Below are 69,520 nucleotides of genomic sequence, written 5' to 3' on the forward strand. Positions count from 1 at the left end.
CACAGTGACGCTGGCACTGATATCTGTTTTCTCTTTGCTATTTATCTGTTTTGTTTCGTTTATCTGGTGAGTCCTTGAAAACTTCCAGCAGATCTCAAGGTGAACAGGCCCGTGCTGGGAAGACGAAGTCCGCAGTTATCGGGACGAAAAGCGACGTAGGTTTCCAAGTCAGGGGGCAAAAACACACGGTGACCCTGGGACTGCAGGCACATCCCCCCTCACACTCTCTCCTTCCCGCTCTTTCGGATGGCAAGGGGCGAGAAAGGCCGTGTTCCCATGGAAACGAACGACAACGTGCCATTCACCTGCACGTTCCTTCACCGGAGGGAATTCTTGACAATTAAGTCATTTAAATTGTGATTTTGCGAATCTATTTCTTTTGGCCTTCTTTTATTTCTGTCATATTTTGCACATGACATGATTTCCGGGCTCGCGTTTTGTCAATGTCTTATTTGAAACGGCGATCTCATTCGCAGTCAGGGTTTGTTTTTTGTGTGTGTGTGTGTGTGTTGCACCGGCGGCGGCCCGTCCGGAGCGTCAGGGGTTAACGGGTGCTGGGGGGGAGTGTGTGACATGATGGTGCGCTTGTGGACGGTCTCCTCCCATTGAAAGGGAGCACATTTCAAACATCACACCACTGGCTGAGTCCCGCCTCCGCGAGCGCACGCGTTCAAAGGGGGCGCTCCTGGGCGCGCGAGCCCATCTGCAGTAAGTCTGCCTGTAGTCTTTTGCGCGCGAGACCTCACCTCACGGCGCTCTGTGGTTTCTGTTAAAACAAAACAAAAAAAACGCACAGAACGGCTTGCTGCTTTGTGTTTTATCTGAAATACACATACGACGGCCTGCTTGTCCGTGTTCTGTGCTGAATACTAACCTTCATCGCGCGTAGCCTCAGCCCGAAGTCGAAGAGATGCTCCCTGGCGAGTGCGTGAGGAGAGTCGTGCTCGCGCTTTGCACGCTGTTCCTGCTCGGTTGCTTCGCTGAAACGCGTGAGTTGCCTGTGTTTTTTTTTTTTTTTTTTTCTTTTTTCCTGAATTTCTTTTATAGTGGGAGTCGTTTAGTTAAATTAGTGGTAGCTAACTACTTCTTGTACACATCATGGTAGTTGTTAATGAGAAATGTAATGTATGTATGGAGTTGTGAAGGGAAATGGATGGTACGCTGGCATAGCGGGAAGCCTTGCTCTCTGTCTCTCCCAGTGCCGCCGGGGCCGGGGATGGCGCAGCAGCAGGTGGACGTGCATGGCGGCATGGGTCAATGATCCACCCAGCCTGGAGTTCGCTTGTTCTTCCCATGGGACGGGTTTCCTGCCACACACAGTCCAAACAGGCGTGTTATTCTGCCTAGATGGTGGCATCATCGTGTATGTGTGAGTGAGAAAGACAGAGTATGACACGGAGAGTGACTCATTTAAGTTGCGTATTACTATTAGCAGTGTAAGTAGCAGGTGGGTGAAGAACTTGGTCTGGGTTGATGCGTATATTGGAAGTTACTTGGAGGAAAGCGTCGGAAGTAAATGTGAATGATACCGTCTTTGCTGGTTATTATATTATTAAATGGTCTAGTTAACGTTCCACATTAGTTATTACTCGTCATTCCATAATATCTGTTAACGTTCCATATTACATATGAACCGTTACAGGTATATTCTGTTGATGATTGATATTTTATTTATCATGAAAGTACGATACAGCATCGTGTGAGTTTATTGGAGTTCGGGTTATGAGATATTGACTTGACTGAATGGTCATACTCACCTGAAAGGGGTTTCGGTTGTTTAAAGACGAAGTGTCGCTGAGTGATACATTTTTGATAGCAAGGGTTACTGTGGCAGCAAGGCGGCGCTCCCATTCAATGAGGTGTACCCGTAGCGGTTCTCTAGTGATTGGTCGCTTCATTTGGCATTTTGACTTCATCCAAGTGACGTCAGGTGGAGTGACCAATCAGCGAAAGGAATGAGGACGGTCGCGAGCGGAGGCGGGCAAAAAGGTCAAACCTGAGTTTCGACCTATTGGGTGTGGCTCTGCGGAGTTCTATGGGCGTGTGTTTTGTGCACATTAAACTTGCATTAAAAAGCATGGCAGCAGGAACTTTCTCATGATTCTCTTCGATGGGCCTGTTTAATGGGATTTTTTTTTTTTTTCCCCCCCATTTCCACTGTCTACTTCCTCTAAACAGTCACTTGTTTTAAATATGGATGAATCGAATGGTAATTGCAGTGTTGTCTAGTGGTCTAGAGGGACCTACTGAATTGTCATGACTGCATAGACATTGTTCTCCAGTTCAGATTCTGAGCCAGGCTCTTTTGGCTCATGTTAAGACCCTGTGTGACACAGCATTTAAAAACGGTAAGGTGGTTATTACCTTGAAAGTTGCGACTTTTCCTTAGAGGCGAGGATGGATAGCTGCTGCGTTGTTGTTTAATGACAAAACCCCAACTGGATTGCATCACTGATCCATCTTGGGGCCCTGGGGCTAGCTCTTCTCTCGACTCCTGGGGCTGAAGAAACACAGTCCCTTCTAGAACTGTCTCCATAACACAAAAGGAGATGTTTGGTTAGATGGGGAGAGGTACCTCTATCAAACGACAGCTGGATTCTTCGGCCCTGACCGCATTGCGAACAGTATCTGTTCGGATTGGGCGATAGGCTATTCGGAAGCCAGTATCCTGCACTGTACTTGTGGTTATTTATTGACTAGCGTTAAAGAATATCTGGTTTTGACCCTTCACCAACTGGTAAACTCCATGTTAGAATAAATACACAAGGTGACACTTATGTCGGGCAGGAAATGTACGTTTCGGTAAGAGTTAATAATGCATTAAAATTTTCTGTTTGAAAGCAAGACTGTTACTGTTGTGATACAGTATTCTGGACCTGTTTGCATAATTTTGGACGGGCAGTGCTCTCACTGCTGAGTGACTTATGTTTTTGAGCTAGATTAGTCACTACAAAAAACTCCTGACACGGAAAACATCTGTTACTCCATCGTGGCTGTCATTTAAGCACACGTGAACGTGGGAAAGTACCGTATAGTGAACAGCACACACTTTCTGGTTAGATCAGTGACAGCAGCAGAGTCATTTTTGGTATTGTGGTTTCGCACCCAGTAGGTGTTCTTTCATGTTCAACTTGCGTATTCGAGTGTTTTTTCTTTCTTTCATCTTTTTAAAAAAGATGAATCTGTGCACTTCTCTAGGTAGAAATTGCCCTGAATGTAATCTGTCTGTGGGGGGTGTTGCATCTCTTCATTACAAAATGACAACTGATGTTGGGTTACTCTTATGATTAGGCTACACCCCCACTGATATGTTCAGTGACCCATATATCCCCCTCCCCTAAAACTACTACTTTCTGTCAATTCTGTCACCAAGACAAATTCCTTGTATGTGCGAACATACCTGGCAATAAAGCTCATTCTGATTCTGATTCTTTAATAGTGGTTGAAACTGAAAATAGCTTTTAAATTTAGTAAAACTGAACAAACACGTGGGGGGCGCGGTGACACGGTGGGTTGGACTGGGTCCTGCTCTCCAGTGGGTCTGGGGTTCGAGTCCCTCTTGGGGTGCCTTGCGACGGACTGGCGTCCCGTCCTGGGTGTGTCCCCTCCTCCTCCGGCCTTACCCCCTGTGTTGCCGGGTAGGCTTCGGTTCCCCTTGACCCCGTATGGGACGAGCGGTTCTGAAAATGTGTTAACAAACATGACTTTGTGATCTGGGTTCATTTTGAGAAGTCTGTGACAAAGGGCTGCATAACTGTTTTTGTTCTACACTCTCCCTGAATGCCTGCAAGCACAGTAGCAATCCCTCACTTGAACTATATCATCGAATTCTGTCCATATCACTGCTGTGGGATTCCCTGCTGTCCCTAAATAGGATTTGTGCTTATATAAAACACCATTCATCACTTGAGTAATTAGTTATATCTAATCTGTGCTGTATCAAAAACTTATGACAGAACACTTAAATTCAGTGATGCCTAGAACAAATTACATTTTTTTTCGGACTGTCCAATGAAAGTAATAGCAGATGCATTGTCAATGTTTGCACTGTTTTTTTGTTTATGGAATGTATGGTTCCTCTTTTCTCAGAGGCTGTGACATGCGGGGCACGACAGTTCCAGTGCGGAAATGGGAAATGCATCACTATGAAATGGGTGTGTGACGGTGCAGATGACTGCAGCGATGGTACTGACGAGCTGCCCGCCACCTGCCGTAAGTGTACATCCCAGCATGATAATGTGATAGCAGTATGAGGCCATTAACTTGCGTGGCTTCAGTACACATGCAGCTGTATAGACCTGTAAAATTGTTATAAAAAGTACAATAAAGCAAAGTATTTCAGTAAGCTTTTGTGTGCTCTCCCAGCTTTCCTTTCATAAACCTAGGGAGTTCTAGCCACCCAAGCAATTTACTTATTTGTAGTAAACTGAGTGCATCTGACTTCTGTGTTTAAAAAGGTACTTAAAAGCATTTTCTGGGCAGTTATACGTTTTGGTTTCTTCGTGGTTCAGTTTGGTCGCAACATTTCTTTTGTGTTGCATACAGGGGTAAAGACCTGCTCCCCTACTGAGTTCAGCTGTGGCGGAAGGTTGAACCAGTGTGTTCCCCAGAGCTGGCGCTGTGATGGCAAGCCTGACTGCGAGAATGAGGCTGACGAGGAGAGCTGTGGTGGGCAAGCTCCGGCCATCCAGTTTCTGTTTTGCAGTGCACAGCCAGTGCACAAGCCCCATCATCTGTATCCTCGTCAGCTCACTGCTGTTTTTTTCTCCCACAGTACCCAAGAACTGCACGAACAGTGAGTTCCGCTGTACCAGTGGGCAGTGCGTGTCGGCATCATTTGTGTGCGACGAGGACCGTGACTGTGAAGATGGCAGTGATGAGGCATCCTGCCCGGCAGCCACATGCAGCTCAGGTTCTTTCCAGTGTAACAACTCGGTGTGTGTGCCACGTCTGTGGGCGTGCGATGGGGATGCTGACTGTGAGGATGGCTCTGATGAGTGGCCTGAGCACTGTGGGGGCGGCCGCAAGCCAACCAGCTCCTGTTCCTCCGTGGAGTTCCACTGTGCCAGTGGGGAGTGCATCCATATCACTTGGAAGTGTGATGGAGGGACTGACTGCCAGGATGGCTCCGATGAGGCTAACTGCAGTGAGTGTCCTCTCAGCTCTGCTGGCTGATTACTCTCTAACTTGGCACTTGCTGTTTGAGAGCCTTTAGTGTATCGTTATCAGTTCATGTCTGATCTGCTCATCCTCCCACAGAGCTGATTAATTTTTGCCCTTGTGGATGGAGTCCACCTCCAGTTATGCAACTAGTACCTCAGAAAAAAGTTTAACTGGTTCAATCAGGCAGATCAGTGACTTTAGCTAATGGGACTGTAAATGAATGCCTGTTTTGCCCATTAGTTTTATCAAGTTTTTTTTTTTGGTTGATGGCATGACTTCTGTAACCTCCTCCAACAACATCCATTACTCTCAGACCAACCCACCTGCCGCCCAGATGAGTTCCAGTGCACTGATGGCACCTGTATCCATGGCAGCCGCCAGTGCGACCACCAGTACGACTGCACCGACATGAGTGATGAGCGTGGCTGCGTCAATGGTGAGTCTCAACGCCTCACTGAGACCTGCCATTTGACCTTTTCTTAACATAGTCTCCTCCTTGATGCTGTGAAAGCAGCACTCCTCCAGTCTGTCCCTAATGTTCTGCTGCCTCGTGGTTTGGCAGTGACCAGGTGCGAGGGCCTGACTTGGTTCCAGTGCCGCAGTGGAGAGTGCATCAACATGGACAAAGTGTGCGACAACAAGCGGGACTGCCGAGACTGGTCTGATGAACCTGTCAAGGAGTGCGGTAAGAACAGCTTCCTGTGAAACACAGTGCCTGTTTCTGTTGCTGGCAGCTGTTTGAATCTGAGGCACTAGTTTGTGGCTTTAAAGGGGGACCAGGAGAGCAGGGCCATGCAGCGCTAAACTGTCTGCCGCCTTCCCCTACAGATGTCAACGAATGCCTGTACAACAACGGCGGCTGCTCTCACATCTGTAATGACCTGAAGATTGGCTACGAGTGCCTCTGCCCTGCTGGCTTCAACCTGGTGGACAAGAAACACTGTAAAGGTAAAGAGGGATAATAGTCTAATATGTCATCTTTGATGATGTTGCCTAAAAATGAGGATTTGTGGGAGGGGAGCAAAGATGGACTTTACAGTTTATTCTATGTCTGTCGTTCATGGATTGGACTTCAAACTCTGTTTTGCCCAGATGTTTGTTTTTGCAAGAGGACTGTATCATGTGGCAGTGAATATCTGGGGAAACTGGCCCAGCTAGTGCCCCGAATTGTCATCAGCTGCCTGCCACTGTAATTCAGCAGTGTCTCTGTCCAGACATTTTCTAGATCAGATTTCTTGTTGTCATACTTGTTATGACCAAAGTGATCATAACCTGTACAACGACTTCATTTCCAGACATTGATGAGTGTGTCAGCCCTGACACCTGCAGCCAGATGTGCGTTAACACAGAGGGCAGTTACAAGTGTGAGTGTGAAGAGGGCTACCAGCTGGACCCTGGAACCAAGAACTGCAAAGCTATAGGTACACATGCACTGTGGACTTCATGGGTGTAAAGGGGTACCAAGCTGTTGATCCAAGTGCAATGAGATTCTGCAGCAGTTTGCAATTTCAGAACCTCATTAAATGACTTGTGACCTTGTTGTCACCTCACCCCACATTCTGCAGGTACAGTGGCTTATCTGCTGTTCACCAACCGACATGAAGTGAGGAAGATGACACTGGACCGCAGCGAGTACACACGTTTTATTCCCAGCCTGAAGAATGTGGTAGCCCTGGACATGGACATCCCAACCAGGAAGGTCTACTGGTCAGATTTGTCTCAGAAGAAGATCTACAGGTGAGACGAGTGAAGTTGAATCCATGCCACCTCTCTAACTCTGCTGCTTTTTGGTGGAAGTGTGATGCTGCTCCGGTCTGTGTTGACCACATGCATGTTCTTTCCTCCCTAACTGTAGCACACACATGGACAAGGCTGGTAATTCCTCCCACCACAGTGCTGTGATTGAAAGTAACATCAAGGGAGCGGAGGGCCTTGCTGTTGACTGGATTCATGGCAACATCTACTGGACTGACAGTGTTTATGGCACAATCTCTGTGGCAACAAATGATGGGACCCGCCGCAAGACTCTTATCAAAGAGGACCTAGCCAAGCCCCGTGCAATTGTGGTTGACCCTCAACGGAAGTAAGTTGCACCATACTGAAATGCTGAATGCCTTTGTCATTCAGAAACATTCAATTTATCATTCATTGAATACCCAAGACAAAATTATCTTGGCAAATTTAAGCAGTAAGATAACTGTACTGTAGCAGCTTTATCAATAGTTGGTCTACTTTCAGAAGGATCAGTCAAAAGTGAACATTAGCATAATGTTCCTCACTACTTTGACTCTGCAGCTTCATGTACTGGACTGACTGGGGCAGCCCGGCTAAGATCGAGAAAGGAGGGCTGAATGGTGCTGATCGCAATCCCCTGGTGACAGATGACATTGTGTGGCCTAATGGCATCACTTTAGGTAAGAGCCCAGCCTCCAGGCTTTTGCATATAGGAAGTGTCGAGCTAGAACCCCCACTTTAGCATCGATTAACATAGCTGGGATCTTACTTTTGCTGAAAGGCTGCAAGAGCCGTAATCGTGAAGCTGCTTTCACGAGAGCTTACTCACACCTCCCTATGGACAGACATGTTGAACCACCGGCTTTACTGGGTGGATTCCAAACTGCACACCCTCTCCAGCGTCGATGTTAATGGAGGTAGCCGTCGGACCCTCATCATCGATGAGCATAAGCTGGCACATCCCCTCTCCTTGACTGTGTTCGAGGTGAGCCTGAGCAACTGTGAGGTTGAGTCCAAGGTCATTTCCAATGTCCTGGGTTAGTAACACACCTGAATAGACTGTGTCCAGTTTTCTCCCACTTGCATACAGTACAGAGCCTTTAAGAATAGTCTGGTTTGCCTCACGTGCTGATTTGAAAATCACATAGACCATACAGGCTCAACTGCTGGGAAGTCTTTGTCTGTCACCTTGAATTTTGTGACTAAAGTTAAATTTCTCATTATTACGAGAGGCATGTTGCAGACACATTTATTTGGCCCAGTATCTGATTACTCCTCCTCCTCCTCCCCCACCATAGGAGAAAGTGTTCTGGACTGATGTTGCAAACAATGCCATCCTGAGTGCCAACCGCCTCACAGGAGCTGACATCACAGCTGTGGCAGAGAACCTGTTTTCCCCCGAGGGCATTGTGCTCTACCACAACCTCAAGCAGCCCACTGGTATGAAGTGCAGTACAAATGACAAAGAAATGTACAAATACCATCTAGCTACCTGTGTTAAAAAATAGATCAGAACTTAAAGAACCCTCTAAGTGAACAGACTTGACTGATGGTTAAGACTGTAATAGTTTGCAAGAACTTCAGTTTGGGACGGGGGACGAACACCACAAATTATGAAAAATGACAGCATGAAGTCTGTTTCTATTGTCAGGCAAAAACTGGTGTGAGGAGAGCAACATCCCCAATGGAGGCTGTGACTACCTGTGCCTTCCTGCGCCACAAATCAACGACCGTTCTCCCAAGTACACCTGTGCTTGTCCAGACCACATGACCCTAGCCCCAGACATGAGGAAGTGCATCTCAGGTTGGCTCCTGTGCCTTTGCATCAGGCTGGAATGTTTCTTTTAGAGAGTAAGTGTACTCTCAACCAACGCTTTTCCTCGTCTCATCTTCTACGTGTAGTTGCGGAAACCTTGGCGCCACCTGTCAAACATGAACGTCCAGCTGCTACTCCGAAAACCCCAGAGAGCACTACACCGCCGCAGCTGGCTCGTCCCTCTCAAGTTGCTACGACGACCGCTGTGGGTGTGCCTCCCTCCTACCCTGGCAATCCAGGAAGGGCTATGAACCAGCAGAATGCTACCTCATCACTGTATAGCACCTCTCTGGAAGGTATACATGACTCCAGTGTATTAGTGATTCATTTTTTGGAACGTATAAGAACCTTTAAAGGCAGCTCCATGCTGCGTGAGTAAATCACCTTCCTGTGTCTTTTCAAGCTAGCCCAGATGTATTTGCTGTCAAACCCAACCATTCTCAGTCTTCATCCTCTGCCTTATATATTGCGTTACCCATTGGTGAGTACGAGAAAATGCTCGGCACTCGTTATTGCATGTCATTTATGTTCCGTTCTGAGTTCTCAGCATGCAACTGAACCAGTGCTTCCCTTTCCCCTCCTGCAGCCATCCTGTGCTTGGTGGCCTTTGGGGCTGTCTTGCTTTGGAGGAACTGGCGGGTGAGGAACACAAACAGCATCCATTTTGACAACCCGGTCTACCAGAAAACCACAGAGGATGAAGTGCACATATGCCGGAATCACAGTCCAGACGGCTACACTTACCCCTCGGTGAGTACTGCCTACGCAGGTCCTTTTTATTTTCTAATTCTTTCCATCTTTGTCTGGCTGCTGTAAAAGCTGTGAAAAAGGATCATTGTGGGCAGGGACAAAGTTTTATATGTGTGTTTATGCTGTGGCCTGGAAAAGCAGCAGGCTTTTTTTCTAAATTTATCTCCCCCCCCTCACCTCCGTACAGCGACAGATGCTGAGCACAGAGGATGACATGGCATGAGATCTATCCTGATGGGAACAGCAAAAAAAAAAGACACAGCAACAGCCACTTTAATGCTGCTTACTGAAAATTTAAAGGACATAGAGATGCTGTTGGTGACTGAAACCACTGTGTCCTCCAAGATGAAGGAAGGCTCAAGAGAAGATGATGCACTAGTGCATATCCAGAAATCCCTGACTGACATACCCATGGCCACCGACTCCAGTGGCTGCTTTTACGCAGTATAGGGACCGCAACCAAAAGCTCTACGTCAAAGACACAGGAAGACTTATCCAAAGTGGAATGTCATTCATTTTCTGGGGAAGTATGTGAATCTGAATGTGGCTTTGACGAACTTCAATCATTGAACACCTATTGAATTTTTTTTTTTTTTTTTTTTTCTTTTTTGGAGTGAGGTCGTTTGAGGTACATGATGTCTTGAGTGTCTTTACAGAAGTGTACGTACACATATTGCACTACGTTTAGTTTGGCTGAAGGAGTTCTTCCCAGCTGAAAAATTAAGGTTAATATTTGATTATAGCTATGTATATATGTTCTTAGTGCACCTAAAAATTGCTTTCATGGTGAAAGGAAGTAAAAAATGCTAGTCTTATATATTTGAGCCTGTATTAAAAACAGCAGTGTGTGTAAAGATTTGATCTCCAATATTTAATCCTGTGACAGGGAATGGTGAACCACTTTTTTACTATGGTGATGGCTATGTTTATAGCATTCAGTCAGATTTTATCACTTGTTTTGTGGGAAATAATTGAAATGAATCTTTTTCCGTTTTTTCCTTTTTGGTGCCCTTACAGGTCGGCTTGTGTGACTATTACTCAGTAGTGCGTTTCTTTAACGGCACAATGTTTGCCTGGATGTGACCCGGACAAGCCGATCCGGAGCCTTAACTGACAGAGGGTGACAATCGCTTATTGGTTGTTACCAAGTCAATTTTATTTTTCCTCCGGAGTGAGACAACTCATGTAGCTTTATGTAGTCAAGTTTTATTTTTGCATCATTTTTGCAGCGTTTCCAAATGCTAACCACAGTGGCATTGGGAGAAGGCTCATTTTTTGACATCTGTGTTTGAATTTATTCCGTCCCTCTAAAGAATGTTAAAGCACAAAACTGCAGAGGGCAGAGCTTTACCTTCTTTCAACCTGATGTGCAGCAGCAATTTTACTGCAGTTTTAAAGATTCAATGTGTGTAGGCCCCTCCTTGTGACCAGTTAGACTCCTCACTCTGCCTGTGCTGCCTTTGACATGAACCAGCAAAATCTATGCTTTGCTCCTCAGGGCCAGTAAGTCCAGTTGCCTTGCTACCAGTTTTATTCGGCAATTTTTTTTTTTGAGGCCATGTAATGTCGCCAAATGCCTTTGCTTTCTTAGTCCTTAGTTCTTAAAAAGCATCTTTTTAAAGTTTGGTGCTGAGCTGAGTCACTGCTACTGTGGACCAAAGTGACACTGCAAAAAATTGTACTGAAAATGTTGCCTGTTGAGCTGGGAAGTGTACACTAATGACCAAATGGAATTGGGACAGGTACTCTTGTGGAATTTCTCTCAGGGAAGTGGTGAATTTCATGACCCTCGTGCCCTTCACTCTTGTGCTTTTGGAAGTTTGGGTGCAGGGCTAACATGAAGCTTTAAAATCAGAACTGCTGAAACTCCGTCTACGTTTAAGAAGGGTCTGAAAACTCACCTTTTCCGGACTCCCTTCTCCCATATCTCTCCAGCTCACGTATGGTGTAAATGTTCATGCAACTTTATGATCATGCCCAGATAAGCCTTTATACAGCCACTACTCCTGCGTTGTATGTAAATGTTTGTGTACTTAATGTTCCTACCTTTTTTTTTTTTTTTTTTTTTTAAATATCAGGACTTATCTATCCTGCGTTTCATGCACCTCCTCAAGCAATGAACATCGGTACTTCGGGGGGGGGGGACAGACTAGGTTTACTTAATCACATGCCTGCAACTCTTTCTCCTAACGTAATGCACAAATTGTCTTTTTGCCGAGATGTACGTAACTTCGGAGAAAAGCGTCTAAATGATAAATGTAATTGTAAATCACTGACTGCATATGCTGTGAATGTATAAATGTGTTTATATGTAAATACTTTTCCTTGCATATTTGTGACCTTAGTCTATCTGTATATTTTCAAAGTTAAAATATTGTACATAAACAAATACAACTTATTTATTGCAGACCTGAAATGTCTATTTTATATCTTCAGCCCATACTTTAATGACTAACCTGATTCAGTTACTACACTACTTACTACTGTACATGAAATGTAATGAGAACAAACATTTTATAAAATGGACAATATAAATCAAATAATGGTACAGGAAGTGTACAGATTTAATCGTTACTTATTCTTGGGTGAAAATCTTATCAGAAGGGAATTTATAAGGTTTAGTGAGAATGTACAGGAGGAATTGTGAAAGGGTGATATCTAAGTATAAAACTCCTTTTTAAATAACTAAACTACAAGAATTGTGTTGTATGTATGGGGGAAATGTTTTATGATTTCCAGAGGCTTGAAAATATTAACTCTTGAGACCAGTTATGCTTTTGAAATTAAAGTTGGGGGGGGAATAGGTTAATAAAATGAATACTGCAATGAATTGGCAATTTTGCAGTACACTGGATTCTGGCTGCTTTGGTTTATATATTATAACCCTCCTTTTAAGTGTTTGAAGTTTTTGGGGTAAATGTAGTCATTTGATTGATGGTGTGTGTAGTGCTCTTCATACAGTCCCAGCAATGGCTATAGCTGTTGGATTAATATTTCACTATTTCTGGGAACTCGGTCTGACTGTGACCTTCAAACAGTTTCTTGTAATGGACTGAACCTATTATATAATTAGAATGAATATAATAGCATAGTCATATATTTACCTATATTTGTTTTTATGAATTGACATTAATATTCTAAAATGTTAATTTGCTTTTTTTTCTATAATGCGTCATATTTACAAACCTGCTATTTCACTTTTAATCTATTGTTGACTGTCTTTGTAAAACTGTCTTTACCACTTCTTTCCAGCCCTTGGACACTTTAAAGTATGAAGGTGTCACCACCTCTCTAAAGTTAAAATTAAAGTTAATATGACAGCAATTTTACTGTGTCCTGTGTTCATGCATTTGTTATTTTTTGGCTGGAGTTTGACAAATATTTGGATAGAGCTCCTTCACAAATATTGACCTTATCATAGATGTATACAGTTAACATTTCATGCATCTGGACTTAACGGGCTGTTAATGGTCAAGAATATTTCTATAAATAAATTGCTTACCATGTGTAACTGCTACTAACAAAATCTGAGGTTTATTATATATACTAGGGGTCTATATATATATATATATATATATATATATACACACACACACACACACACATTTTCAGAACCGCTTGTCCCATACGGGGTCACGGGGAACCGGAGCCTAACCCGGCAACTCAGGGCGTAAGGGGACACACCCAGGACGGGACACCAGTCCATCGCAAGGCACCCCCAGCGGGACTCGAACCCCAGACCCACCGGAGAGCAGGACTGTGGTCCAACCCACTGCGCCACCGCACCCCCCTCTATGTATGTATGTATGTATGTATGTATGTATGTATGTCACAAAACTTGCTCATCAGCTGTTCCATGATCAAAAATGGATGATCAGTGAGACCAGGGCAATAACTTGAATATGACCTTCTCACTTTGGTTCCTTCTTGTAACTCTGGAAGTTTCCATTGGCCAAAACCAGACAAGGGGTGGAGTTAAACTGTCACACCACTGTATGAGGAAATGGGAAGACCTTGGTTTTTGGAGGGACGGTTCATATCATAGAATGAGAACAGTTTGTCATGGTCTACCCACCTACTATTGTGGACAGACTTAAAAATTCTGATAATGAGTGAGAAATAGATGATTGCAAGATGGGGTTTGGAACAGGGCATAATGTTACATTGAACAAGTAGGAAAGAACATTGTTTATGAGCAGTCTTAATCTTGAACAAACCTAAGACACCTTGGATTAAGGTGCCAGATAAATAAAAACATCAGAAGCTGACCATTCCCTGTTCTGAATCAGAACGAGCTTTATTGCCAAGAATGTTCACACATACAAGGAATTTGTCTTGGTGACAGAAACTTCCACAGCACAGACAGAATGACAGTGACAAGACACAGATGAGAAGATAAAATATGTGAATAAAGGATAAAAAATATAAAGTACACAATATACAAAAATAGTCACTAGACATTAAAAAAATCTGAAATACATGTAATCATTTCTGTATTTTTTTTTTATTTAATGACTTTTACTAATGATTTCTTTTCATTTAATGACTCCAGAGGGCATAGGGGAAATATTAAACATCAGTTATGTCAATATCTATGTTTTCAGTTTTGGGACTTATGTACAAAAACACATTTGACCTTTCACTTGTGATTTGCATTGACTCCATCGGGCTATTCCAAAAATTTAAGAGCCTGCAATTTGTTACTCCTAATTCGGCAAAGCAAAAAGCCAGCACAAGCTACCCATTTACAAGAGGATAAGGAGCTGCTAATGCGAATACACTGGGCCACCGTCATCAGAAAACATGCCATGCATTGTACAGCTTGGCCTTGCAGACTGATAAAATAAGAGGTATCATCTATATAAATAATACATGTATATGCATCAGAATTAACAAAATGCCTTTATGGTAAATTTAAAGTATTCAATTAATAAATGTTGAATGCTTTTTGCTTTCAAGAACACTACACTGCAGACTTTACTTATGTTATTTGCAACTACATGTGGAGGTGGCTGTTATTTCCTGTAAAAGTGAGTACACAGCACCCCCTATCGGTAGCTTCCTTGTTGCAGCTTTTTTTTCTTGGATGTACAGTAAGTCACAATCGTGTTGCGTAAATTCTGTTTTAACTGTTTCCAGCAATTTACATTTAATAATGTAAAGAGCAACGCTATTATGAGCATCTTTAAAGGTGCTTTACACTTTCTTTGTAGAAATCCTGCACACATCCTCGAAAACATATGCTGTGATCACACCGGTAAGATTTGCTACGCAAGAAGTTCTGTTTTTTGCTTCCGTTATTTTGTTACGAAAGGAAGTTATTTAAATAATGTTGCAAAAACGTTTTACTCGGAATCCGAGTATTGTATTGTATTATTACCCTGCTCATTTACCGGCTAGCAACATATTTATTGCACGACTACAAAGAAGAAAAACGCCCCAAAATATCCCGCGTTCTTTGTGTTCTCATCTAATGTTTTGTAGTAACGCGAGGGAAAAAAATGAATGAGCAGTTCCTGAAATTTGATCCGTGTGAAATAGCCCGCCTTCTGAGTTCCGAATTTCATTGGTCAAACCGAAGACCTATCATGATGACGTTTAAAACATCATCACGCTTGTACCCAAACGGGGGCTGTGATTGGTGGAGGGGCTTCTCCCTGGCGTTTGTACGATAACGATTGGGTTTAACCCCTAACTGGTATCTCAGCGCGCAAATTAAACATTTTAAAAGTCTGTTCTGGATGCACGCAGTGTATATGCGCTTACGCTGTTGGTTTTTTGAAGACGTCCGAAATCGGAGAATTTAAATAGAGGATAAGAGAAGCAGTGGAAGAGACCTGCTGAAGAAATAGAACTGATAATTAGCCGGCTAGTACGGATCATTTTATAAACTAAAGAGATCGTCGCGAAACACGGCCGCGTAACCTTCTTAGCCGAGTCACTGGTCACTTAGCCGCTCGCGACTGAGCTGGACAGGACAGCGCCGCGGGCACTTCAGGTGACAGCATGATCCGGAACGCAGACTGGACATTCGTCGGCCTTCTTTGCGCGATCATTGCTTTTTTAATCGACCGTGTGAGTTAGCTTCGGAGATAATTACTGATCCGGGACGGACGCACCGACGACCGGACCGGCCATGATTCTGAAAGACGGGGACCCGGGCACGAGGCTGACCGCGGCCGCGGCCACCGGGAACGTGCGGCACGTGAGGAGGATGCTGGAGGTCGAAGGCGTGCACCCGGACGCCGTGAACAAATTCGGGAGAACCGCGCTGCAGGTGAACCGAACCCGATCTCGTTCTCTCGCCTTCCTTGGCCGCCTCTCGAACTCTCTTCAGATGGACAACACGGCATCTCTGCATTAAATGATAACGGATGAATGGGTTATCGACAAGGTGTATTGATAATGAATGAATGGATGGATGGATGGGTCTACAGACCTTTCCGAGTGACGTGTGCCTTATTAATTAATATCCCCGAAAGTGTATCTCGGTATAAGTAGCTCTTTCCGGAGAGCCATTCGAAGAGTACGGACTCTGAGTCTGACCCCCCTCCGCTCCGCTCCGCTCCCCGAGGCTCTACTAGTCTCGGATTCTTCTCTGAATCATTCTCGTCTTCCTCACACTTCCTCTCACATCATCATCATCTCCTTCACCGCAGGTCATGATGATGGGCAGCCGCAGTGTGGCCGCGCTGCTGCTGGAGCACGGTGCCAATGCCAACGTCCAGGACCAGCAGGGCATCACACCCGCGCACGACGCTGCTCGGACCGGATTTGTGGACACCTTGAGCGTCCTGCACGAGTTCGGGGCTTCGCTCAACATCCCCGACCACGGCGGCGCACTCCCCATTCACCTCGCCGTGCGAGAGGGTCACGTGGACGCGGTCGCCTTCCTGGCGCCGCGCTCCGACCTGAGCCGCGGAGACAGACACGGGAACACGGCCGTGGACCTTGCCAGGGCCTCGGGATCGCTGGAGATCGTGGAGCTGCTGCAGCATCACGTGGAGCCGAGCCGGGCTCGGCAGCCCTAAAAGACCCTAAAAAAAAAAAAAAAAACCCGAAAAAGGCGCACGATGAGTCACCTGCGCGCAGACGCGAGCCGGTGCGCGCTCCCGCGCTCTTCTGGGGCACGTGGTTCCATCTTTTGTAAACTGGTGTTTTCACAGCTGTTTGTGTTTGTGAGAAGCTCAGCGCTTCAGGTAAAATGACGTTACATGCCATCTCTTTGCTTAGTGATCCGAGACTTGTCTGTTGGGAAGAAGGACTCTACTTAGGACTCTTTTGTTGTTATTGCGTAGTTTGATTGTTGAAACGGCAATTTTAGTCGCGTTGCTCTTTTAATTCATGTAAAAATGTAATTATCCTTGGCACGATGTAGGAACAAAGACCATGAAAAATGTAATGAGTATATAATGCTAATTTAAGGCTTAATTTATTTGGATTATTTATTTTAACATTGCAGTTTACTTCTGTACATTTGTTAGATTTTTTTTTTGTAAGTTATTTAAATTATTTTATTGTAACAGAAATAATCATAGGTATAGAGCTCTATTGTTGAGATGTGCATCTGCTCAAAGATTAAATGTAAATGTATAAACTTAGTACATTTTGTTGGGTGATTAATAAAAAATGTTTAATGCAATAATATTTTTCTGTTTATTTATATGACTAAGCAATAGATAAGTACCTTTTCATAAAATGGTTGCACATTCATATCTTATCAGATTTCTTCAGATATTTCAGAATTTGTCAAATGGCACGTGCAGCTCGATATGTGGTTAACACATGTTGTTTCGTAAGCAAAAAACAAGAATTTATGTGATCATTATACACTAAGGAAATGTAATGCAATAACACTCATGTACTTCAAAGTTTGGAATTACAACTGCAGAATTAAAGATTAATGCTTGAAAGTTAATAAAAAATGTTAAAATGAAAAGTCTTGTATTATAGCAATAGCCAGTATATATATATTACAAAACTTTACCCATAAATAAATTGAGGGCCATCTGTATTATGAAGCTCGTACTGATTTTATAGGTAATAAGGAAAGACGAAAGTGGCCAGAAGATGACAAACATTGGACATGTCTATGTGGTAACCTGGTCAGGAACTGATTATGGAGGTTGTTTTCAATTTAAATTTGAAAGTAATTTCAAGATTATTTTCGTTTTAATAAAAAAAATAATTAATATCATTGAGTTAATTAAAGTTAATTTAAAAAATAATAAAAGAAAGCTGAGTGTGCTGGAGTCCCTTTGCGTGTACCTTGTCTCACACCGCAGACTTTTAGGATAGACTCCGCACCACCAGGACCTTGTAAGCGGCAATTGATAATGCATAAATGTATGAAAGTGTTAGAGCAGCTTTTATTTATAATACTTTCATCTGAGCTTTTAACAAAATTTAACTCGAGGGTAAAAGCAGGGATGTATGTACCACGTAACAATTGTAGATTGTGACTTCGTGGTAAAAGTTCGGTCCTAAATTTGTTCGTAAATTGAAGAGCTAGAGCACCATTTTCGTGCTGCAACTGCGCGGGAACAATTTCTCTCGCCGTTTGCCGACCTGTTTCGGGCAAACTTGACTCCTGCGAGGCGTCAGGAAAAACATCGTGTCGAAAACATGAAGTACTCGCATTGGCCCACTAGGTGGCAGCGTTTAGGAAGTTTTTACCTCTGTATCTTAACGAGTCCGTTTTGATTCAAAATGAACACGTTGATTAGTAGGGTTGCGAAACCCTGCAGAAGAAAACAAGGGACAAAGTTTTGGGTTCTTTATAGGAAAATAAGGGACAGTATAAGGATACTATATGTGTAAATAAGAAGTCTCTGCTTGGTTCAATTAAATTCTAAAATGAATCTGAGACACATTAATTTGCTTTTAGCTCACTGACATATGATACATGTCAGTTGTAAAAATAAATTAATTTTAACGTCATGCTCAAGTCTCACACATCATTATATTCATTGTCTGCCTAGGCGACTTATAACACTTGTTACACAACTGATGAGGAACAGACTCACAGTCCTTTTGAGTGATTTTGTTTCACTTTAATGAATATGCGCTACAGAGCACTGTGCACCAGGACAGCCAGGCATAAGAAAAGTTTCTTTCCTCAGGCCATCTACCTCATGAACACCTAAATCTCTCCCCTAGAGAGTAAACTGTGCAATACATAATGCTATTTATATTTATAACTATTTATCACATTTCTCTTACACTCCCTTGCATTTGTATCTAGCGACTATTTTTGTACTATTTTTGTATATTGGGTACTTTATATTTTTTAAATATTTTTTATCCCTTGCTCACATACTCCATCTTTTCACCTGTCTTGTCACTGTCATTCTGTCTGTGCTGTGGTAGTTCCTGTCACCAAGACAAATTCCTTGTATGTGCGAACATACTTGGCAATAAAGCTCGTTCTGATTCTGATTCTTCTGATTCTGAATAAACACGAATTCAAAAAAAGTGGCAAAGCACCTGCTGTTTGATAACTTATCTTTAAGAACAGCAACCGATTGAAAGTAGACTGCATTTCACATATTTTTACGAACAGCACAAACAAAAGTGGAATACTCTGACCGATTAAAATGCAAACAGAAAAAAAGTCCCTTTTCTTTCCTTCTTCTTAGATCCTCCTTATTTTTTCCATGAATACTTCTCACTTCCCGCAGCAGCAAGAATTTCTTTGTCCCCTAGAGTTTTGTAAAATTCGCTACATCATGGCTTATTAAAGTTCATGGCCACAAGCAACTCGCTTTTCGTGAGTACAAGAGCATCTGTTCCTAGAGTCACTCCACTTGTTTTTCATTACGGAGAATATCCTCTCCACGTAGCTTCTCTTACAAAGTTTACAGTTCGCAATCGTTCTCCCTGACTTTGTTAAGACATCGGATCTCCTTCTCCCATTGTTTTTTACTGTAATCTCTAATCGTTTTCGTTTACGAGGTGGACTATTATTAATAGCCATGATGACCTCTAGTCATCTAGTTAGTAGCTACCTGCCATGACCCTCTCGCTATGTATGTCCTCTTGACCGCCCCCCCCCACTGTCAAATGTAGCGTCCAGGTAACGTAGCAACGACCAATGACAGTCGGACTCACACAGGCAACACAGCTCTGTTTTACATCCATTTTTGCGATTTGTTTTTCTAATCTTTTAACACTTTCATGCGAACTCTAAAGTTTATGTATGCAATAAATATATGTAAAAAATACTTTTTTTTTAACCAAACTTTATTAAAGTTATCAATAATACACAACTAAAACAATACATGAAATCCACAATCAAACAAACCCAACACCATTTTCCTACAGTTGGTCAAAAAAGTTACTAAACAACCATTACATAAAATACATTGTCAAGACAAAGTCTTTCCCATAACAATCCCCTTTCTGGCTTCAAAAAATATAACTGACCCATGTCTTCCCCACACCAACATACCCAAAAGGACTGTCCCCCAGTAGCAGCTCAACCGAAGTCATCATCATAATGCATGCTTCCTTCAAAACACATAAAATACTTCTAAATTACAACATAAAACTTGACCATACCCCTAAAAACAGACAAATAAATACAAAACAGACATATACATGAGTAATCATCAGTATAAAAACTCAAAGTGCTCAGAATCACCTGATAAAACAAGGCCATCATTAAAATCTATAGATAAAACGTTATACAAATAAAACCCACAACAGTAGAAAATACTTTTAATGTCTCTGGGTGTGAAAGGTTAAATTAAAATATGGGACAATACGGAACCCAACTCTCATCCTATACTGAACGATTCCGTATTAATTATACGGGACGGTTCGCAACCGTATTGATTAGTATTCAACAGTACTAATTCTATCTAATACTGTGATTTTCAGTTATTTTGGCAAAAAGGCAATACTTTTGTGGTGGCCATACTAGACCTAGTAATGAAATTTTAAGACCACCCAATGAGCCTCTCAATATGAGAGTGCAAAAATTTTTATCTTTTGCATACTTCAGCCCAAAAACCTGTGACTTTAAGACGAGATAGCTAGATCCATCGCCTAGTAGTAACGGCTTCCGATGTCCGAAGGGAATGATTTTTGGTTTTAACCGCTTATTTCTTGTTTACCTCTCTTTGTACACTATAGTCTTTTAAAATTCATACTTCCAGCATATCGTTTTTAAGGCAAAAATTCGATTTTCAAAGCCGATAAACGTTACTCATATTAAAATACTGTGACGCCACCGAGTCGTGAACTTTGCCCTCTGACGCGCGGTGGGTCACGTGGTGCTCCGTGTCCACGCGAGGAGCGTCGGTTTGCGACTGGCCCGGGCCTCGTGCTGCGGCGCTGGAGGTGAGGGGGACATGGCTGGGAGAGCGGAATTCAAGATTAACGAGAAATTTGCGCAGAAATACGAGAAATACCGACAGAAAGAGGAGCTGCAGCGCTGTAAGTGTGTCATTTCACATTGCGTTTCTATGCAGCGCGACTCTACACTATTCTTTGTCACGTTGGACCGTTGTGGTGAATTATGTTATCTGACGTAGTTTTGCTGCGGTCACCGCGCGACTGCGCTCAAACTCATAGTGAAGGACTGTTTAAAATCCTCGCTGTCGAGTTTTGACGGTACTCTTGTCAGTCAGTGACAGACTGAGCGTTCATTTGCTTTCTTCCCTGCTGTAAAATAATCATTAGTTATGCCCTGTTTTTATCATTTGTAGCCGTGCCTCGCTTTTGAGAAGCGAGGGTCGGATCTGCAGCTGCTTAGTTGTTGAGCTCCGAGTCGAGTAGACAGTGCGACACGTGACTGACGTGTGTGTGTGTGTGTGTGTGTGTGTGTGTGTGTGTGTGTGTGTGTGTGTCTTTGCTTCGTATGGCCTGTGCCAGTGAAGGACCGCTATGGAGAGCAGCCCGAGGAGAGCCAGTCGAGTTCCTCTGACTCAGAAGAAGAGAGTGATGTGGTGAATCAGTTTGTTTCTTTACAATTATTATTTTTCCTGGTTGGTGCTGTGTGTGTCTCTGTTCTTGTATTTGACTGTGTACCTGTGTCTTGGTTGCAGGAACTCGACCCCAACATCGAAAGAGACTTTTACCGAACTCTCTCTTTGCTGAAAAAGAAGGATCCCAAGATCTATCGGAAGGATGCGACGTTTTATGCTGCAGAAGGTTGGGGGTGTCCTTGTTGTTGCTGTGCTTGTCGTCTTACCTCGACAGTCTTGAGAGGTTCCATCATGATAGCTTCAGGGTTTATTGCCATTGTCTAAGTGTGGTGGCACCATCATGTATTGCTTTTCTACCCCCGCTGGATTGATGGATTCAGGTTGGGTTGTGGAGGAGGTGCATCATTCAGTCTTCTCTCTGCTTCAGCATCTGCAGCTTCTGAAGATGCTCAGCCTTCGACTTCGAAGACTGAGAAACCGATGTTCTTGAAGGACTACGAGCGTAAAGTGATCTTGGAGAAGGGAGGGTGAGAGGATTTCTTTGTCACTGCCTGGGGTTTTAGTCTAAATGGTTCCGAGCTCATTTGTCTTTTGGGAAGGTTTCTGGTATGTTGAGTTTGTTCTATATGTGTTATACATCAAATCATGTTTTTCTGTTTTTCTTCTTTTCAGTAAATATGAAGATGAAGAAGATGACAGTGATGGAGACCCTCTAAAAACGTGTGAGGTATTGCAGACCTTTCATCTGTTAAAGAATTTTAGTTTTTCAATTTTATGTATAATATATATCTAGATTTTTGGACTTCGTACAGTGATTAAGGGAAATCCATGATGGCATAACCTTATGTATAGTTGACTTAATTTATCGTAAAGTTTTTTTTTTTAAACCCACATTGGCATCATGATTTCTGCCTGCCTAGGTCTATTACTTATCCCTTTTTGAAGATGGTGCAAAATTACCTTGGTTTCCCATAGCAGATCTGTGTCTGGTAAAAAGGAGCTTATGTAGTGCTGTGTGTAAATAGGTTGTTTGTGCTTTCTGAATAGAGAGCTGCCTCTCCCAGCTATATCCAGGAGCAGAGAGAGCTGAAGGAGAGGTAGGACCCTAATGGAGCCTCCCATAATTCCCTGTTGCAAAGACATAATTGACACTGCAGCGTGTGACCCAGAGACTGTGTATGAAATTCAGCTGTAGTCCTTTTCCCCTTCTCTCCTTCGCACCTTCCTCACGGCTCCGGGTGTCCCCAGCTTCCAGAAGTTTATTCAGGAAAGCGATGAGGACGGCGATGATGAGGACTCTCAGTTGCTGAGACCAAGGAAGAAAACGCAAGAGGAGAAGGTGTGATTGGTGCACTCATATGAATCCAGTTGTTAGTAGTAGACCTGGAGTAGTGTGTGAGCAGCGTTCAAGTACAAGCAGAGTGTGTAAATGTACAGTGCTGCTGGGATGAAATTTAGTACTTGCAGTGCACTGAGTATTTGTGCTAATATTTTTTTGGTCCCCCAGTATATAGCACATTGTTAAACCCATGGTGTCAACACACTTTTTCTGGCAGGATAAAGAGGAAGCAGATTACACTGAATGGCTTAAAGGTCAGGCTGAGCTGCAGGAGAGAGACGAGGTCCAGGACATGGTGAGTGGAGCAGAGTGGCGTATAATTGGGATACAGGGATCAGCATTTCAGTCCACTGAAACTCTTGTGTGTTGAGACAGAAATACCTGAGAGACTTCTGGAATGACCCTGAGCTGGACGAAAAGGAGAAGTTCCTGAGGGACTATATCCTAAACAAGGGCTACTTGGAGGAGGATGAGGACAGGTGAGGAGAATGTGTCTGCACATGCTGAACATGCTCTGTATTTGTCTGACAGAGCCAGTGCAGTCTTAAAGTGGTCAGATGAACTGAAGCGTCAGCAGTACGACTTGATCTAGCAGTAACGGGAGGGGAAATGCTCAACTGTGTTATGAATGCTATGAGTGACTGCTGTTCTTTGTTCAGAGCAACTGAATCTACACTGCCAGCCTCCTGAAATGGAGTGTGTGTCACACAAATGCTAACAGGTCTCATTTGCCAGTCTGTGTTGGCACCATGACACACCTGTTGCTCTTAAGCAGGATCCCCACCTTTGATGAGGTGGTACAGGAGGAGGTGGAAGACTCAGAGGAGGAGGGCGAGTCCTTCTTGGAAAAACAGGAGGATTTTGAGAGGCACTATAACTTCCGTTTTGAGGAGCCAGATGGCCATCAGGTTAGTCTGTTATCAGCCTCCCTCCACCTTAACACGGATGGTCTTCTCCAAGAGTCTGCCCATTCTGATGATTTGGACCTCCCACCCAGATTAAGACGTATCCACGCACTATTGCCACTTCAGTCCGCAGCAAGGATGATCGGAGGAAGCGCAAGAGAGAGGAGGTGAAGGAAAGGAAGAGGAAGGTGAGTCTGCGTAGTTCACTCTCATACCTTTTCCTTTCACTGCCAGGACCTTCTAGGAGAACTGGCATTCTGATATCTGAGTGCTCAGTCCTGTCAGTGTCTCAGCTTTTCACACTTGCCTTGTATCATTTCTCCTCTCTCACTCTACATCGCATTGCTTATCCTTTCTCTTCATTGTCTTTGGGGCTCAATATTTTCTTCACCTGCCACAGGAGAAGGAGCAGAAGCGGGAGCAGTTAAAGCAGCTGAAGAACCTGAAGCGAAATGAGATTGTAGAGAAGTTGCGCAGGCTACAGGAGCTCACAGGGAACAAGGAGCTGGCATTCAGCCAAGTGGACCTGGAGGGGGATTTTGACCCCCAACAGCATGACCAGCTTATGCAGGTGGGAACATGGGGAAACTAGGTGATACTGGATTGCACTATATTGTGGTTTTACTGAGCTCATATGTTAAATATATCAGTTTGCTGTGTTTTAAGGAAAATATTTGCTTTTTAAATGTGAATTATGAATTTGGATACAGAGTACGGGGATCAGAAAGAAGCCTATGAATGAAGGTGCAGTGGACAGGACATTAACGGAATACTTGGGTGTCCTCTGTTTCCCTCCTTTCCTTTTTTGTTCCAGAAATTCTTTGGAGATGAATATTACGGGCAGGAAGAGGAGGAGAAACCACAGTTTGACGAAGAGGATATGGATGGTAAAAAGCCTCTATACTTGAATTGGATGTCTGCTGTGATTGACAGCTCTTGGGAAGCAGAGGTCAAAAGTAAAACAGCAGAAATATGAGAAGATCTGCTTGGTATGTGTAGAAACACATGTTTATTACATCTGTTTTGAACACCAGCTCTCTCTTTATCTTCAGAACACTGGAACTGGGACAACTGGACTGGTGAAGGAGAGGGAGAAGAAGAAGGAGGTGATGGATTGGCAGAGGAAGAATATGATGACTACGAGCCCAATTGTGATGATCCTGACTTTATTGTAAGATTCTCATTTTTGTCCAGGCCAAATATGTTCTTTACTTTTTTAATTACACATTGGTTCCTTTTATTACAAATGGAAGAGTTAAGAATTTTCAAAGATATGAAAATTTTCAGGTTCATTTATTCATTTTAAATTCAGAGAAATTTCTGTTTGTTGTGGAGGAAAAGTGACCTTTATTTGGATTTACTTATGTTTGTTTATTCATTTGTTTGACACTTTTCTCTAAAGTGGTGTGTAGCTCAGAAAACAAAGGTGCATTTCACCAACAGATGGAGAGATACAGGCACTGACATGGGATTCACTAAGTACAGTCACTTAGCTCAGTATCACCAAATTTTGCCAGCATGCATTACATTATAAATATCAGTGTATATAGAATAGATTTATATTGGAGTACATTTATTTTTTTCCAATAACAAATAATGTAGTGAAAGTATATGGGATATCAGGGAAGAAGTGAGTCTGAAAGATGTGTTGAGTCTCTTTGTGAAAGTTGTGAGGAATCCAGCAGACCTAAAAACCTTCTTTATTGATTTTGGACCTCTTGTGCGTGGGACCTCCAAGCGGGTAGAGGTGGAGGAGTGTAGCGAGTGATCGGGTCCTGCAGGTATTGGAGAGCAGATTCATTGATGGTTTTGTAGACCATAATGAGAGTGTTGTACTGGATACATGCAGCCACAGGAAGACAAGGAGGGGAGATACTGTACATGGGAATGCTTGGGAAGATTAAACCATTTGCGAAGCATCAATTCGGATCAGCTGGAAAGGCTTGGTGGCAGAAGCTGGAAGACCATATTGGACGGATTTGTGGTAGTAGTCCAAGGAGTAATAGTGTAGAATGACATTACAGGAGCAGCTTATCGATGTAAGTAGAATGCAGTCAGAGGAGGAATTCTGACAGCCCTAAATCAACACAGTTCTTGTGTTTACAGCTTATTTATGATGTTCCTCAGTGTTGTTAACCAGTAAAAATTTGAACAATAATATATGTTTATCTGATGAATTGGTCAGCAGTCAACATGGATATCTGTGTTATGAATATTAAACACCTTGTATAGAGCGTTTATTATTTCATCTGTGTGCAAGATCATTACAAGTCTGAACACACAAATTCAGTCATCTGTGTTTTTAATCTTTTACTGACAGTGACCTGGCACTAAAAGGTCTTCAAATTTACAGACATATCAAGACTTCAGATGTGATTGTGTGCTGAATTTGGTCAGAATGAAAGTGTTTTTATAATTGTGAAGTTCTTGGTTGTGTATAGTAGTATGCTGACCTTCACACACACTCCTGCGCAGATGGATGCAGACTATGACCCCAGCCAGGAGCCAACCTCCAAGAAGAAGAAGCGAAACAAGGAGATAGCTGAGAGGAAGAAGAAGAATATGACAAAGGATGATGCCCTTTTGATGGGGAAGAAGAGAAAGAAATCCCACTTTGCCAGCGTTATCACTAAGAGCAAGCCTGTTTTTGACCCCCGTGAGTCATACTGGATCACCATGATCTTAACTAAAACTAGGGCTTTTGGGGGGGGGTTTGTAAGTGTTGGTTTGTTAGGAACTTCTCAGGAGGCTTATATTTCAAAACCTTTTGAATGATATCAGACAACCTTAAAGTTGATGCCTTTGGATTTATGATTTGGATGATGGCTGTATATTAAAGTAGCTTTGTGTGCACATTAACAATTGTGAGTTGTGGGTTTCAGAGGAGAAGACGTTTGAGCAGTACCTGGACGAGTATTACAAGCTGGATTACGAGGATATCATAGATGACCTTCCATGTCGATTCCGCTACAGACAGGTTGTGCCCAACGACTTTGGCCTTACTACAGAAGAGGTGAGGCTGTGTGACAACTTGGGAGGTGTTAGGTATGAAGGTGGTGAAGACCCAGTCCACAAGAGTGGTCCTGATTTCCAGCACTGATGAGCTGAAGTATAGTCTGACCTGGTATTGCAAGCCCCCCAGGGGGTGCTCTGACCAGGATGTGACGACTCTAATCTTCTCTCTGAGCAGGCTCTGTGGGTACTACCTGAAGGGGTTTGGGGGTACCTGGTAGTCTGGCCATCATGGCTGCTCTGTAGAGCCAAAGTGAATGTGGTGTGTAATGAGAGTGTGTTGACTTAACCTTGTCTTTGTCTTTCTCAGATCCTGGAAGCTGATGAGAAGGAGCTGAATCGCTGGTGTTCCCTGAAAAAGACATGCATGTACAGGTAACTGTACTAGCAAATATTAGCACTGCTGCAGGGGAATCGTAAATCTCGTTTGACATGTCTTTATCTTCCCAATTCAGATCTGAAAGGGAGGAGATGAGTGACCAGAAGAACTACAAAATAAAAGCCCAAAATGAAAAGAAGAAGAGGGAGGTTTTGCATTCATTATACATGGAGTAAGTGTTGGATGGATTTTCACACAGAATATTGCCTTTAAGTTGCTGTTTGCACACATTCATGATTTAAGGTACATAAGGCCATTCACAGTTAAGGAATAATTAATTTGTACAGAAGTATTTACATCTCTGCCACTAAATAGTACTATAAGCATTAGTAGTCTCAACATAGTGTGCTCGCCCCTGGTTTTTTGTTGGATGTTTGTTTTTTGTACCAAAGACGTTGCATTTTCTGACTACTAATAACATTTCTGTTTGCAGGGAGGATGCAGATAATGAGCAAGTAGCAGGTAAGCTCAAAGTGGGGAAGAAGAGAAGAGACCGACTGAAAAAGAAAGAGGCAGAGAGAGAGAAGGAGGAGGCTGGAGACGTAGGGGACGAGACAACAGGAGCAGACCTGTTCAAAGGCAATGATGTCAAATCGATGATGCAATCAGGAGCTGAAGATGATGATGAGGAAGAATTCCTTGTACCAAAGGAGAAGAAAGTTGAGGACTGTGTGGAAGCTGTTGTCTCTGAAGTGAAGCGAGGACTTCCCACTGATAAGACCAAGTGGCCCAAGAAGAAACGTAGGCACCCAGGAAGACATCTCATTTCAGGCTCAATCAGGGTGAAAATGGGTGGCAGGGAGTTCAGTGGACAGAGACTCAAGGCCTATGGGCTCAATCCCAAGAAGTTGCGATACAAGCAGCTTAAAAGGCAGAAACGGAAAGTGGAAGAGAAGAAAGAAAGGAAAAAGAACTTGGAGGGAGTGTCTTAAAAAAGACTGCATTCTCTTTCTTCCTTTGTGGTACCAAGGTCCAGAAGTACCACAACAGGATCCTTATGATGTTGCCTCATGCAGTAATCCATGTTTTATAAAGAAAATGGACTGCTTTTTTTCAGCCCATGGAACTCTGAGGTTTAATTTCATTCATTGTCAATCTTTTTATTCAAACTACATACTGCTTAATAACCTTTGAAGAGTACAGTTGCTGAAGAAATTAACCTGTTTTCTATCTGAAGATTCTTGCTCAAGGATGACCCAATGTAGGCAAAGATGCCCTAAAATGACATATTTAATAAATTTTATATTTTGCCAGTAGATTTGAGGAGTGATTTGAAACCTGTCTTGTTGGCTATTACTGGAAGATTACCAAACTTCTGATAAGTGTAGAATTTCTAGTACCAACAGAAATTTTAATAAAAAAATTTATTTTATTTTAACTAAATTGTAACATTTAATAGTTTACATTCATTCATTTAGCAGACACGTTTCTCCAAAGCGACGTGCATCTCATAGAAAATACAATGTGTGCATTACATTAGCAGAAAGAGAGGCAGATGCATGATTTTTAAGTATAGTTTAGTTTTTCTTTAGTTTCTTTCTGGTTAGTTTCCACCATATGAACCAATGTAATCACACAAGTAGCTGCATAAAACTTTATCAGAATTTCAACGATTCACACACAGACCAACTGAAACCGCTTGTCCCAAAGGGAGTTGTCGTGAACCGGAGCCTAATCCGGCATCACGGGGTGCGAGGCTGGAGGGGGAGGGGACGCACCCAGGACAGGATGGGATGCCAGTTCGTTGCAAGGCACCCCAAGCAGGACTCGAACCCCAGACCTGCCAGAGAGCCCCCCCCCCCGACATCAATGATTCTTTCCTTGTACATAATTGTTTTTATATATATAAAAACATTTACATTACATTATAGGAGTAGCTGCATCAATGGTTATCCCTTGTTTATCAGGAATGATCTCAAAGTTATGGTGCATGAACATTTAAACCTTACATGAACTTAAGAGATCATGGGCGAAGTGAGTCTGGAAGAGGCAAGTTTTCAGACCCTTTTTAAATGTGGACAAAGATTCAGCAGTTCTGAGTAAAAGGGGGAGGTTGTTCCACCACATTGGAGCCGGAACCAAGAACCTTCATGCCTTACCTTTCGTGCGCGGGACCACCAAGCGAGCAGATGTGGAGGAGAGAAGCAATCTGGTTCAGGTGTAGCGGATGATGGTCTTAAATGTAAATGATCTATTAGTGTGTTACACCATGACCTTTATCTCTTAAATAACATTCGGAAACAAATAATTCAAAGCTCTAATTTTTCTCAGATGTTATACCCACATTATTACATTTCATTAGAAAATACTGTAGTCCTATTAATATATTGAGTCCCCTGACCTGTCACACCAAGTAAACAAAAGCAACTTTGTGGCTTTTTCTTTACACTTTTAAACTGCTGCACGTTTTGCTGTAGTACGTGCAAATACCAAATACAGTATCGTCACGTTTACATAACATTTGTACAGTACATTCATCAGGTGTTTTTATCCACAGAGGCTATAGAAGCATGAAACCAGTCCTTTGACAGCGGCTGGCTGTCCTTGGCTGTAGCAGAAGGCCCTGCGTTTTGGCGCCCTCTACTGGTCATTGCAAGCATTGACCTGCCGTTTAAGGCACACGCTTTAGGTGTCCAAGGAGAATGCCTGTATAATAAAACAGTAGTAATGTTGATAAAAGTAATGTTTTTTTTTTTTTAATGGAAAAATTTTCAAAGATTGCGTCGTTTATTTGTTCACAACTTTGCATTGACTGAAACGGGACCTAGGACAGTAATATTTTGTGAGAGTTGTGTGAGGACCCCTCGCCTCGGCTGGGCGGCGCGGTTCGCGGCGGCAGTTTGAATTTCAGAAGCGGTTGGAAATGTTCGTGTCTTTTCAAAGTGTATTTCTTTGTACTTCGGACTACTTTTTTTAAATTATACACGCTAAGACTGTGTGATTTCGTGTGACAAGGATTTCTACACTACAAAACTATATCTGTTAGTTACTTCGTTCGGACCAACGCATGATTTGGTATGACGAGAAGTTTGAAAAAACTTAAAAAAAAATCCGCAGTTTCGTTTGCTAAAAGTGTTTTAAATATGATATCTGTTTTTCCAAATTGCTGCAATTTGTGTATTTTCGTCTTTTATTAGTTCATCTGACACTTTTGTCCAAAAGTGATTTATGTTAATCAACTTTACAGTTATTTACTCATTTAAACAGAAGTGTGTATTGTATATAATATTGGTTCAGAGTTGGACACCTTGAAGGGCAACAGCAGGATTAGGATTCAAGCCTAAAACCTTCAGATTACATAGGAACAACCCTAACCACTGCACCACCTGCTGGTGTAAAGGTGATAGTTACATTGTCATAGTGTAACTAGTACTGGTGTTTGTCCCTTTGCACACACAGACTTCCTGTACTGTGCTGTCAACATGGTGTCTCTGGACAAGGGCCTGCAGCGCCTGGAGGAGACGGAGAAAGACCTGTTCAGCTTGATCAACAGCAGCAACGCGGAGAACGCCGTGCGGGCTGTTAGGGAGAAGAGACAGCTCCTTTTCGAGCTGCATGCCAACGTGGAGAAGAGCACCACGCAGCTCCTCAGCGGTAAACAAACTCTTCCATTGCACCTGGACCAATGAGCAGTGTGATGGTTTAGGACAAGCACATGTAACCTGAAGGTTGCTGCTGTAGAACATTTGCGTAAAGTAGTTTCCATGAATTCCTCCAGTAAAGTACACAACTGTAAAAATTGGTCAAATGCTGTAAGTCAGATGAGCAGCAGGTTAATAATTCTTTTGAGTTGTCTTTAATTAGTTCCTTTATATCATGTTTTATCTGGATATCCTGCGAACAGGTGCTCGTAATTATTTTTCATTCCTCTTGGCTTCCTTACCTGTTTTTTGTGCAGATTTAGTGCAGGCACAGGAGCGGGTGGGTCAGAAGCTGCTGGACATGGAGAGCCAGAAGAATGAGGTGACGCGTGAGCTGGACAGTATGGAGCATGAGTTGCAACGCTACCGGGCTCGTAGCCACACCATGGATGCAGAGATGCAGTATCCTTCATTCACAGGAGCCACATGAGCATCTGTTGCAACACAACTGATCCAGTCTTGAAGTCAGGTAGCTTTCTTGGCAAGAAATGCAGGATCTTTTGAGAGAGGAAAAAAAAAAAAAAAAAATTAAACAATTAAGGGTCCCTGGACTACATGATGGAAAATGAAAGAAATTTCAGGCGAGAACAAAGCTGTGTTTACGCTTGCCTACCTCCACTCTTACTGGTGTGACACCCTTGACTACTGTGTCAGATTTCTTCAGCAGGAGCTGGAGAATTTGCGCAGCTCAGAGAAGGACATGCAGGCTCTGCAGCAGGAGGTGGACGAAGACACCACAGAGGTTATCCCTTCAGCCATGTATGAGGACACACCTTGAACTCCACTGTACTAATGCACTTGTGTGTGTGTGTTTGTGGACAGCTGCATCGTAGTATTCTGTTGCTTAGCTAACACTTTTGCAAAAAGCAGCTTTCATTTTACATTTTATTCACTTAGCAGACTCTTTTCTCCAAAGTGACTTACAATGGATATTATGTAGTATTGTGAGCCCATAAATTTTATTCACCAAGGTGATTTATACTCCTAGATACACTACAATGGGTCACTCATCCATACATCAGTGGAACACACTAACTAGCTTTCCATTTTGTTTGTTTATGGAACTAGATATTATATGTGAGCTCTTCAGGTTAAGTACTCGGATTTGGTTTTTAGCAGCTTCAGGTCTAGACCATAGTTTCCTGACAGTGAAGGACTTGAGAAAAAGCAGACTGACTAAGAACTGTATATCCTCTGGTAATGTTCTTGCAGATATCTGGCTCAGCTCTACCACAAGGTCACCAAGATAAAGTGGGAGCACAGCTCAGAGCCTGGAATTCTCCAAGGAGGTATCCTTCATATGCCACTCACTCAGCAGTAGTGCCTTTGTTTTGAGGACTCCCTTCATTGTAGCCTCAGTGAGAGGAATATCTGTAAATCCAAGGGAACCTCTTAGCCTTTGGTTTCCAGTTAGCATAGTTTTGTTCCACTGCTGGCTCTGCCATGTATCACATAACGTGGATTTGCATATACATACAGGGAGTCATTCCATATGATACCAGGGCTGTAGTCATGAGAACCCTATGTTAAACTGATTGCAAGTTCTGTTGATTAGCTGTAAAATATCACTAAATCACCTTAAAGACTAACATTTTTGTATGTAAAGATACTTGTAATCAGCTGTCCAAAATCAAACCATTTCAACCATGTCCATCCGTAGATGTGTAGGTGAACCTAAAGGAAGCTCTCATTAAAGTCTAAAGTTTCAGGGTTGGGAGACTTACAGTGCCATGAAAAAGTATTTGCCCCCTTCCTGATTTATTTTTTTGCATATTTGTCACAGTTAAATGATGGAGATCAAACAAATTTTAATATTACACAAAGATAACCCGAGTAAATACAAAATGCAATTTTTAAATTATTTCATATATTGAGGGAAAAAAGCTGTCCAAACCTACCTGGCCCTGTGTGAAAAAGTAATTGCCCCCTAAACCTAATAACTGGTTGTGCCACCCTTGGCGGCAACAACTGCAATCAAGCGTTCGCGATAACTGGCAATGAGTCTTTCACATCGCTGTGGAGGAATTTTGGCCAACTCTTCTTTGTAGAGTTGTTTTAATTCACCCACATTGGAGGGTTTTCGAGCATGAACGGCCCGTTTAAGGTCATGCCACAGCATCTCAATCGGATTTAAGTCTGGACTTTGGCTAGGCCACTCCAAAACCTTAATTTTGTATTTCTGAGCCATTCAGAGGTGTCCTTGCTGGTGTGTTTCGGATCATTGTCCTGCTGCATAACCCAAGTGCGCTTGAGGTCACGAACTGATGGCCGGACAGTCTCCTTCAGGATTTTCTGGTAGAGCGCAGAATTCATGGTTCCATCAATTATGGCAAGTTGTCCAGGTCCTGAAGCTGCAAAGCATCCCCAGACCATCACACTACCACCACCATGTTTGACTGTTGGCATAATGTTCTTTTTATGAAATGCTGTGTTAGTTTTATGCCTGATGTAACAGGATGCACACCTTCCAAAAAGTTCAACTTTTGTCTCATCAGTCCACAGTATATTTGCCCAAAAGTCTTAGGGATAATCAAGATGTTTTTTGGCAAATGTGAGACGAGCCTTTGTGTTCTTTTTGGTCAGCAGTGGCTTTCGCCTTGGAACTCTCCCATGGATGCCGTTTTTGCCCAGTCTCTTTCTTATTGTTGAATCATGAACACTGACCTTAACTGAGGCAAGTGAGGCCTGCAGTTCTTTAGATGTTGTTCTGGGTTCTTTTATGAGTTCCTGGATGAGTCGTCATTGCGCTCTTGGAGTAATTTTGGTAGGCCGGCCACTCCCGGGAAGGTTCACTACTGTTCCAAGTTTTCTCCATTTGTGGATAATGGCTCTCACCATGGTTCACTGGAGTCCCAAAGCCTTAGAAATGGCTTTGTAACCCTTTCCAGACTGATACATGTCAATTACTTTGTTTCTCATCTGTTCTTGAATTTCTTTAGATCGTGGCATGATGTGTTGCTTTTTGAGATGTGCTTCACTTTGTCAGACAGGTTCTGTTCAAGTGATTTCTTGATTCAACAGGTCTGGCGGTAATCAGGCCTGGGTGTGGCAAGTGAAATTTAACTCACCTTTCCAAAAAATGTGGTTAATCACAGTTCATTCATAATTTAACAAGGGGGGGGGAATTACTTTTTCACACGGGGCTGGGTGGGTTTGGACAGCTTTTTTCCATTAATAAATCAAATCATCATTTAAAAACTACATTTTGTATTTACCTGGGTTATCTTTGTGTAATATTAAAATTTGTTTGATGATCTCAATCATTTAACTGTGACAAATGTGCAAAAAAATAAGAAAAAAATCAGGGAGGGATCATACTTTTTCACGGCGCTGTGTTATGGAAAGACCCTGTGGATAATACATCTGTTTAGTTACATTGTGTGTTTAACATATTTGCATCTGTGTGATCTCAGCGTTAAACATGTTTTTGTTCAGAACTTTAGATGAGGCAGAGGTGTCATATTCACTTTGACTCCACTTTACAAACAGTGCACTATGGAGACGATCTTGCAACTCCCATCAACGTTGACACCTCCATGCAGTCCAAGTGTGCCATCAGTGAATACCTGTGGAACTTTGTCAGCACGGAGTGGTAGCGCAAGATTCGGTGGATGGTCAGCTGTTTATATTTATCTGTCCAAGCATACGTGTTTCTATTTGTTTGTTTGTTTGAAAATAAGTAATAAATTTTGTTTGTATTTGCTGTTGTGTTTAGGTCTGTCTTGGATTTGAAAGCTACCAGTGTCATGATTATCTACGGTGCTGTTGATATTTCAGCAAAAATTTACAAAAAACAATGGATGGAACTTGCTGGTTGCAAGTTCTCTGATTCTGTATCTGGTTTCCATGCTGTTCTACATGAAGGCAATGATCTGATATGGTCTGTCAGTGTCCCTAAGGTCTGTGAAACTTCTGTCAAGATGTTCTCAGGTCATAACATTCTCGAACAAAGTCATTCTACAAATGGAGTTCCCCGCCTTGGGCAGGGGGATGATTTGTAACATTTTTCATGTGTTTAGGAACACGCCCCCTCTCTTAATTTATGGCACTGAGCCCATCATTACTTTGGTTGGTAAATGATAGCAATCAGCTAGCCATGTGAAAAGGGGGAATTCTGAACATTACACTGTGCTGAGTTTACTGAAATGAGTGAAAATCTCCACTCTGGGAAGTGCTAAAGAAGTTTTGCGTAACATTTCACAACTGTTCCCACGGTCTCTTTACTAGTGAAAATTGAATTTAACACAATTCAGGAAAAAAAAAAACAAATATTGCTTTAGGTCACACTTATTTATGTTTATATTTTCAGACAAGATTGTTAATGTTACTGTATTACAAAAATTAAAGTTTTGGGGCTACTGAAAACCAAGTGTTAGCAGTCTAAGCATCCCTCTGACTTTTAACGTTTGAAATTTGGGAATTTGCCATTCTATCGTCTCTTAATTTTCCATGGGTTTCGGCATGTATTTGTTTTAGTCAATATTGGCCTTTTATGTTGGAAGAGGAGTGTGTATTTGCTACTGAAAAAGCTCGATTGACCTGTCCTTAGACCGTTATTGTAAATGGCCACCAGGTGTCACTAGATTCCAGATATGAGGAGTTTCATTAAACCCGTAAGTACTGCGGCTCCTCCACTTTTGTTCGTAACTCAAATTTCATAGCTCCAAAATCAATTTTACAACAAGTACAAATAATACCACTGATATTTTGTCTCCACAGGCTTTTGCAGTTCTGAATGTTCAGTTATTGTTCATCCCATACATGTGGTTGTTCAAATGGTCACAGACATTTAGCAACACCAGACATAAGCTGTAAACACTGTCCACTGGAGTTCAGCTTACTCAGTCCCACACTATTTATCTTTCACTGCCATCTAACAGCTGGGCGCATGAACAATTTGTGTTTGCTGTGTAAGAAAGAACTTTTAGAAAGCAGCTGGAAATGTGATTAAGAATGAACTCAATCTGTGACCTTTCATAGTGCGAGGAGTCGCTGCAAGTGGTTCACACGTAATAAAATGCTTTTTATCATGGGAACCTTGTCTTCACTTTTGGTCATTCTTACAGTCCAAAACTGCTTTATGCTGCCTGTGTCTCAGCACTGGTTATACTGGTTATCCTGTAATTGTAATGCTTCGTATTAGGGCGATCAGAGTCTGTCTGTGCCTCTCTATCTCTCATGCAAGTTCTTTAGTTTGCTTTTGAAGTGGAAATATCATGAGATCAAGAAATGCTTCTCCTGTTTGAAATGTGGGCTGTTGCTGCGAAACTTGATGCCTCACAGAAACCTTTTTTTTTTTTTAACTGAAATGTTTGCTGGCGAATGACTCACGAGAACATTGTTTATATTTCCTTTGTTTTTGCTGTTTATTTGGCAGTATCCTCACGTGTTTTCAAAGATTCTAATTTATTTTACAACCATGATGAGAACCTCAAATCTGATATTGCAAACTTTTGACTTCCTTAGCCCTTTTGTTGTGGAAAATGGGGGAAGTTGCAGTTCAACTGCTCACTCTTGGCCTGGGACCCTGGGCAGTCTGCCTGCTATAGACGAGTGTGTGTTCATGTCCAGGTCCCTCTGTGCCAATTTGTGTGGGTGTGAGAGAGAGAAGGGGTTCAATAACATCTCAAAGACACCTTCACTGGGCATTCCTGTGAGTCACACTAGATGGGAGGGCAAATTCAACCTTTTTTTATGCAGTTTCTCACGATGTAGCTGCATGAATGTTGAGTTCATCCGTTCCTTCTTCAGAAGCCCTGGTTGTGCTTTACGGGGTCCACATTTGGTCATAAAACTATTCTAAACAAACCTGACTGATCAGTTTGCGTGTGATAGAGAACTCTTTTAATGGCCGTTGAGATTAAAGCAAATATCTCATTATAGACTTTGCAAAATGTGCCCTTGATAAGGCCTATTTAAGGATCTGTGCAGCAAAGCTGGATTTTTCTCTTTCCAGTAGAAGGACAAAGTGTCACATTGCAGGTCTGAGTTACACCAACAGGATGCTCACAAGTTTATTTCCCACAGCTCAGTCATTTCTTACAGAGTGACTGTGCCTCTCTGATTTCTCTCTCAGAGCTCTGTTGCTTAGGCCTGTGGTAACAACTGGGCATCCGGCGAGGCGGGGGCGAGTTTCACTTCTTATGAAGACCAGCGTAAGCGCGCCCCTGTTAGTGTGACTTGGTGGCTTTTGTGTGAGGGTGTTATTTTTTTTTTCTTTTTTCAAGAGAACCTGGGGCGTGGTGCCCCGTGCCGGAGTGTGGGGGGTGCCATCACTCCGTCTCCGCAGGCGCATGCCTGCTTGCCGGCACCGAGGCGTGTGGTGAGGCGGCGGGACGTGCCAGGCGTGCTTGCGTTTAGCACGTCATTCTGCGTGGTTAAGGAGCAGATCGCGCACAGGGGAAGGGAAAGCCCGCAGCCCCCATGCCTGCAAACCATTCAGTTGCGTTCAACTCTCTCGCATGAGATTGGCCTCAGTGAGAGAGCACAGGGAGATGTTGACCCTCTACCCACCAGCTGGAAGGGCATTCTGTGTGCTTTGAACTTAATATGGTTTCCCATTCATTGTGGTCATGCCCTGCGTATCTGCCTTTAATTAAGTTGAACGAAATTATGAGCCGTGCTCTTATCACAATCGCACTGTTGCCTGCACAAGAGCGCAAGCTGTAAAGCCGAGGAAGTTATTTAAATTGTACATTGTTGTGGGATCGTAGTTCCCGTATCAGAGGTATAAAGTGTGTGTGTGCGTGTGTATTGGTTTGTACTGGGGGCTGGGGACACGTCATAGAGCACTGAAGTGTTTCGAAAAAGTGGTGAAGGCAAAATACTGTATGAAACTACCTCTCACCAATTTTTGCCCATTACACACAAGCCCATGTGCGGTTCTGATATCTTGCTTGCAAGCCTATAAAATTTTAGTCCTTTTTACTAATTTTAGTTTTAACAATTTATTTTTAAATTGTGTGGTCGTCAGGCACCGTTAATTTTGAATTTTAGACAATAAATGACAAGAAGTAAAAAAAAAAAATGGAAAAAATGCCAAAATTTTTGTAATTTGTATTAAGGAATTAATCCCTTAATTTATTTCCATTTCTGATGAAAATTGTAATTTATTTAATCACAACATGGGACACTTTGTATGTTGCTTCTGCAGACAAAACAAATTGCATAAATTGAGCTGTCCAGTCGTATCCTTACAAATAATAAATTGTGGTCCAGTTGCGCTTTTTTTAATATATATCAATTTAATGTTTTTAAGTAACTTTAATCATTGCTGGACAATACTGAGAACAATTTTTGTGTGTAAAAACTATGTAGGGCAATGGTGTTGATTCAGAGTGTGTGTTTCCTGTTAGTTCTGAAACTATCATGTTCACACTCACACTTACAAGCGCTCAGCGAATGCTAGTCTTTAACAGAGCTAAAAATACAATAAAATGCATATTATATCTGTATTCGTGTCTCGTTTATTTAAAATATAACCTCTAATCTTCTTTAATTAAAACAAATGCATGCAAAAAAATGCTAAGTCAAATTAATGTTGCAAAACTTAAACACTAAATGATGATATTCAAGTTCAGAAACTGCATATTGAGTTGCTATAGTTTTTCAGTGTGGCTGTAAACCTTGTAAACAATTATATTCCATCTTGATATAACTCAGTGAAATTGAAAGAATTTCAAATAAGTCAAATACAATTTTAAAAAAGAAATTTAATTTAAGGCATATTTTTCTTAACAAAATATATATATAAAACTTTTAATTTATACAATTATATACATTGCTTTGAACACAGATATTAATCTGAATTCTCACGTTTCTCAAATTATAGAACAATATTATGATTTTTACTCCACTAATGCTATAAATACAGAAGTCCTGACACATTGCACAATGTTTTTACATTTATTCATTTAGCTGATACTCTTCTCAAAAGTGACAAACATTGTTAAGCTACTTACAATTATTTACCCATTGATTTAGGCAGCTGGGTAATTTTTTACTCAAGCAATTTAGGTAAAGTACCCTGCTCAAGGGCACTACAGCTGGAGGTGGAATTTGAACCTGCGACCTTTAGGTCCAAACAGAGTAGCTGCCCCGGTTACTGAAGGGTTACAAATATAAATGTATATTCTACTGTACAGTAAAACATCCAGCAACACAACTGCAAAGCTTCTCAGCCTGTTAGGTATCAGGTCAAGAAAAAAAAGGCAACATTTGGCTTGTGAGTCTCTGCATATGTTGGAGTTCAATCAGTTTGGCAGAAGGTTTCTTCTTATCAAGGCTTATATTTAAAAAAGAAAAATGCTATCATGTCATGAAAGCCCCAAGAGCACCACTATCGTGTCTATGAAAAAGGAGAGGGAGAAGTACGTAAATGTGCCGCGCATCGATTTTAATATACAACAAGCCATCCCCCCATAAACCCGAAGTGTTTAATTTCTGCACGTTGTATTTGCTGACTGCGTGTGTGTTTTGCAGTGGTCTACATCCGCCCAGCAGCTCACGAGCTCAGCTACAGCTGCATCATTTCCAACACACACCCTACCTATTAATTTATAGAGCAGTATGAGCTGCCTGACTCAGCCTCGACAATATGAAACGCTCATAAATGACTCCGTTTTGGACGGGTGAGCGTCCGACATCCCAGGTGACCTCAGTCACCGACTCTTTCAGCGCCGCAGGAACATCTATTTCGCTCTAATCGTCCATCGCGCATAGGACCATTTCGGAAAGCTGTCTCGTTCAAATTAGCTGAGGCAATTTATCGGCAACTGCCGAGTTCCTGTTGCGTGCAGGATTCAGGAGACTTTCTCGACATTGTCGCTGCAAGTTCAGACCCCACGGGTGCTGAGGGATGCAATCGCGAGTGGTTTAGCTTCTTTGGAGAAAATGTTCTGCTCGGGAAATGACCAAATAAAAGCTGTTCCTGGCATATACTTTGAGCAGAGTCCTGATACAAGGAACGTTTGCTCTTCACAGTCAGGAAATGCTCAGGATTTCATCGCCCTGGCGCACAGGTCCTTTATGGGTGATGCTGTGATGTTTCCCGTGGAGACCGTTGTCTCTAAGCCCTCGAGCCGATGCGAGGCCACCTCTGTCTTGCTGGTGCTGCACTCCAGGAAGAGAATGCCAATCTTCTTCATGTGCCCGTCCTTTGTCATCAAGCAGCGGCGGCAGAGCAGCCGCACGATGGCTCGCCGCATGTCCCTGCTGGTGAGGGTGTAGATGATGGGGTTCAGCAGAGAGTTGAACATGGCAATGCCCAGGAAGTAATCAGCCTTGAGGAGCACATCGCACTCGCGTGCTGCACAGCAGGAGTCCAGCAGCAACAACGCGAAGAGCGGCAGCCAGCAGGCGATGAAGACGCCCAGGACGATGGTGACCGTCTTGAGCAGGGCCATGCACTTGCGTGACTTGCGGGCCTGACCCGTGCGTAGCGTGCCTAGCCGCTGTGTGTTGGCTCGCACTGTGTAGAAGATGCGCGCATACAGAGCCACGATGGCCATCAGGATGGCAATGAAGATGGAGATGCAGAAGACGATGTAGCTCTTGTCAAAGAGCGGCAACACCGTGGAACATGTCTCCAGGCTCCCTATGCAGTTCCAGCCCATGATGGGCAGCACGCCGAGCAGCACCGACAGCACCCAGCTAGCGCCAATCAGCATGAATATCCGGCCCCTCTTGTCCCCATGGTAGGGCTTCATGTTGACCATAGTGACGTGGCGCTCGATGGCAATGGCCAGCAGGCTGATGATGGAGGCTGCCAGAGTAATGAAGACGCCCCCCTCCCGTATGAACCACAGCACCGGAGTGAGCCTGAGCGTATACGAACCCGACAGCACAATGTTGACCATGTAGGTGAATCCCGCGAGCAGGTCGGACAGAGTCAGATTGCCCAGGAGGTAGTACATGGGCAGGTGGAACTTCTTGTTCCTCCAGATGGCCACCAACACCACAGCATTCTCCAGCACGATGAGCAGGCAGATGATCAGAAACACGACGGAATCCGGTTTCCAACCCTGCTGGTACTTGTCTTCCTTCAGCTTCCCTGTGTAGTTGTAGTGCTCCATGATGACAGAGTTGTTCTGGTACTTGCGAAAGATGCGCAGCAGGTACCCTGCGCCGGGGGTCTCCGAGTCGACCGCGGAGCCGTCCGCATCATACATGGAATGGGAAACTTCCATCGTTGAGCCAGATGGGTGACGAGTTCTGTTTTTACTCACAAAAGAGGTCCCAACGTGTCTGATTCATGTTTCGCCTGGTTTAAGTCATCTAGGTGCGACCACTTAGTTGTAAAGCCTCCTCGGAACACTTTAGATTGTTGAGCTCCGCTGTCAGCGATGGGCAGCCGGACTGCAACGCGCAGGGTTTCCACTAGTGGGCGCGACGGGAGCCTGAAAGCAGGACAATCAGGTCAGTTCGAAAGTGCCCTCACCCATCTCCGTACAGTGTACATTACAGAGTACATTACCCCAGCAGTTACAGTGTCTCAGTATGCAAATGACTTGCACATCTGCCAGTTTGCAGCTTTCTTTCTTTTTTTCTTTTTTTAGGATCCCCCCTTTTTCATCGCTAATGACAAACAAAGGCGGGATTAATCATATCTATCTTATTTATTTTCTTGAGTCGGTAAAAGTTACAGACTCCGCTGACAGTAATACAGTAACTTTTTTTAAAAAAAAAATATATTTCACTAACATTTGATTTGTATGTGAGGGCTCACACACTGGAGCTGGTTGATTTAGGGCAATTATTAATGGCAAATGTGGTCACCGGTTATCGCATTGATTAAAATCGTCGATTTGAACAGGCGTCGGTTGTCGCTTCAGTTCAGTTGCCCTTTTCCTCAGTCTCTTTTGATTTTTTTTCTCTCTCTCAAACACGCTGAAGCGAATTGTGAGGTGGAAAAACAGACATACATGATACAGCAGAGAAATAGGGCACGGACCAATCTCACGAAGGGAGGAATCCAGTCAGTGTTTTAGTTGGAATTTGTGAGACACTCGCCTCACGCACAACACAGAGTGTTACACACGGCTCGCGCTCGTTCCATGTTAGTCGCTGAAGAAAATTCGAGAACGCGAACCGCCCGTCATAGTATTAGCGGCTCAAATCATGAGCTTTACGGAGAACGAACCAGAGATAGATAGACCCATCGAAGAACCGAGCCGTCTTAACCCGCATCATGTACAAACTGGGGCGGAATGTTCGAGTCCCGCACACGACACAATAATTATCCGTATTATTAAAAATGTTTGTAACTTGACGCTCGGACACACGCGAAGTACTTCAGCATCGGCGCAGAAAAGTACTCTCAATCAATGCAGTTTTCCCTCCGTTCCCCAAGCGCAGAAATATAATAGAGACTCTATGTTTGACCGCCTTAAAGCGCTGCATGATGTAAACCACTACATACATGTACTAAAACACAACGTGTTCGGTGCATTAATTGAATCTCCATCGACGTGCTGTGCTGGTGCGGCAGCAGCATTCAGCATACAGAGAATGATGCACTTTGATGAACAGCTGAGTTGAGCTTTAAACACTTACACTCACTGCCTTGTCTCACATCATGTGTACTGTTGGGGTAAAGGAGACCCACACACATACACACACACACACACACACACACACACATACATAGACACGTACCTGTGCAGATGTTCCCGATGAGGGTCACACACACAGCTGTGGTGCCAGTCAATGGAAGCCCAGCAGAAGAGACAGGAGTGAGGAGGAGTGTGAGGGACTGGATGGAGCAGAGTAGAAGCTCACATGGGCTGGTCCTCCTTCAGCCTCTCCCACTGTCACACTCTGCTGCTCACTCTCTTACACACTGACTTGACACACAGTACACAACTTGCGCTCCTTCTCAGCAAATCTATGTGCCACATCTGAAACAGCCTTTTTTTTTTCAGTTGTGGATGAACACCTCTACTTTTAGCCCGAAAGCTCGTGTCCAGTGCAATTTACACTGTTAGGCAAGTCTCATATTGCAACCCATTTATACAACACGGTATTCTTACTGCACCAATTCAGGGTAAGTAACAGTGACTAAGGGTATGAGAGCAGGAGACGGGTTTGAACCTGGATGCCTCAGACTGCGAGGTAACAGCCCTAACCCTTACACTACTTCGAAAGGATATGAGCTATGAAGCACTGAAGACCATTTTCTGTTGAGGACTTTTGAATGTGCGTCTGTAACGAAAGTGTCGCACCTTGGTATTTGCATTGTTTTGAGCAACTGGTGTTCGTCAGTCAGGCCAACATTGCTGATGTTGACGATTGGTTATAAATATGCTTTACGAGCTTGGCTTTCACTCTGATATATTTACTCAAACTTCAGGAGCATTTTTTTCATTTTAAGCAGCGAGCTTCTCTTTTCTGCAGTTTTCGTTCCAGTTTTCTGGTGTCAAGATATTGCTTTGTGACGCTGCAGTGTATTTTTTATGGGGTCTTAAAAGTTTGCTTTAAATTAGAAATGCAGATGCTGAGTTTAGCTTTTTTTGTGGAAAAAAGCAAACATTTCTTTTGCTAAAAAATGTCTTGTATGTGGACAGGACTTTCCATCTTATAATCCCCAAGGATTTACCGAGGATAGACAGTGTGACAAAGGGTGTAGGAATGTCATAGTGCTACATTAGGAAATTACGTAAATAGGAGTCTGGGCTCTTTTAAACAGGAAGTTCTGTCATTGTGCTTTCAAGGGACAGGGATATCCTAGAGAAACACCTTGGACATCAGCCCGGGGAGGGGCATGTACTGGTCTGAGTGTCCAGCTAAAGGGAACACAACATCTGAGAACTTTGAGAGGTCTTAAACCGTCCGACTCCTTTCAGAGCTGAGACCGAAAAGGAAAAGATCACAGAACAGTGACCAAAACCATAACCATTGACTGTAACTGCAATAGAACAATTACGTGAAGATCTGTTCTTTTCTTCTCCTCTAGTGTGTGAGTCTCAAAACTTTTTGCTTTAAATATGGATCAACGTGTCTGATAACTGTGTTAGCCAGACACGATGAAGGCCACACATAACTCATTGCTATGTACTGCGCTGTGGATACAGAACATGTTTCCTGCCTTCCTCCGTACGAGGACCCTGTAGTGACAGCAGCCTAGCAGACTCCAGCTCACAGTTTGGGGAAACAACATCCAACATTTCAATCAATAAATGTAAATGTAAACTGTGCATCCCAGACCCAAAGACCCTCTCTCTTGCATGGACAGTGGACTCTCCCTCAGAACAGCAGCATACATTTGAGTTGTCCACGTGAGCAGTGCACAGAGCTGTGGGAACGTGCATTGTCGGAGGTCACGAGGAAATTCCCCACCTCCACGCCTCTCCTCCTTCAGGGGCTCTGTCATCTTTACTTGATTCTTGTGCTGGTCATTTGAATGAGCAGTGGCTGAGCTGCTGGATGGAGGAACTAGATTTGTAACCAGACTTAACGGGACGGGTCCCAATGAACCTTGGAGAAGAGCGAATACATCAGTAAATCAAACTGGTAAACCGTACATAAAATGTTGCTATAGACACATTTTTTTGCTGTTTAGATGCTAACTGTTTTTGTTGATCGTCACAAGGATGTCCCTGCTATTAAGATTTTAGTGAAAAACTAATCATGGGATGCGTAGAACCACTGCACATCAAACTTCTTGGCTGTGCTAATAAAGTGATTCCTACATCACCAAGTACATGTAGAACTGTTATATAGCTGCATGTTCAGATAGTAGCTGTTTCTCTACTGTCTTTTTATGTTATTCCTGTTTTGAATGGTTTCATGTGCGTTTCCAATATAGACATCAGAACTAGCTGAAAATCAGACTCGTAGTTAATTTGAGAATGACTGAACCTTGAACAGCCATGCTGGTAAAACCTCAAAATGATGTCAAGCCTCCAGCAAATATCGAACCACTTTTATAAGGTTCCTTTTTAGCTTGGCTTTACAGTGTTTGGCTGCAGTCCATGTCTTTCAATTCACTATTTTTATTTGCAGTTAATTTATTACCAATGCATGACAAAAACAGAACAAATTGTGTAGCAAGCCACTACAACTATTTGTTTCACTCTTCATGGGGACTAGTAATACAAAGACCAACAGGTGACAGACAGCGAGTAACTAGAATAATTATTAACTGTTCATGAAGGTTTGACGGATTTCTAAGTGTCATCAACAGTGTGCTGCTTCGCTCTACCCAGAGGGAGATTTCAGTTTTTTTGTTGGTCTCTGTGACATCAGGGGATCTGCAGTAGATATTTCCAACTGAGGGAGATGATACTCTAATATGTTTACTTACTTACGATTAACACAATTTACATTTCACCCTCTTCACAATGTTAACTCAAGATTTCCTTTCTGTACAGCTGTCATCTTATTTCTTGCATAATCTTTTTTTACTGTGGTGTTTTGGTTACAACCCCAAAAATGTCAAAATGCACAAGTCAAAGTGACAAAACTATAAAAAATGATGGATTAATTTGGCTGAAGATTTTAAATTAACTCTCAGTTCCAATCTAGAATACATTTTTTTTTTAAAATCAGCAATGGCTATCGGCCTGATTTTGATTAATCGTTAAATTAATTTCTGTTCAAGAGGCATTTAATGTCTCGTTCACACTTTGTCTATTACTGTCTTTCTCGCTCTTCAGTCTGCTCATCATTTACCGTATTGGTGTAATGCCAGGACCACAGAAGTATAGGCGCGTTCTGCTGTGATGTCGTTTCCTCTGTGGCTCGACATGAAGCTTTGCCTTTGAGTACACTCAGGGTTGTGCACCAAAGTGTGGGAGTTGAAGCAATTCTTATTTTTAGAGATTCCATGTCCTCACGGGCAGGGATGACCAGAGGAGGAAGGTGAGAGGTCGTACGGTTGCTGTGCCTATTGTATGGAATCTGATCGGACCCACTATTGACACAGGTTTCTGGCTTGTACTGTACAGTCATATGAAAAACAAACAGCGCTGCAGTCAGGAGACTGGGATGTCATTAAAAAAAGTCTGTGTTTGTGAGAAATTCTGAGAGCGCCCAGGAGCAAAATTGCCTTTTGATTGCATGGGAAATGTAAATTCCGCACAAATACTTTGGTCCTACTCATTGTTTACAGCTCTGAAATGCTAAAGCTTTTTGCTGAAAATTGCTCCTTGTCTGATGATTAAATGCCTCTTGCTAACTCTTATCTGCCAGTTTTACAAGTAACTTTAAAATTTCCTTTCAGCAATACAAAACATCTGTAACAAAAACCTTCACCAACATGCTCATTTCAAAATCATAACTTCAGCTTCATAAATGAACCATGACTAAATAATTGCTCTGTTCTGCAGCTGTTACATTGTTTCATTTAAATATGTCAAGGAAATTACTGTTAATGCTTACAGCAAGCAGTTTGGCACTGCCTTTATCTACTCTCCTTCGCTACCGGTGGATCCTGAATTAATCCAGAATTCGTTAGGACTGACCATATTACAGATAAATGCGTTACATCTGGTCAGTTGTATCCAATGGTTATAGCACCTTCAGTAACTTATCAGTCTGCATCCAGATTTAGATATGCAAACTGTCTTTCGTTGCACGTTTCATCCGGCACTGTTTTTAGACCACAGCAAAGGCCACGTGGCAACAAGTTGGAGATGACAAGAAATGGTGAATGCCTGTCCTGTGAGCTACATTAATGGATAAAGGCATTAGACACTTCGTATAGGTAGAGGATATAATTCGGAGAGCGGTGAACAGGGTCTTGTGTGTTTCACATGAAAAGAGGCTGCGTCTGCTCTCTACTGGTCTTCTTGTTTCCAATATTAGCTGGGCAGGGTCTGTTGAAAGGAACTGAGAAGCAGAAGACAGGTTTTATACCTGAAGGACTTTGTTCACCATCTGGTTTAAAATACATTCATCCGAACAGAACACAGAAAAATTCTGAGGTTAAACACTTTTAGCATCCTTGGCAGGTGAGGAGAATCTTCACCTTCCCTTAGTCACATCCCAGTGAAGATGGGAGCAGAATGGTGCGGTAATCATCCTCATTAATGGCCCTGTTATTCATATTTACACCAATCAACCAAAAAAAAATTTTTTTCTTCACTGCTGATCATAGTTGTACTTGTTTTCTGCCACCTGTTTTCTTGTTTCATTCAATATCTGCCCATGCAATGGAGCACATTAAGAGAGTGAAGTTGTCAATCTGTCCAATTTCTGTCATCTCTAACCGCACCACCCCCAACTCACACACAGTCCTTGCCTTGGACCTTTGGTAGCTAAACCAGCCGTTAACGGGTGTGCGAAGTCAACAGAGATACAGCTGGCTTTACTCCCAAAACCATTTCTTTTGCAGCCAAACTGAAATAAATACCCCTTCTGCTTGTCTAATTTGTGTGCCACAGTGTGTGTGTCCTATTTTGGTAAATGGTTCCCAGGACAGGGGTACCAGTTGGGGAATGAGAAGGGTTTATGAGATTGTGGAGGAACTCTGCTGATACCATCTTGGAAGAAATAATGAGCTCCTGCCACATATCCAGCTATACACACACACATCATACACATCGTCTGAAGCTGCTTGTTCCATATGGGGTCACGGGGAGCCGGAGCCTAGCCTGGCACCACAGGGGGAGGGGACATACCGAGGACGGGACGCCAGTCTGTCGCAAGGCACCCCAAGCGGGACTCGGACCCCAGACCCACCGGAGAGGAGGACTCAGTCCAATCCACTGTGCCATCGCGCCCCCCCAGCTATATAGTCATGTGAAAACTAAATTTTGTCAGGCAGGTGAAAACCAAATGCGGTACTAATAATGTTCATGGTTTTGCCATAATCATAAAATATGAAGAAAGAGCTAAATGATTTTGTTTGTTTTTCTTTCCCAAACTTCCATTCAAAGTGCAACACTTTTTCGGCCCTTATAGAGGAAATTTATGTAGGGTTACTTTATATGGGGCTGTCCTGAATAATAGCTTCGGAGGAACTGATCCCCAGTGAAGAGATGGTGGGAAATTTGTTCCCGCTTTTGTCCGGGGAGACGGGGGTGAGATCCCCAAGGAATGAATCATGAGCGTCGGCTCAGCATGAAAACAAATGTCTTCCGTTCTACCTCACTATGACTGTTTACCGCAAGCAAGGGGAGGAGAGTATTCATTTTCCAGACAGATTTACAGTAGGTGTCTCTATGAGGCTGATGGTTGATGCTGAAATGCGTTAGTCTGAAGAGAAACAGCATTTCTCTTCCTTGTGTGGTGGGAAAGTCATCCTTCCGCCTTGGGGCCATGTTTGGAGCTGGTCCAGATTGTTTCCCTCCTGGATACCAGAGCTGGAGTTGGGTGTGGAGTGGGTGGAAGCGGGGGGGGACATTGGGTTCAAACTCTCTCCTCTGTGTTGGCAGCCTCCAGCTCTAATGAGATCCAGACCCAGGTTCCTGGGTTTCAACAAGATTAGGGTGCTTCTTTCCATTTAAAACCTCACTGTTGTACTTTGGGGAGGGGCCTTAAGCAGGGATATCATACAGTAATAAAATAATGGACATAGTGTACAATATATTCCTCCTGTTACTGTGAGTGTGACTGACATGTCCCTTGTCCAAAACAGTCAGTACTGTACCTGTTTGCACTAAAGCTTCACAACTGACTCTGCCCAACTACTTGTCCAGGCCGTGGTGACATCTCATCTGGACTACTGCAACTCTCTCCTGTGTGGCTTTCCTGCTACTGCCATCAGACCTCTACAGATGATACATAACGCTGCTGCCCAAGTTGTGTTTGACTTTCCGAAGCATTCCCATGTATCTGCTCTACTCATTTCTTTGCACTGGCTTCCTTTAGCTGCCCAAATCAAATTCAAGACCCTGGTTATTGTCTACAAATGCATCAATAGAACTGCACCCAGCTATTTACAGGACTTGATCAACCGCTACACCCCAGCCAGACCCCTTCGCTCATCTGCTTCTGCTCAATTGGTGATCCCACGCACGACAGGTAAAGCACAGAGGTTCTCGGTTCTGGCTCCGCTATGGTGGAATGACCTTCCCCTGTCACTCAGAACCGCAGAAACTCTGTCTACATTCAAGAAGGATCTGAAAACTCACCTTTTCCAGATCCATTTCACCCAAGATCTCTCCAGCTTATGTGTAGTGTAAATGTTCATGCACCGTAATTTCATGATCTTTCTCAGATAGGACTTTACACAGCCGGTACTCCGGCATTGTATGTGATTGTTTGTTTGTGTACCTTATTCTTAAAAAAAAAAAAAAATTGATAGGAAGGTTATCAGGATTCATCTACCTGCGTTTTATGCACCTACTCAAGCGATGAACATCGATGCATCAAGTGGATAGTAACAAACTAGGGTTACTTAAAAATTACATGTCTGCAGCCATGTCTCTTTCTCCTAAAGTAATGCACAAATTGTATTTACGCCGAGATGTACGTTGCTTTGGACAAAAGCGTCTGCTAAATGAATAGATGTAAATGTAAAAGTAAAGCCGCTTCAATATGCCTTCTAGTTAGGAGAATGGCAATTAAAGACACTCTTTTCTCATTGACATCTGTTGTCAAACACCCACTAGATATTGAAAACGAGAGAAAAATACTGGAACGACTTGAAATATATTTATATTTCAGGATTTTACAAAAGTGCCTTTATCTCCGAAACACTGACCCCAGACACCGATGAGATGAAAACAAAAATGCACAATCTGATTAATTTCCTTTTTTTGGGGGAGAGGGTTAGAGGTTAAAAGTAATATTGCAGGACTCACACTGGAATGAATCCAATTCCTGAATTCACTCCAATGCATTTTGCACTGATTTTATTGCAGGTGGAGTCCAGTGTGTAATGAGTCCTTTCCCTAATACCTTTATATGCATCCTCTTTTCTTCCGGTTTGCAGCTTTTCCGGTATTCATACAGCCACTGGCAAAAGGATTTTACCATCTACACAGGCCTTTTTTGGAGTGGCAAATACAAAAACAACTTCTTTTCTTCTGTTCTTTTTCAGTCATTCAATGTACTAATAAAAGATGCATTGCAAGAAGTTTCTATTCCGATATGCTGAAATGCTAAGGTGTAAAACATTTTTATCCACTTTTTTATTACGTAATATGAGGAAATGTGTTTTGCAGGGACACTAAAGATATGATAACTGTGTTAAGAAGTTTGGTAGCTTCGTCAGGCTTCTTTATGCCTTTTTCTTAGTGCTGTCATTGTTTCCGTACTTTGCTGGGTATCTATACATAGCATGTAGGTTTCAAAACACCGGAACTGGCCAACAAAGTATCTAAATGTGCTATTTCTGCACTAGAGTATGACCCCAGACACCATGGGCCGCTTGTGTTTCGGTGCTCCGCTGCCGGCTCGTACCTGCTCACACCCCATCAACAAATTCAGAGTAAGCTTTTCAGCTCTGTGCTAGGAGTAATGTTGTTCAGTCCCAGAAAAGGCTGACGTCTACCTTCTTCGCCCATTTTATTTGAATGTGGAGTAAAGTGCTTGCCGTTTGTCTACCTGCCTGGCTTTGCAGACAGAAAGAGCAAGAGGGTGAAAAATTAAACTTGAAATATCTTAAGTTTTCAAGCTGTTTGATGCAGAACACTGCAGAAGTGTCTGGGCACCTGAAATTTGCCAAAGTACCATGATGCTTATCCATATTTTCAATTTTTTTGCAAATTGAAGCCATTTTGTTGTTTCTGTAAGTCTTGCATGGATAGTCTGAGTATGTAGTGTGAAATGTAGAAGTCTGGTATTCACTGTTGAGTCAGTAACAGGGATGGATACGGTGTAGGTGTAGGTAATGGGGAGACACTGTATGCAGTAAAGTAATTGCTGGCTAATGTGGTACATCCACTATAGCTTTGGATTCACTTGGTAGTGGGATATTCTGGGTAAGGTTTGCTGCTTGGGGGGAAGCAATAAGTGGCTGCCAGAGATCAGAGCTGAAATTCCCTGTGGCTGTGACCACATCTCCACCCTGCTTCCCCCCGCTGTGTGGAACTTATTCCTAGGTCGCAGGCAGCTCCTCCCGAAGCGTAAAATGAACATACTACAGACTGCCAGCTTTACTCAATGGGGATTCTATCCAAAAATTGTATCAGACCAGGAAAAATTAGTTTTTTGGCAATCTCAATATCAATATGCTCAGTTCATTAAAATAACAATATTTACAGAGTGGTTCTCTCCCATATCTTCTCATATTGTTTTACATTCACATTTAGCTGATGCTTTGTCCAAAGTGACTTACAGAAACATGTCATACAGATTGAATAGGAAGGAGAAACAAAGGACAACGAGGAAGGTATGGAAAGTACAGTCAGCTAAGTGATTCCTCGTTCCACACTGGGCATTTAAGGGCATATACTCATTGCAGAGTTAATATATCCTAAATGCTGACTCAAAGCTGTCCACAGAGTGTGACCTGGTGTGTGTGTGTCTGTGTGGGGGGTTACCCTGCAGTGGACCCTCACTGGACTAGTTCCCTATGCTTGAGGGATAGGCAATAGACTGCTGTGGCACTGACTAGGGCCAGTGGTTATGGACAGTCCTAGTTAAAGGGTGTATCATGGATGAGTGTTATCTTCAGGTCACACATAATTCCATGTATTTAATTGACATTTTTCTGCGAAGCGACTTACAACGATTAACCTCATTTATAGAGCTGGGTAACGTTTACTGGAGCAATTAATGGAAATTATCTTGGTGAAGGGTATTTCAGAAGAGGGTGGGAACTTAACCTTGACCCTCCAAGATGCAGGCAGCACCACACTACACTACCTGCTGCTATGCTGAAGGCTATTGAAACTCATCTGTTGACTCACATGAAGCTGGCACCAGTTTTCATCAGCCTTTAAAAAATAATCACAACTCAGAACAAATATTTCTTTATCCCCCCAACTGTTATATTATATTTTTGTTTTATTTAATTAATTTTGCATCATCTCATATTTAGGTGTTGAAACCGGTGTTTTGGTTAGAGGGCTAATTAAGTATTTTTCCAGCCAAGATGTATCAGCTTAGTTTAAAACAAGAAAGCACGTTGATGCTGAAATAATTCCCATCTGTCTGTCTTGCAAGTGTAGCATCAAAGCAGATTGTTCAACTTTATTGACTTAAGCTGATGCTCTGTTTTCTGACACAGACGTAGGGCCTTTTTTCTGATGCATTGGAGCACGTTTAAGATCCAGTAGTCGCCCTCTACTTGTTTTGCAAGAGTACTCATGATATACTCATAAATTCAGAATTCATCTTAAAGGCCATGAACTGCACAGGTTGGTCTGGGAGAAAAAAAACATCATATTACTGGAGCTCTCAATAATGCATTATGTGCTGTGGGTGTCTCACATCACCTGGGTTGTGCGAGAGCGAGTGGGTTCAATCCCTCACTCAGTTTTCATATTCGCTGCATGGTTTCTTGTGGGTGCTCTGGTTTCCTCCCACAGTCCAAAGACATGCTGTTCAGTTTCATCCACAGTGTGTGAGTGACAAAGAGAGTGTGTGTGTTCCACTGAAGTATGGATGAGTGACCCAGTGTAAGTAGTGTATCTAGCAGTGTAAGTCACCATGGTGAATAAGATGTGTGGGCTGATAACACTACATTGGAAGTCGCTTTGGAGAAAAGTGTCTGCTAAAGGAAGTAATGTAAACGTAGGTGCAATGTCTTTTTGATGTACTCTGGCAGTGTTTATAAGAAGTGCTTTTAATTCTCTGTTGTGACTATAAAGATACAGTCTCCAGATGAGCTGGAAGTCAAACTTATGAGCAACACCTCTCTGAAACAGGCAGCAGAAAGGCCTGTGACCTCACAGAAGTCTCACTGGCTTTTTGCCGTGCATTTTCGCCTCTGAAGAAACCTGTCGTGCTGAAGCCCTGTGTATTAGCACCGCCTATCATCGAGAATATCTTGAAGCGCTAGAAATGACGAAACTTGTGGTTTTCTGGGTGGGGTATTCATAGCCTTGATGCAAGACAAGTGTCATGCATCATACCAATACATAGAAGTTTTCTCTATAGCTAACGCCTAAATTTAGAGCAAAATGTAATGCGGTGGTTAAGAAGCTGGTGTTTAGATCAATAAGATTCCGGTGTAAGTTCCCTGGCGGGAATCTGAAGCTGTACTCTTGACATAGATTCTTAATGTGAACTCACTTTAGGAAGCAACCAGATCAACAAATGCAGCTGAAATGAAGTTACTGAAGAACTTGTGCTCAAATTGAATGAATGAATGACTGAATGAATGAGCCAAGTATGTTTACACATACAAGGATTTCATCTTGGTGACAGGAACTTCCACAGCACAGACAGAATGACAGTGACAAGACACAGATAATAAAAGTAGAGTGGGCTAATAAAAGATTAAAAAAAATATATATATATAGAGTATAAAGTACACAATATACAAAATAGACACTAGACATTATATGTTTCTACAGGTATGTTATATACAAATGTAAGGGAATGTAAATAAGAGGTATGGTGTGATAAATAAATATAAGTATAAATAATGTTATGTATTGTACTTGTTTATTGCCCAGTGGGGGCATTTAACTGTTCATGAGGTAGATGGCGTGAGGGAAGAAACTTTTCCTGCGCCTGGCTGTCCTGGTGCTCAGTGCTCTGTAGCGCCGGCCAGATGCCAAGGGTTCGAAGAGGAAGTGGCCTGGATGTGAGGGGTCTACAATGATTTTGCTAGCCCTTTTACTGACTCTGGACGAGTGCAGTTCTTGGAGAGCTGCGGGGGGGGGGGGGGGGGGGGGGGGTGTGCCGATGATTCTTCCAGCAGTGCAAACTATCTGCTGTAGTCTTCTGATGTCTGATTTCGTAGCTGAGCCGAACCAGACGGTTATAAAAGTGCAGAGCGATTACTGCAGAGTAGAACTGCATCAGCAGCCTCTGTGGCAGATTGAACTTCCTCAGCTGGCGAAGGAAGTACAATCTCTGCTGGGCCTTCGTCACAATGGAGTCTATGTGGAACTCCCACTTCAGGCCCTGTGAGATGGTGGTGCCCAGGAACCTGAATGACTCCACTGTTGCCACAGTGCTGTTCATGATGGTGAGTGGGGATAATGCTGGGGTCTTTCTTCTAAAGTCCACAATCATCTCCACCGTTTCAGCCAGCTCTTTACCCTCCTGTCTGTAAGCAGAATCGTCACCATCCCGGATGAGGCCAACGAGTGTGGTGTCGTCTGCGAACTTCAGGAGCTTGACAGTGAGGTCTTTTGCGGTGCAGTTGTTGATGTACAGGGAGAAGAGTAGTGGGGAGAGCACACATCCCTGGGGGGCGCCAGTACTGATTGTGCGTGTTTTGGATGAGAATTTTCCCAGCCTCACTAGCTGCTACCTGTCCGTCAAGAAGTTGGTGATCCACCGACAGATGGAGGCAGGCACAGAGAGTTGGTTAATTTGGACAGGAGGAGGTTTGGGATGATGGTGTTGAAGGCTGAGCTGAAGTCCACGAACAGGATTCTCGCATAAGTCCCTGGTTTGTCCAGATGTTTCAGGATGTAGTGCAGTCCCATGTTGACTACATCATCCACAGACCTGTTTGCTCGATGAGCAAACTGCAAGGGGTCCAGTAAGGGTCCAGTGATGTCCGTCAGGTAGGCCAACACCAGTCTTTCAAATGACTTCATGACCACAGATGTTAAGGCGACAGGTCTGTAGTCATTAAGACCTGTGATTTTGGGTTTCTTCAGAATGGGGATGATGGTGGAGCGTTTGAAGCAGGAAGGAACTTCGCACAGCTCCAGCGATCTGTTGAAGATCTGGGTGAAGATAGGGGACAGCTGGACAGCATAGGTTTTTAGACAGGCTGGTGAAACACCGTCTGGGTCTGGTGCTTTCCTTGTCTTCTGTTTCCGGAAGACCCGACGCACCTCCTCTTCACAGACCCAAAGTGTAGGAGAGGGAAGAGTGGCGTTGCTGGAGGTGTTGGTGGATGCATTGAGAGAAAGTCAGAATGGGTGTGGGGTGTGAAACAGGGTTTGTAAAACCTTCAATAAAACTCATTCAGATCGTCGGCATTTATATCACGAACAAAAATAATGGGGAACTGTAACAAAGTTGGGGAGGTCTGGTGGCCTGGTGGATTCAGCCACTGCCTGCTGTGTGACAGGTCTGGGGTTCAAAGCCTGCCTGGGGTGCCCTGTGATAGACTAGCATCCCACCCTGGGTGTGTCCCCCCCCCCCAGCTCCGTGCCCCCAGGATAGGCCCCAGCCCACCATGACTCCACCTGGGACATCCTTACATCCTTGTTGACAATGGATGCAACAAACTCAGTTAAACGTAATGCTGTTATGCAGTGATTCAAAAACTCTTGATATCTATGTGAAAATTCCAACACACAGAAACAATCTACCTAACCTGTTTCTGAATATCTCAAGCCTCCACTTTTTTTTTTTTTTTTGTAATGGGTGTGCTATATCTCCAGAGAAAACTGTTAACTTTTCCCTGTTAGTTTACACACATTAGAATGTGTTGAAACGTGAAACGCACTCCATTGTCACTACGGTAAATATGACGAGGCAGTAACTGGGCAAGAAACAGTCCTAAATTGCTAAAGGCTAACAGGAAACTGCGTCCCAAAAAAACGCGGCCCCTCAAGGATCTTTACACAGTTGAGTTTGTCCCTTGTCAGCCAATCTGAGACAGGGGTCAGTGTGTATTTCTTCTGACCTGCTGATGCAAATAGTGCGGATCCCCGTGTGCGCCATTGTTTATGGAGTCTAGATTTCCTGTTATTCCTCTGATTTGTTGCATTTGCCCTGTGACTGTGGCTCTCTGAACTGTCCCCTGCCCTGCGGGGGGCCTCTCCGCACGCAGCACTGTTCCTTCCGGGGCATGCCTGGTCTGCGAGCAGCCGTTTTCCCTCAGAGCTGGGAAAGTCAGCTGTCCCTGATGCCCCATACATCGAAGATGGACTAGGCTATAGGTCTGAGCAGAGAGGAGCACTGTGGCGAATTGCACAGCCTCACATCCCGAAATTCGCCTCTCACCACCTAATTCGAAGGTACTGAAATCATAGACGGAGATGAAACGACATGGGAGATGTTAATTTTCTGATAAGGATAAAAGTTGGAGAAAGTATAGAGGGTGAAGGATGAGTGATGTTGACCTCTAACCCTGGACTCTGGTGCCCATCAACCTGAAATCGCTGTAAATGTGATTTCAGGGGGCAGAGACACTGGAACAACTGCTCATTCAAAGGTTATTTCACGGCCCAGTGGAGTATCCTAGGTCCAGGTGAATGTGAGGTATGACCATGGGTTTACCGTACCTGAAGTTGGGGGTCTGTGTGGTACAGGGATGACATTGAGCTGAGCGTGTAGCGCGCTGGTTTAAACGTTCCCGTGAAAGTGCAACGGTTCGAAATGATCCGGCAGCTGGATTGGGTGATGGATGGCGAGGAGCTGATTCGTAGAGAAAATCCTGATGTGTCGCTGTACTTGCTTGACCTTCCGTGACCTCCAGACCCAGCGGTCGCCGCAAAACCGAGTAGACACTGTGGTCCAGAAAGTCTGTCTCCTCATCCTCCGAAGGGTTTCTGCCTCGGTTTAATAACACAAAGCGCGTGTTTGTTTGCGGCGGCGTTGAAGCCATCGCTGTTTTATGAATTGTAATTAAGTTGTAATTAACATAGCTTGGTAATGGGGAAACCACGTTAAGTACGCTCTGGATTTTAGATTTGTTTACCACAGTACAAAATTCTGTGAAGAAAAACAAAAGTTATTGCCTATTAAGTTACAGCTACATACGTCATTCGTCATTTTTTCTCCCCCTCTAATAGGAAGCCTTGATATTTTCTCTATATTCCAATCCATAGTTATGCTATAATGTAAAGCTTATCTTTGCCAAAAAATAAATATGTTGTTTCTATTCTGTTTTCTTGGCAAAAACTTTATTTGAAATCCCATTTACGCTGCTAGATATTTTACTGCAGCAAGGTCATAAGAGCAGTTTCTTTAATTTCAAAGTGTCCGGTACCGAACAGGGCCAATGAACTTCTCTGGGGGTCTCCATCCCCGTGTGATCTCTTCCTCAGCCCCGACTTAGGAACACGAGCGAAAAGTTTCCAAAGGTTCTGACATATTGTTCCAACTTACTTCCTCCACTGCATCTTGGCCTCTGTTTTCACTGGATTTCTCCCCTTTTTTTCATCCAACCGTTATACGTATCCATTCCACAAGCTGTTGATCAATACACCGTGATACTCAAACTCTTCAGAAAGTAAATTTGTACAATATAGCAGCGGGAGATTAAAATGGACATTGCGCATTTTTTTTTCCTTTCATCTGAGTGTGATTGTGGTTTCCTCTCCTCTCTTTACATTGTTTATATCTTTGTATTGTTTTGATGGCCTGTCGTGACATAAGCAGTCATCAGTCACAAGATGACACGTAGAAAAGGCACCGTAAGTGTTTGCGTGCTCTCGATACACTTTGCCTCATTTCCGCTTTGTTCCAGAATAACACTGTCTGTGTGACAACCACCTTTTACTTTCATTTCTAAAACTGTCAGAGGTAAGAAGTTGTGAAAAGCAGTAACAAAAGTTTACCTGCACCTAAACTCTGTTTAATTTTTGTTCATCTTAATTGTCACCTTGACTAGCCGTGGTTTTAGATATCCATCCACGTTTTCTTCCTAAGCCAAGTTGCAATCCTTTGTGTTTGTTTGTTCATGTAGCCCACATCCGTTTCCATAGCAACGTGATTGTCCATTTCATAATGCTCCCACAAATATGGGGTGTATTTCCTTAATAACAGCACACGGATGCAAGAATATTCCAGTCATTAAAGAGGTCCTGCAATATGGTGCAGTGTCGTTACCAACTCACATGCCGTATTGATTTCATTGCCTAAATATTACCATGTGCTTTTGTCTGTATTTTTGTGTACATGACAGTTTTAAGAATAAAATTGTGGTGAAATATAAAGCTGCAGCCTTTGTTCTCCATGAGAACAGAAGAACATTTATCCTCTGAACTGTCAGTTGTTTTCGTCTTCTGGTTTGGACCCTGGTTCGGACCAGAAGGTAATTACAGTTCCGTACCCTTGCTGCAGGTCAAACAGCAGAAGCTCAACCAGAAAGTTTCCAGCCAGGGTAAAGTCTTTTGAAAGCGCGCCGCGATGCGATCCCGATTTCGAGCTTGCGTCGTACGGCCTGTCGGATCATGGAGTTTCACCCGGGAACTGGCCAACTCTCGTCTTCAGTCTCTCGACAACTGGAGTCCTTGCTGAAAACCGCAAAAACCGAGTAGCCCAATTAGATGACTGCCTTCATCCAGGGCCATTTTGCACCCCTTCCAGCCACCCCTGGCTCCGATCCCTGAGGCCCCAACCCCCTTTTTCTCCTCTTGACTCTGTTTCCATTTTTATGCGGTTTTCAGATTGCACCGTGAAACCCGTACTTAAATATGACTGTCAATAACAAGCCAATTCCTGCTGTGGACAGAAGCCGTGTTGACAGTAGGTGCAAATGGGGGTTAGGGGGAAGCTTGAGAAGGACATGATGGAGAGAGCCAATGAAGGAAATATCAAATGAATTTGAGCTTTTTAGTACAGGAAGCCATCGTTTCCTAACAAGACTGATTCCATGCCATGAAAAATAAAAGCACAAAATGTTTTCTGTTTCTGCTACCACTCTGTGGAGTAGCCAGTAACACCATATGGTTACTGGCCTCATTTGGCCTTAGAGGTCTGGAACAGGTACAAGATGGAATCACTCTATGTGGGTGCCCTTCCCACGCAAGGGTACCCTTCTCAGACACATGTGACTAAAGTGTTTTAACTGGGGAAAAAAAAAAAAAGCTGTGCTTTGCTTTTACTGTATTCTAAACTTTTACACGAATTGTGAGACCACAAATGTCTTATTCTAATGAATCAACACTGAGATCAAGCACGGTTCATTTTGATGTTTTTTACCGCGTTAGTGATTTTGCCTAGAGATGCGATATTCAATGTAACGTGAAAACTTTTAAATGACTGAGAAACTTTTCTTTTTTTTAAATCAGTGCAACAGCCAAAAGAACACTCCCCCTTTGTGCACGGAGCCCCGCACATAGCAGGGACGCTTATCGTAACTTGTCATCAAACACTCATATCCTTACATTGTAATGACGGAAAGCTGACCTGCGTTTTGCGAGTATGAACTACGTTCGGCACTCAGGAGAAGAAGAGATGGGGTGGGGGGTTAGGAGGAAGCGACTTTCTAGAGAAGAAGCTGTGCCCACCCCTCTTAACCCCCAGCTCACGACGCGGGATGCAGCTGCGGCTCGGCGTGACGTTCAGGGGCAGTGTTAGGGTTGCGGGGTCACGGGAAGGCGGGTGGGTGTTCGGGTGGGAGCTCGGCCAGCCCTGAAGAACGTGCAGCTGAGCACCAGCCTGCCCCCCCTTCCCAGGATATACTATATGTCAAACATTTTTATTACATTTTCCAAAAAGCGCCCTTTTCCAGTCAGCACTTTTAAAGAATGTTTATATGTGTTTATATTGGGAAATATATTTACAGCGGTTTTATTTTGCACTTGAAAAGTAAAGAAAACAAACATGATCCGTATCTGCGTTGCAAACATCTGGGCCACGATCCGTGTGTATCCATCCACTGTTGGGAATATCCTTGGATTTTCTAGTTTGTTCACAAGTTAACTTTCCTTTTCCCTCGAAATGTCTTCGGAGCGTATCGAATAACACCGGCCCGAGTTAACGGGAAGCGATACGTGAGCCTTTCCAGACAACGCCGACCACGAGTATCGCGATCTTCTCGAGCCAAAGAACACAGAGAAACACTGCCACCAGCAGATTGATCCGAAAATGATGCAGCTCATGTTTGTTTTCCTTCTGGCAGGGTTGCGCGAACTGCAACAACAGTGTTGTGTTGTAAACAATATCCTTATAAAGTCTGCAAAGCTAAGATGTTATCCTGAAACGTCTTTCCTTGGAATCGTGCCTGGCTCGAAAATGTCGATGCGAAGGACTGCACAGCACAGCACCCAGCAGTTCCTATAAGTCTCAAAACACATCTCTCAGAACATCCAAAACCAGCAAGCAAACATTTCGATGTGAAATAATGGAAATGTTGACATAAACGTACGCAGCCCGTTCTTTGCGCGCTAACGAAAACAAATACTGAACATGTTTCGTTGTGGTCACACAAGTGCAGCAGGGGGAGGTTTTGGAGAAATCTGTGTTATCGCTTGCTGGACACAATGTTGTTGTTGTTTAGCCCAATGACCTTTCATGTTCCTTGGCTCACACACCTCATCTACTACTTGGCTTAAATTTTCCTGCGTAAATTTTCCCTGCATCGCTCTCAGTGGAACGGTTGCTGCCGAGCATTTTGCTCCTCACCAGGGTGAGGGAGAGCGGGAAGGGTGATTCCCTTAGAAGTCGAACGGATGTTGGCGCAGGTCGAGAAACGTTACGGGTGATGTCCGGCAGCTGCAGTTTGAGTGCCACAGCCGCAGAAAAAATGACACTTTCTTTAAGGAAATTGACACACGTTGACCGAAGTGCCAATGATCGGGAGGCGTTCCCCCCGTGATTCTTCACTACGTCACACTCGGTGGCATAACTCAGTTGTGTCGCATCCACTCCTTCATTTTCTTACTCCTGGAACCACGTAGCTGTGCAAATACTTGCAACTTCACATTCACCTCCGCTTCATTAACGCATTCCCTGAGTCTGATGGATGACCAAAGAGGCAGTTAATTTGTGTTTGCATTTTATCGTGGGCGGCCCGTTCCACATCCTGCGAGCTGACACGCACTCACAGATAACATGATGTTCATTTACACAAGGGAGGAAAAAGTAACTGAGAGATGGGCAGCATGGTGCCACAGCAAGTAGCACTGCTGTCTCACAGCGTCTAGGTGGTGCGAGAGGACATGAGTTCGATCCCTGCTCAGTCTGTGTGGAGTTTGCATGTTCTCCCCCTGTCTGCGTGGGTTTCCTCCTGGTGCTCTGGTTTCCTCCCACACTCCAAAGTGATGCTGTTCAGGTTTCCCCCATTGTGTGTGTGACACAGAGAGAGTGTGTTCCACTGATGTATGGATGAGTGACCCAGCGTAAGTAGTGTATCTAGCAGTGTAAGTCACCATGGTGAATAAGGTGTGTGGGCTGATAATGCTACATAGAATTCACTGGAAGTCGCTTTGGTTAAAAGCGTCCGGTAAATAAATAAATGTAAAAAAAAAATAAGGAAACAAAGTGACTTGACTGCTTGGATGTCTTTCAAGCTGGATGTTCAAGGTTGGGACTGTCTGCTCACCCTTCTTGTCATTCTTCTGTGGTCAAGCGATACAGCAAGTCGGCTGTGTTTAAGGGTATGGACACCCCAAACAGCTGCTTGATTGCTCATTGGAAGAACATAATGTTTAACATTTGTTTGCCCTTTTACTGGGACACCTATTAGGAAAAAAAGGCTGTCTGTGTGTGTTCTAAGTTCTTTGCTTGGACAGGGCTTCTTGTAGATGCTTAGATTTAATTTGTTTATTTGATTTTTTTTTTTTGTTGGTTTTGTCACCTGTCTACATTCAGGCCTGTTCTCCACCCCTGGGTGAATTACAGGGGACAACTAAAGGGGAAGCAATATCACCACCCATGCAAACACAACAAAACCAAACAAAACAGAAGATCAAGCAATGCGGGACATGAAACGACTATTTTGCATCTAAAAAAGCCTGGCGTGTCTTTACCTGTCAGCTGTTCTGTCATCACCCTAGTAGAGAGACCTGGTAGCCCGAAAGAAACCGATTCTACATGCCAGGTGTCTCCCTCGGGCAAAAAGTTATGAGAGAGATTGGATGCAGGGCTGTACATTGGTGTCATGTGGAGTAAACTTCTCAGATGTGTAGCCATGGATTCAAATCAGCAAGTGGAACGAAAAGGAATATGTTCACAGGGAGACCTTCGGCTGCTGTAAAATCTGCACAGACAAACAATAAGCGTCAGCCCGCTTTAGCTGAAGAACAGCAAGGACCATGATGTTCAGTTTGAAGGGAGATCCAACACTGACACATGGTGAGCTCACAAACAGGATTCCGCTGGGCACCTTGGTGTCAAGACCTGCAAGTGTGACATTGTGTAACAGCCTAAAGTCATTTGCATTAAATAAATACTAATTAATTCTAATTCTTTGCGTGACTTCATGCTGCGGGAAGTAAACGGGTAGGTGGCCCAGTGTGTCACTATCTCAGTGGGAACTCACCTGTGTCTCTATCATCTCTCTTTCTAGCTAATATGAGTATCTTTATCGTGATCCTTCAGGGTAATGATATAAGATTTTCATCACCATTCTAGCTTAACCCTCTGATTATTGGTACAGCGTCCTATAGGAGGCTCGAGGAGACTCGTTCAGTCCTCCTTCTAGAGTATTCTATCTTATCGGTGATCTAAAAACTAGGGAACTGCTCAGGATGAAAGCAGCTGTCATGTTTGAACCGCCTGTGTCGTGTTTCGTAGCGGTCCCTCACGAAAATAGCTTGATGCAGGAATTTGGTACGAGTGTGTCGCTCTCACATGAATACTACTGCTGGAGCTGTGAAGCTTTTGGAAAAGTCGCCATCAGAGTCAAAGGTCCGATGGATTTTCAGGCCTTGTTTTGGAGTCGTGGAACGAAGGCGACGCGATCCATCGGTGTCGCTGTGAAGATAATAGTCACGAAACCAAAGGGAAACAGCAGGGACATCATGCCTACCGTGACTCGGTTTTCTCCAGAAGCCTGGGCTGCCGTGCCTTAAGGAGGAAGACGAGCCACAGGAACAACATGTCCTCAGAGGCAGAGAGACACAAATTTATAAATCAATCTTGCGATGTCAAATCATGGGGAAAATTCTGAACCTAATCAAGAAAAAGTGCTCTTGCATTAAATCTACTTTACACTGAACTGTTGATAAGGTTTGAATATTTATGGTTGGGGGGTGCGGTGGCGCAGCGGGCTTGGCTCCCGCTCCCTGGCGAGTCTGGGGTTCGAGTCCTGCTTGGGGTGCCTTGTGATGGACTGGCGTCCCGTCCGGGGTGTGTCCCCTCCCTCTCCAGCCTTGCGACCTGTGTTGCCGGGTTAGGCTCCAGTTTAACGTGACCCCGCTTGGGACGAGTGGTTTCAGACAGCGTGTGTGTATATTTACTGTTGTATCTTGGGTGTTGAAGCACTGGTCGTAATTTATCATCTGTTCAGTTTCTATTATTCAGTTTACTGCTCCACGGTGAGCTGTTCTGTCAGATGCTACTTACGTGCTTCCGTATTTATAGAGTCTACATTTCTACATCTGGAAGGTTTCAGAAGTTGTGTATTTTTTTCCATCCTACTCCCTCCACCACTCTCTTGTTTCTCCCATGTTAAGCATTCCTCAGATACATGAGCTGTGGCAGGTCCAACCCATGTTACCAGCAAGGTTCTCCTGTCCAGTCAGACCCCGTCCCAGCTGGACTCGTGTTCTCCTCATAAATCAACCCCGTGTTTAATCTTTTCCTGGCTGCTCAGCCCACCCACCCCTCCCATGGGAAATAAAGTATCTCCAAAAGAAAACAGCGCTGGGGCCCTTTGTTTCCGCGTGCGAGCCGCTCCAGAGGCCCAGCCGTGGCCAGAAATGGCAGCGGAGATGCAGACATCCTATCATCTTACAGTGTAAAATAAGATATGCAGGGAAATGAACTCTGGATTTCAGAGATGCAAAGTGTGCCAAGAACGCACTCCCATCCATTCTGCCTAGAATTGAGTGTGCAGTTATCACACACTATTTGTGTGAGTGACAGCAGACCTTCTGCATTTTTGATTTAGAATTAGAGTACACGATGCATTCTCCCCTCTGGCACTAAGATTTTGCGAACACTCTTCTTCTCGGCGGACGCACAGAGTCACATTTTGTATTGCATCTCCAAGGATCTTTCTCGAACCAAGATACGGGATTAGACTCAGCAACGCCGGCCTGCTCCGGCGCAAGTTTTTTATCGCCCGGCCACCTGTGATAAGGTAGGGAACTGGGACAATGGCGTCCCGAGTCGCACGATAGCGAATGACAGCGGTGTGTACGGTCCCGCCCTTACACAAACAACTCCAGAAGCTCTGCTGCGCCTTTGATCCGGGGTTTGTTTTGCAGAGAAGTTTTTTTCTTTATTGTTTTTTTGGACACGTGGTTCATATTGTCCGTAGAGAATGCTGCAGAGATGCCAGCGGATTTCAGTTCTCAGCAGGAATCTGCATATGGGTGGATGGAGAGCCACGGAATGTGTGTGTGTGTGTGTGTGTGTGTGTGTGTGTGTGTCTCATGGTAGGAGTGTCAAGACGGGCTTGCCAGTGAAAACCTCAACGATGCATTGCTTGACTGAAGCTCTGATTAAATTTTCGGCCTTTCGTGTTCTTTATATTGCCTGCACTATCATTAAGACACCTTGACGTAGGGCAGAAGAATGAACTGCTGTAAAAGGGTAGCCGCTTCCTTTGCTCTTACTGTTTTCCACACTGGTCTTTTGTGGCCACGCATATCTCATGACATAACGTTGCGTTCCGTGTTCCTGAATCCAACGCATTCCACTTTGGTCTTGGGGTCACCATCTAGAAGATCGTCCAAGTCTGTGCAAACTGCTGCGAGAATGAAGAGATTTTTCTGGTTTAGTCAACTTGGTTCTTTAATGAACTGGGAGGTGGAAGGGAAGTGGGTTCTGTGACTATGTGCGGCGGGGGCGGCTTTGGGGGGCTACCACACTTTCTGCTTATCCTAGCCACACTGGTCAGAGTGACCCAGACAGACTGTCTTGTCCCCTTCAGCAGCTATTTTGCTCCCTTCATACTGAGAGGTCTAAGATGGCCATGACATCCTTGTGCTGGAGGTTTGAATCAGCAGCTTATTTCTGTTGGGAGTGCAGTTTTTTTTATTCTTGGCTTGACTCCTCTGCCGACCTTAAAAGGCCTGTGACATGGACCTCAGATGTCAGTTAACTGACATTGTTTTGTGTTATAGCTACATCCCATGTAATATTTTTCTCATTTGTTGCTATATTTAGACCTGGGAAAGGGCCCAGCACATGGTTCAAATCAGACGGTGCCTCGCGCTCTCCAGGGAACGTCTTTCTTAACGCTCCAAATATTTCCCAGTTTTTCCTCCCAGCCGTGACTTTGAACGTCCTCTGGGTCTGTTTTTGAAACTCTAACCAGGCCCAGCAACACCCACGGTGCGCCTCGGTATCACTCGACGCGCACTTTTGGCGCTATGAAGACACTGAACATACCACACATTCCCCGAGGCCATAAATCTTCCCGGAGCCACAACCCCAGAGTCCATGGGTTGACAGCAAATGGATCTTCTGATCCAGCACTGAGCAGAAACCATGTACCCCCACTGCGCCATAATCCTGCCGTGCTTCACATCAAGAGGTCACGTGCGTGAACAGATTCCTCCCTTTGGGAACGTGGCTGGATGTGTGAAGAGAAATAGCCGTCAGCTGACCCTGAGGTGGAGACTTGCTGCATGCGGATCTAAATGTGACCTGCCCACCTTCTCCTCCTTTTGCGTGGAGCTTCATGCCACACCGCATCCCCAGCGGGCCTCTGAGTGCCTGGATGACAGGAAGGGTTTGTGCATTCTCATCTTCTGTTCTTTACAACATGCCTTTTGTTAGCAGTTTTAAACAAAGTTACTAAAATCAATAACACTTTCACAATTAATATATTTATTCAGCTGGAAAGAAGCCCTCCCAGATATGAACCTTGAACCCTGAACCATAATAAATCCTATTTTTTAAACACTATTTGAAACTGTGTAGGAGGGGGCGGTGGCGCAGTGGGTTGGACCAGGTCCTGCTCTCGGGTGGGTGTGGGGTTCAAGTCCCGTTGGGGGTGCCTTGCGACGGACTGGCGTCCCGTCCGGGGTGTGTCCCCTCCCCCTCCGGCCTTCCGCCCTGAGTTGCCGGGTTAGGCTCCGGTTCCCCGCAACCCCGTATAGGACAAGCGGTTCAGAAAGTGTGTGTGTATTTGAGCCTGTGAGCAGTACTAATATGATTAGACTAAGAAAACTGGAAAATACACACACACACACATTTTCAGAACCGCCTGTCCCATACAGGGTCGCAGGGAAACCGGAGCCTACCCGGCAACACAGGGCGTAAGGCCGGAGGGGGAGGGGACACACCCAGGACAGGACACCAGTCTGTCGCAAAGCACCCCCAGCGGGACTCAAACCCCAGACCTACTGAAGAGCAGGACCCGGTCCAACCCACTGCGCCACCGCGCCCCCCAAAACTGGAAAATAATGTATGAAAATGTGCCACGGGTATAAAGAAATAACTGCGCGTGTTTACGAAGCACTGTGCAGTGGCAAAGATTGCTCCTCGCTGGAGCATTTTTTTTGCACTTATTATTCATGGCATGCTTTTTAGATGCCAGGGTTATTGTCCATGGTTTGCGAAGAAAGACAACGAGCAATCGTAAGCCGAAACTGGAAAGCTGCCCAGGGTTCGCACTAGAAGACGATGGCACGATCTCATCTTTCACGCGGCTTTCGTTGGCAGAGGAGCGCTCAAAGAGCGCGGGTGACGCCGAGGGCCTACGCCGCAGACGGGCCCGCGCTCATTCCGCATCAATCTTGCATGGCTGAGGTTCTCGCTTTCCCACGCAATAAAGCGGCGGCAAACGGGGCACACAAAAAACATGCTTGCAATTAGCGTGCGAAGCGGTGGGTTAGCGATGGAGGTGCTGTCCGTGCTGTTATGCTGTCGCTGCCGGTGGGGGGGCTTTGGGGAGGGGGGGTCTCTCTCACTCCTACAGTTGCTACATTTGCTTGAAGGTGTGAGATTGTGGTTTTACAGAGCACTTCAGTGCAAGCGGGTGCGTTGAAGTCTTTCGGAGGCAAATCGGGTGGATTTGTGCATGTCGGCATGCGAACGCCAGCCTGTTGGTGCTGCGCTCAGCTCATTGTTAGCGCCCCGAGGCTTGTGTTAGCATGCAGCTGTGTAGCGCAGAGCTACGATGACTCCTTAGCAATTCCATATGCAGCGACTTGTGTTGTGCGCGCCGGCAGAAAGCGTTGCTTTGCACCAAGTGAAATGAGGAACAGCGTGTCCGTGTCTCTGTCTCTGTCCGTCGTGAAATGCACTTTTCTTCGCGCCGCATTGTACGTCGCTTTGGAGATGAGCGTCTGCTGAGTAAATATATTGTAACGACCCCGCGTTACTGCTTTAGGAGGGAGTGTGTGCTTAATGTAAATAGTTGCATTATGGGAAATCTGTAAATAATGTTTGTAACCGTTGGGGGCACTTCGGGGGGAAATGGTGGGTTGACTGTGTTGGGAGAGAACTTCAGGGTGCTAGGCAGGCTGGCTGTAAGTGCAGGTCCTGGAGGAAACGGGGTCCTCGGCCCGAAAATATCATTTCCCTTGTGTTGGTGTTTGAATAAATCGTTCGTTATGAACGCTGCCTCCGAGTCCTTCCTCGCCCCGTCCAAACCCATAGCACTCTGCGCCACAGTATGTTGATGTAAAAGTAGTGTAGGGTGGGCCAAATCTGAGTCGTTGAGCAGCATTGAGGGGCCCGAGATGAACTTGGTGACTGTGAAACTCCTACAAACTGGTACTCACCTGAAAGGGGGGGGGGAAGCTATTGTTTAATACTTATAATTGTACAATATTTTTGGCTATGGCTTTTAATTTTAATGCCATTCTAAAAGTTTTACAATTGATTTTACCTTGATTTTTCAGCTCCACAGGTATTATCCAATTTTTGGGTGACAAAAGAAGCACTGATAAATTTTTTCGAAAAGCTGTAAAAAACAGATTTTTTTTTTTCCAACCTTGTGTATGTATTAATTTTATTACCACAGTCCTGCTCTCTGGTGGGTCTGGGGTTCGAGTCCCGCTTGGGGTGCCTTGCGACGGACTGGCGTCCCGTCCTGGGTGTGTCCCCTCCCCCTCTGGCCTTACGCCCTCTGTTACCGGGTAGGCTCTGGTTCCCCGCCACTCCGTATGGGACAAGCGGTTCTGAAAATGTGTGTGTATAACAATCTAACGAATTCAGCTTCACTGGGGTGTTGTAAAATATCGCCAACAAAAGCCGCGCGAAAGATGAGATTGTGCCATCGTCTTCTAGCGCGAACCCTGGGCAGCTTTCCGGAGCGTTGAGGAGCCGGAGATGAACTTGAAGGTGAGTGAACGGACGTTGCTGCTGTCCTCCCTGCAGCTCCCCGGCGGCAATGAAGGGTAAGGTAAACACAGATGTGGAGAAAGGAGGAGGAATGTGGTCCAGGGCATCTAGGGGTGTCAGCCTGGATAGTAAGATATCCATCTGGGGTCCAGGGGGTGAGAGGGGGATGTAAAGATATCTGTGTGCATTGAGGAGGAGGGGGGATGGAGGAAGATGTACTCCACCACAGTGAAAATCACCTTCTTTTCACTTTCACTTTGATGCTTATGTGTATCACCACATCTTCTTGTCTTAGAGCTGCTGATTTGTTCATCAACCATCCCCCCAATACACACCCACACAGCATCAGTCCACTGCTTCATAAATCCAAGTGCAGATGTTTGTTCTCGTTTACGATGCAGGGCAGATGTGCGTCACTGTACACACTGAGCAAATTCACACACAATGAGCTCTTCGCTCTTGGCTGCCGGTGGGGAGACTCATGAGCGAAGTTTAGCCGGTCTCCCGTCGGCTTTTTGTCTCGGACAGGAGCCCGCTGTGCTGCAGGAGCTCATCCCTACAATACAATACTCACCTGTCACCTTGCACTAGCGGCCTTTGTGTGTATTGTGTGTCCTAAGTGTGTTTGGCCTCATTCTACGAAACACTGACAGAGCACACCTCTCAAGCTTCCCTCAAACTCAGGAAGCCACAAAAGAGATTTCATCAGTCTTTTGTACTTCAGCACAGATGTAATCATCTGGATGTCTTAGTCATGCAACCCACCCGTGGAATCTGAGATTTATTCTGGTTTGACACATTCCAGAAAGACATCAAGCCTAACACATCAGCCATGAACTTAATGTAACTGACATCCTTAGGCATGTGCAACGCTGCACAGGTCTGGTTTTATAAATGAAAATAAAAGGTTGATTTAAGTGTGTCACGCAGCATGATTATAACTATTCAGAGGTTAAACGTGCATTCGTTCCCATGAACCTCTTGTCCAAGGCAGGGTTGCACTAGTCTCAGTCTCTCCTAGAAACACAGAGCACAAGGCAGTGTACACGCCATTGCAGAGCAGTTGCTCGCACATGCTCATTCACTCAGACACACGAAAGGCTAGTTAGATTCACCTGCAATAAATTTCTTTGGGCTGCGGGTGGAAACCAGAGCACCGAAAGGAGACTCGCGTGAACACAGGGAGAATATCCAAACCTGCACAGACTGATCCGCGTTCCACATTTAAACCCGCATTTCTGAAATGTGGGTTCTGTTTCTTGAAACTGGAGTTTAGCTCCCGATTGTTACTACATACCGTCTGTCTTGATGCATCAGTAATGCAATACTGTTACATGGATACGCTGGGGTGTCTGATGACACAGATGATGGACAGAAATGTCCCTGATGGAGGTGATCTGTCAACAGCGCACGCATCCGGTGGGAATCCACCTTGGAATGTGCGCTGAACCACAGCTGAGGAGACTCGCAGTTGTTGGGCTTTAAAGGGGTAGATGGGGTCAGGGAACAGCAAGATCTCAGTGCTCGATCCCTTACCCACAGTAAGTCTCGGGTTACAGTCCTTGACTCTGGGAAAGCAACTGATCAGGCATTTCCCATCTGTGCCCATCTCTGCACTGAAAGATCAATGCTGGATGTGTACATTCTTCACATGTGTCTGTACTACATTTAAACAGTTAACACTGGCACTGGTTGAAATTACGATGCACGTTATATGGAAACCTCTGGCGTAAGCGCTTGCATCACT

General features: G+C 43.9%; 5 protein-coding genes and 1 non-coding gene across 10 annotated transcripts; 5 read left to right on the top strand and 1 right to left on the bottom strand.

The window, feature by feature from the left end:
• Positions 1-411: 411 nt before the first annotated feature.
• On the top strand, positions 412-10,832 carry ldlra (low density lipoprotein receptor a). Of its 2 annotated transcripts, XM_018738712.2 has the most exons (18): positions 418-989; positions 4,090-4,212; positions 4,546-4,668; positions 4,775-5,146; positions 5,477-5,599; positions 5,726-5,848; positions 5,992-6,111; positions 6,459-6,584; positions 6,729-6,900; positions 7,019-7,246; positions 7,459-7,577; positions 7,743-7,882; positions 8,196-8,337; positions 8,549-8,701; positions 8,800-9,009; positions 9,117-9,194; positions 9,300-9,463; positions 9,651-10,832. In XM_018738712.2, the coding sequence occupies exons 1-18, from the start codon at positions 911-913 to the stop codon at positions 9,684-9,686; spliced, it is 2,631 nt and encodes an 876-aa protein (XP_018594228.1). In that variant the 5' UTR covers positions 418-910; the 3' UTR covers positions 9,687-10,832. The 2 variants fall into 2 exon arrangements, with proteins under 2 accessions (XP_018594229.1, XP_018594228.1); XM_018738713.2 differs by lacking the exon at positions 9,651-10,832 and having other exon boundaries at positions 412-989; positions 9,121-9,194; positions 9,300-9,442.
• Positions 10,833-14,546: 3,714 nt separating this feature from the next.
• Positions 14,547-16,575, top strand: LOC108925993 (cyclin-dependent kinase 4 inhibitor D-like). 2 transcript variants are annotated; one of them, XM_029250710.1, is made up of 4 exons: positions 14,547-14,556; positions 14,677-14,720; positions 15,548-15,740; positions 16,123-16,575. In XM_029250710.1, the coding sequence occupies exons 3-4, from the start codon at positions 15,600-15,602 to the stop codon at positions 16,492-16,494; spliced, it is 513 nt and encodes a 170-aa protein (XP_029106543.1). In that variant the 5' UTR covers positions 14,547-14,556; positions 14,677-14,720; positions 15,548-15,599; the 3' UTR covers positions 16,495-16,575. The 2 variants fall into 2 exon arrangements, with proteins under 2 accessions (XP_029106543.1, XP_018593918.1); XM_018738402.2 differs by lacking the exons at positions 14,547-14,556; positions 14,677-14,720 and having other exon boundaries at positions 15,206-15,740.
• A 4,150-nt stretch (positions 16,576-20,725) lies between these two features.
• kri1 (KRI1 homolog) lies at positions 20,726-28,276 on the top strand. Of its 2 annotated transcripts, none has more exons than XM_018738353.2 (19): positions 20,726-20,902; positions 21,341-21,414; positions 21,514-21,619; positions 21,821-21,920; positions 22,066-22,120; positions 22,441-22,490; positions 22,642-22,732; positions 22,950-23,027; positions 23,108-23,211; positions 23,505-23,640; positions 23,730-23,825; positions 24,038-24,208; positions 24,452-24,524; positions 24,690-24,808; positions 26,113-26,293; positions 26,520-26,650; positions 26,960-27,024; positions 27,105-27,200; positions 27,462-28,276. In XM_018738353.2, the coding sequence occupies exons 1-19, from the start codon at positions 20,818-20,820 to the stop codon at positions 27,958-27,960; spliced, it is 2,310 nt and encodes a 769-aa protein (XP_018593869.2). In that variant the 5' UTR covers positions 20,726-20,817; the 3' UTR covers positions 27,961-28,276. The 2 variants fall into 2 exon arrangements, with proteins under 2 accessions (XP_018593869.2, XP_018593870.2); XM_018738354.2 differs by having other exon boundaries at positions 20,727-20,902; positions 23,508-23,640.
• Positions 26,729-26,827, top strand: LOC114910299 (Z30 small nucleolar RNA). Its single transcript, XR_003797601.1, has one exon. It is a non-coding gene; the product is annotated as a Z30 small nucleolar RNA (small nucleolar RNA).
• A 1,558-nt stretch (positions 28,277-29,834) lies between the features above and the next one.
• spc24 (SPC24 component of NDC80 kinetochore complex) lies at positions 29,835-34,372 on the top strand. Of its 2 annotated transcripts, none has more exons than XM_018738592.2 (6): positions 29,835-29,893; positions 30,428-30,622; positions 30,927-31,071; positions 31,324-31,428; positions 31,882-31,958; positions 34,159-34,372. In XM_018738592.2, exons 2-6 carry the CDS (start codon positions 30,451-30,453, stop codon positions 34,263-34,265), a joined length of 606 nt encoding a protein of 201 aa, XP_018594108.1. In that variant the 5' UTR covers positions 29,835-29,893; positions 30,428-30,450; the 3' UTR covers positions 34,266-34,372. The 2 variants fall into 2 exon arrangements, with proteins under 2 accessions (XP_018594108.1, XP_018594109.1); XM_018738593.2 differs by having other exon boundaries at positions 29,866-30,043.
• A 4,339-nt stretch (positions 34,373-38,711) lies between these two features.
• Positions 38,712-42,620, bottom strand: s1pr5a (sphingosine-1-phosphate receptor 5a). Its single transcript, XM_018738535.2, has 2 exons — positions 42,325-42,620; positions 38,712-41,066 (listed from the first exon to the last, which is right to left on the bottom strand). Exon 2 carries the CDS (start codon positions 40,854-40,856, stop codon positions 39,663-39,665), a length of 1,194 nt encoding a protein of 397 aa, XP_018594051.2. The 5' UTR covers positions 40,857-41,066; positions 42,325-42,620; the 3' UTR covers positions 38,712-39,662.
• Positions 42,621-69,520: the final 26,900 nt, after the last annotated feature.

The sequence above is a fragment of the Scleropages formosus genome, chromosome 3, assembly GCF_900964775.1.
Source record: "Scleropages formosus chromosome 3, fSclFor1.1, whole genome shotgun sequence".
Lineage (NCBI taxonomy): Eukaryota > Metazoa > Chordata > Actinopteri > Osteoglossiformes > Osteoglossidae > Scleropages > Scleropages formosus.

Coding starts and splice junctions, on each gene's coding strand:
- ldlra (XM_018738712.2), top strand. CDS start 911: ATGCTCCCTGGCGAGTGCGTGAGGAGAGTCGTGCTCGCGCTTTGCACG. Junction 4,213..4,545: donor CGAGCTGCCCGCCACCTGCC/GTAAGTGTACAT, acceptor TGTTGCATACAG/GGGTAAAGACCTGCTCCCCT. Junction 5,147..5,476: donor CTCCGATGAGGCTAACTGCA/GTGAGTGTCCTC, acceptor CATTACTCTCAG/ACCAACCCACCTGCCGCCCA.
- LOC108925993 (XM_029250710.1), top strand. CDS start 15,600: ATGATTCTGAAAGACGGGGACCCGGGCACGAGGCTGACCGCGGCCGCG. Junction 15,741..16,122: donor TCGGGAGAACCGCGCTGCAG/GTGAACCGAACC, acceptor CCTTCACCGCAG/GTCATGATGATGGGCAGCCG.
- kri1 (XM_018738353.2), top strand. CDS start 20,818: ATGGCTGGGAGAGCGGAATTCAAGATTAACGAGAAATTTGCGCAGAAA. Junction 21,415..21,513: donor CAGAAGAAGAGAGTGATGTG/GTGAATCAGTTT, acceptor TCTTGGTTGCAG/GAACTCGACCCCAACATCGA. Junction 21,921..22,065: donor GTGATCTTGGAGAAGGGAGG/GTGAGAGGATTT, acceptor TCTTCTTTTCAG/TAAATATGAAGATGAAGAAG.
- spc24 (XM_018738592.2), top strand. CDS start 30,451: ATGGTGTCTCTGGACAAGGGCCTGCAGCGCCTGGAGGAGACGGAGAAA. Junction 30,623..30,926: donor CACCACGCAGCTCCTCAGCG/GTAAACAAACTC, acceptor TTTTTTGTGCAG/ATTTAGTGCAGGCACAGGAG. Junction 31,429..31,881: donor GAGGTTATCCCTTCAGCCAT/GTATGAGGACAC, acceptor ATGTTCTTGCAG/ATATCTGGCTCAGCTCTACC.
- s1pr5a (XM_018738535.2), bottom strand. CDS start 40,856: ATGGAAGTTTCCCATTCCATGTATGATGCGGACGGCTCCGCGGTCGAC.